At 44.7% G+C, this 69,665-nt stretch overlaps 6 protein-coding genes and 1 non-coding gene across 7 annotated transcripts; all 7 read right to left on the bottom strand.

The window, feature by feature from the left end:
- Positions 1-16,259: 16,259 nt before the first annotated feature.
- On the bottom strand, positions 16,260-24,695 carry RRAGC (Ras related GTP binding C). The gene is made up of 7 exons (XM_065650617.1): positions 24,398-24,695; positions 21,737-21,940; positions 20,835-21,034; positions 19,913-20,027; positions 19,176-19,318; positions 18,938-19,086; positions 16,260-18,539 (listed from the first exon to the last, which is right to left on the bottom strand). The coding sequence occupies exons 1-7, from the start codon at positions 24,653-24,655 to the stop codon at positions 18,388-18,390; spliced, it is 1,221 nt and encodes a 406-aa protein (XP_065506689.1). The 5' UTR covers positions 24,656-24,695; the 3' UTR covers positions 16,260-18,387.
- Positions 24,696-26,017: 1,322 nt separating this feature from the next.
- MYCBP (MYC binding protein) lies at positions 26,018-30,890 on the bottom strand. The gene is made up of 5 exons (XM_065650504.1): positions 30,807-30,890; positions 30,567-30,639; positions 29,226-29,274; positions 28,379-28,508; positions 26,018-26,111 (listed from the first exon to the last, which is right to left on the bottom strand). The coding sequence occupies exons 1-5, from the start codon at positions 30,888-30,890 to the stop codon at positions 26,067-26,069; spliced, it is 381 nt and encodes a 126-aa protein (XP_065506576.1). The 3' UTR covers positions 26,018-26,066.
- A 1,994-nt stretch (positions 30,891-32,884) lies between these two features.
- GJA9 (gap junction protein alpha 9) lies at positions 32,885-34,399 on the bottom strand. Its single transcript, XM_065650503.1, has one exon. The coding sequence runs from the start codon at positions 34,397-34,399 to the stop codon at positions 32,885-32,887; it is 1,515 nt and encodes a 504-aa protein (XP_065506575.1).
- Positions 34,400-38,824: 4,425 nt separating this feature from the next.
- Positions 38,825-48,235, bottom strand: PPP1R8 (protein phosphatase 1 regulatory subunit 8). Its single transcript, XM_065650780.1, has 7 exons — positions 48,138-48,235; positions 45,121-45,181; positions 42,275-42,428; positions 41,450-41,670; positions 40,651-40,795; positions 40,209-40,273; positions 38,825-39,272 (listed from the first exon to the last, which is right to left on the bottom strand). The coding sequence occupies exons 1-7, from the start codon at positions 48,200-48,202 to the stop codon at positions 38,919-38,921; spliced, it is 1,065 nt and encodes a 354-aa protein (XP_065506852.1). The 5' UTR covers positions 48,203-48,235; the 3' UTR covers positions 38,825-38,918.
- On the bottom strand, positions 43,758-43,923 carry LOC135997876 (small Cajal body-specific RNA 1). The gene has a single exon (XR_010607500.1). It is a non-coding gene; the product is annotated as a small Cajal body-specific RNA 1 (non-coding RNA).
- A 900-nt stretch (positions 48,236-49,135) lies between the features above and the next one.
- Positions 49,136-59,133, bottom strand: STX12 (syntaxin 12). Its single transcript, XM_065650543.1, has 9 exons — positions 58,953-59,133; positions 55,267-55,336; positions 54,600-54,699; positions 54,231-54,368; positions 53,165-53,208; positions 52,910-53,015; positions 52,361-52,433; positions 52,109-52,191; positions 49,136-50,610 (listed from the first exon to the last, which is right to left on the bottom strand). The coding sequence occupies exons 1-9, from the start codon at positions 59,131-59,133 to the stop codon at positions 50,518-50,520; spliced, it is 888 nt and encodes a 295-aa protein (XP_065506615.1). The 3' UTR covers positions 49,136-50,517.
- A 5,180-nt stretch (positions 59,134-64,313) lies between these two features.
- LOC135997794 (cbp/p300-interacting transactivator 3) lies at positions 64,314-66,471 on the bottom strand. The gene is made up of 2 exons (XM_065650672.1): positions 66,400-66,471; positions 64,314-66,144 (listed from the first exon to the last, which is right to left on the bottom strand). Exon 2 carries the CDS (start codon positions 66,130-66,132, stop codon positions 65,518-65,520), a length of 615 nt encoding a protein of 204 aa, XP_065506744.1. The 5' UTR covers positions 66,133-66,144; positions 66,400-66,471; the 3' UTR covers positions 64,314-65,517.
- Positions 66,472-69,665: the final 3,194 nt, after the last annotated feature.

Below are 69,665 nucleotides of genomic sequence, written 5' to 3'. Positions count from 1 at the left end.
CCACAGCTGTATAGGCCCAGCACTGCTAAAAAGTGGAAGTGAAAACCCAGAGCAAAACCATGTTAAATATAGAATACCATGGTAAAGAAGCACAGACTGAAGTGAAAGATCTTACTCCTATGTAAAATTCAGATGAGACAAACGGCTAGGGGAATAGCTGTATATATCATTATTTTCTCTGATGTTTGGTATTCATATGCAAGTCCCATTAAGGCTCAGCTCCAGGGCTAATAAAACTGTTTCACAGTACAAAAAGCCTCTATGCTATTGAATACTGGGGGAAAAAAAAATCTCATATAAACACATTGCACATCATAATGAAGCCAATACACAAAAGTTTTTCATCTGATCCCACAGGACAAAAATTCTAAAGATAAGCAGGAGTAGTATGCAATAGAAACTGTGAAGCAAAGCTCAACTCTTTTTAAAAAAGACACCTGAGGTACCTATTGGCTGCATAACTCTGTATAAGCCACATACTCTCACGACAGTACAAAATCATCAACATAAATGAGGATTCTAAAATTGTATCACCCATATATGTGCACTACTATAACAGTAAAAATGTTGATAAATAAGCAATTTTAAACAGAAAAGTAAATTTAGTTGATGATAACAAGAAACATTGACCCTTGCATTCATCTGCCATTGACATCACTCTTTAGATGATCGTCAGACCCCGTTGCAGCAGTTTACACCAAATTTGTCCAGTGATTTAAATAAGTATTTCAAATGGAAAACAGTAATGAATTAAAACTCTAGCTTTCTGAAGTAAATGAGTAAGCCAACAGCCAAAAATATTCTGATGAGAGTAAGTAAAGCAATTAAACTTCAGCTACTTTTTAAAACAAATTCTTTTAGATGCTAATGGCCATTGTTTTCTTACTTAGTAAGTAAAATTTTGTGTCACGAAAGGTTAGATGATTGCAAAGATTTAATTGAATGTCTAACAGAAAGGGAAACATTTCTTTAAAAGGCTAAGATGGACCTCTTACCACATTCCTCCAGCAAAACGTCCTGTAACAATAGAGCTGTGATTTGCTGAAATTAAAATGCTATTATGGTGGAATTAGGGCTTCAATATTTTTAGCAGCTTAAATAGGCCTTCCATTTTTATAGGACATCTGATAATAGATAATTACATTTCAACTTAAAGAAACTGAGTTGTTTTCCGAAGGAAAAATACTTTTCTTTTTTCCGTAGAGGTTAAAGTACAGCCATGGTGGGTAGCAGCAGTGGGCTGTAGGTACCTACATCAGCTCGGGGAATATATATTAGCATATAAATAGCCCTTAGTGGCTGCTTGATTCTACCTATTGCAAAGTTTCACTGTGGCATCAGAATGCACTGACAAGGCAGTTCCGTAATATGGTGGTTTTATACAGAGGGCAACTTTTGGTATTACAAAAAAAAATCCTGTTCCCATGTCATTGGGTTCTCTTTACGTTTACTGTATCATTCAATAGTCTAATTAACGAGTTCTAACGAGCAATCTGACACCATGTTAGAGGAAGTTGCATTGGTTTAAGCAGCAGCTCTTTTCTGAGGATACGGAAATTTGTAGTGCATTTTCTATAAGATAGAGGTTATTTGTTTTATATTTACATGAAACGTGTCTGAGATAATTTCTACCCTTTCTATTGATCGGAAACAACGGAAAAGCAAGGGGCTGTTATTACCCTGCCAACACTCACACAGTACATCTCCTGGGATTCAGACAGGGAAGGAAAGCCACGAGCATTCCCTGTCTTCTGTTTCAGATTGACCTTCAAGATTTACTGCTTTAAAATGTTAATCATCCTGAGTGACATTTCTTGTGTCACTAAGTGGATTGTAACAGCAGAGGGAGAAACATTCTTTTTAACAACTTTCCTTACAGTCAGAGAGGGGTGACTGAAGCCAGCGCGGAGGCGAGGAGACGGCTCCTCCAGGACAGCTGCGAGGGCAAACACGCTTCGGCCAACGCATCCTGATCAGGGAGGCGACGAGGGCCTGCAGAGAGAGAATCCTGCCCAGTTGCACACGAAGACCTTTTATTGAATCACACACAACTGGTCCAGTGGCACTTCTCAGCCTTCCACTGATCTAGGGCCTCAATGGTGAGAGCATGGGGCAAGATGATACGACCAATGTGAAATCAGAAGCACGGCTGCATGTGGCTCAGAACCACAAAACTGTTCCTTCGCCATCACCCCAAGTATGGAACAGGAAACTCTATCTGTATTTGGAGATGCAACAGCCCCATTCAGGCAATTTCAGGGGAATTAAAGCATTACCCATGAAACATGATTAGGTACCTTGGCTTTAGCAGGAAACAGCATAAGAGAGTCACCATGCAAAAGTAATTGACTTCTGACGCTACACAGCCTAAGTTCGGAACTTTTCAAAATCCCTTGGTAATCACACGAGATGTGCAAACATAATACAGGGCAGAGGAGAGTCAGCTGCTGCTTGCAGCACCGAAAACTCTATGGGGGTTGGCTTTCAGGTAACTGAACCGAACTGTTCGTATCTATGTGCTTTGAAAATAGGAGCGATATGTACACACCTTGTAGGCTATCCAAGCATACTCATTTCTAACTAATCGTATCTGTAATGTTCTGAAAGGTTTGTTATAATTAGGAAGCAGCCAATACTGCAGGCCATGCTTTCATGAATGCCACTTTTGAACAATCTGTCTGCCAATGCAAAGCCCTCCGAATTACAGCTTAGAATTTTTTTTCCTAACCTTGCTTCTTCATCTTGGTCATTGGCAAATCTCCATTAATCAATTACAAAACAATGAGGTCCACAAGTGGCAAAACAAAATTTACACCACAAATACCAAAACTTGAAATGCTGGTTGTAAAAGTACAATTAGAGATTTTTAGATTTGGCTGTTTAAAATGTCCATTAAAAGTGTTACTGTTTAATTATGAACAATGCATTGGGAGAAATTAAATACCAGTCCCATCAATTTTAAAATTATCATTTCACTCTCAGCTAATCAAGTCAAAGAAAGGTCAAAGACCTCTATCTTCTAACAAACACAGTTCTTGATTCATTACATTTGTCAAAAATTTTAGACTGTAAAAAGTGACATAACCCTACTATTTTATCTGCATCATTATCATTTTTAAATATGTTATTTAATCTCCATGACCTTTGCATTACAATTTATACTGAATGAAGTAGGGCCAACACCCTGCAAATGAAATGGGAACCATAACCACACACTTCAGATGTCTCCTCTTTATTGAAAGAGCTGATAAAAAGAATTATTTTTCAAATTAGTAAAGCCTACTTTTATGCATTTTAAGTCACTAAACCAAAACTAAAATATTTGCACAGTAAAGGAAGAAAAATGGAGGTATAGTAACAGAACATAAAGTGTTACAATTCTTTCCTAAGAAGTTTCAAATAGTGCAGATCAACAACACAGAACAGAAATGAATTGCAAATAAATCACATTTCAGTTCTTCCTGAAGCATTTCAAAATGACCACATGCAAGCAACAAGAGACTTGAAGATCATCCATGTCTGGGAAACAATCCATTCGAACGCAATTATTTCTCATGTGTTTGGTGTCTTCTGTACACTAAGATTTGTATTTTATGTACTTACATAGAATTAAGTACTTTTTCATATATCGCCACAGTACTTGAGCTTTCAGATCTGATAACTTACTGTGAAAAACACGCAAAAGAAATGGGGCTGTCTGGCTCCACATTTCCAGCCTCCCCTGACGTCCTAAAGCAGAACAATAGAGCCGTGTGCTTCCCTTTGACAGCTCTACCCAGTAGAGTTTAAGGGACAAAACCAGCCAACCAGAAACACAACAACAATGAAAAAACCCAACATCAGATGTAATTTGGATTTGTATTTCCCAGACCAGGAGTATTTTTCATGTATAAACATTCTGCCATTTCAGAATCTCTCACAGTAGCAAGAGAGTTCTGTAGTAATTACACCACAGTTACTTTCATGCAGTTTCTGTAAAAATATCCCCAGCAGTTAGACAAACATTGGCCTAATGATCAAAAGTACGGAAGTCCCACAAGAATAAGGATTTAATAGTGCAGTATGACAATGCTTCTAACACTGTACAGCTTAATCAACGTAACTATGAAGCTAATTTTGCCGACAGAGTTACATTGTCTTATGTCTCAACTTACCAGATACTGCCCTATCTGTAGCCACCTAATTAGAGAAGAAAACCGAATGGAAACCAAACAAGGGCAATCGTAGGCATCCTTTTTCAAGAGAACACACCTTCAAAGGAGCCATTGCATGATAGCTGAAGTGCTCTCCTGGGGCAGAAAAGCTCAAGGTGGTACAAATACGGCAGCATTGTATGCTATAAATCAGGCTCGTCTTATGTAAACAGCGTGGTTTTCCTGCTTTTAATGAGACAATCTTCCCCTGCACGGGAGAAGCTAACAATAGGAGAAGCGTCTTTGATTTGATTCATGGGAAGCTTTATTTTCAATTGCAGCGGCTTTGTTGCAGGCCTTTCATCTCAAAGAAAAACCTAACACATCCTACCTGAAAACACAGGGGATTTTAACAGGCATTCCCAATTCATCTGTCTAGATAAACAAACAGTTCTGCGTTTACTCTCCTCTTGATCAAATAAAAAACATTAGTCTGAATGCGATCTTTATTCCCCTTCTTGAGACAGAGCTGAGAGGCTACAGATTTCGCAACTGAAATAAAGATCGCATTCAGACTAATGTTTTTTATTTGATCAAGAGGAGAGTTTACATTGATGTGGGTTTTCTTCCTGTTGGGAGGTAATTTGGTATTTTCTTGCAAAAGCAACCCAGAAATGTATTTCACGTTCTGATCATTGAATGGGTGGGAAATGTACTGCCAAGACAGACAAGTCTCCTGAGTGCAAAAAAATCCGTAATCATAATTAAACAATAAAGTGCTGGTAGCATCTGTTTCCTCACATCCCTGCGAGGCTCATGTGTAGCACTTGAGGTGATCTCTGTATATTGGTCAAAAGGGTTAATTATTCTACAATGGGAAGCAGAAAAAAAGAAACACTCTGAGGGAAAGTATCACTGAGGAAATGTACATTACTGAATCAATGGCCAGCAACTGAAGAACTGATTCACAGCGGGCTGCTAACGATGAGACAAAGATTACAGCGAGATACATCTTGAATATCTGGTAAGGACATCAACTCAGAAATAATAACACTGAGGCAGCACACACTAGAATGGATGGTGTAAACAGAAAAAAAGAGAAGGAATGAAGATTACGAAGATGGAAAAAAAGATGGTCTCAGCTGATACTTACTTATTCTATTAAGTATTTAAAGTTTTGCGAGCTAACCACAGCTTCTTTCTAGTCACGCTTTAGCAGATGAAGGTTTTTCCCCCTCTCCCTAATACTGTCTCCATAGAGGTCTGCGTTGCAAAGGCAGCCATAGAACTTGAGGGTTTTTAAAGGGTCATGTTCACAGGGCCAGACACATATATTCTGTTATGACTGTTGAACTTATAAAAATGTGTCATTTTGAATTGTGAAGATGAAGTATAACACAGTGAGATATGTTCAGTTTCCTCATGCCTTAAGAATATTTTGTTCACTGTATAGTTACCACACACTTATTTCTGCGAGGCATGCTGCTTCTTGTACGTGTCAGCTGAACCGACAGCAGCCCCATCCAGAGACAGATGATGAACCTCCCGCTGTGCTGGCAAACAGACACTCAACCAGATCTGACTTTCAGTGCTAACAGGCATGGACATTGAACTTTGCAAATGAAGCCTCACACTGAAAGAATGTGTCCAAAAGGCCCACAGCTTCAGACTCCAAGTTGTAATCTCTGCCTCTCAGCTTGAGCAAAGCAGCTTTCTCAGCTGGCCTTGTTCTTTCCAGATCTTTAATTCAAATTGTGAATTAAAGAACTATTTGAAGCGGGAAAAGACACACAAACTGACTAAATGTAACATTCTGGAAAATCAATATGGTTTTTGTTTCATAGAAGGGTAATGTGATTCCTTCATGAAACAGAGACTTTAGTTTCTCAGAAACATACCATTATATTGCATAAGAGCTTTTTCATATAGACATTGAAATAACTGAAATAATTTTGTATGTTGAACTCTGTTGTAGTAACATAGACTTTCCTAGTTAATTTATCTAAATAACGACTTGGAAGGCAAACAGGGAGACTGCCATGGACTGTTTCCCAGAACGGGAAGGATGACAGTGACTGTGCACTTAGAGCTACTATGACTTCAGATAACTGGAGCCTGATGAGAGGTAACAGATTCTTAAAACCAAAAAATACCCAACAAGTTCAATCATGGAAGTTCTGACCGAGTTCCAACAGTCCATTCTATCCTTTATATATGCACTTTCTTGAGGTTTATGGTAATAAAAATTTTAAAAAGCAATTAAATCATTGGTGCTTCTGAACACTCAAGTTACATAAGAAATAACTTTCTTGCCACAGTTCTTATAGTGTTTGGTAAAAGACCCATTCTGAAAAAGGCAACCAGGAGAAAGCAGCACAGCGTTATTAATCCCTCAAGGAAGATCTCCATTACACTTCGCAGCTTTAAGGAAATTGGAGTAAATTCTTTAGTCAGAACCATTCGCTAATAAAAGAATAAAAACATGCTGGGATTTTTGTTTGTTTTTAGTCACCAATTACCTAAAATTGCTACCACTAAAAGAAAAAAAGTGTGTGTTATAGATATGTTTACTGTTTAAGTAAAATTTTATGTTAAAAATCGGAGTTATCAGTTTGCTGCACATGTTCTTAAAATCTAGGAACTTCAGATTACAATCTCTGTCAAAAGCCACCTATAATATTGCAAATCTGAAGGGATAATACTACATGACTTAAATTACAAAGTCTTTCCAAATACTTTTTCTGCCTTTGGAAATCTTAAAAATGTAACATTTTGTTACACTAGCATTCAAAATACAAAGTAATGCAAGATGCCTTCTTTCCCAGCAGGCAGATTAAGTAGATGTAGCTATGTCAGTATGCTGGTGTGCAGTGTTTCATTCAAAGACAGGTGAAGTTGTCTTGCTGTGTGTGGATCTCTACACTACCACTAGAAAAAAAAACAAACCGCAGTTAAGAAAACGGCCAGCTAGTAATATATTTAAAACCCCGCCTGACGTGAGAAATGAAAGAGAATAAATGTATACAGCTAGTGAAACTTCCAGGGAACTGGAGGAGACTTGAGCACTTTTGCTGACAGTGACTTTGCTGTCAGTGCCGTCTCTCAGGCAGCTGTCAGTCACAGCCCAGCCGTCTGTCCCACGGGAGCGCGCTGTGCCTGCAGACAGCTCTGGAATAACCGCTCCTGGGCGGCAGAGCGGCAGACGGAGAGGATCTGTCAATCATTGTCACTAATTATTAACTTCTGTCACTCAGAGCAAGGCAACATCTCTCCGCCTGATCCGCTGTGATTTGATCTGCTGCGAAACCTCAGAGACAGACAGTTCAACCTTTCATTATGTGTCACACACACCGCGCTCTGCTGGGTCAGCCCTGGTGACTCAGTGTTCCAGCGGAATTCTATTTTCGCCACTAAACATCACAGGGAGAAGCTGGCATGAAGGGCACGCTCTGCGTTCAAATGCAGCGGTCACTCATTTTCTGTAAGCATTTTGAAGCTAGAGAAGCATGGAGATATCAGTCTGCCAAATTTTAAGCAAGGGGAAGGAAAAGAATCTCAATATAAGCCAAGTAACTCGAATTTTCACCATGATAAGCTGCCCCTTATAATTTACTAAAAAGATAATTATCTTGTCTCAAAAGACTTACTCTGAAAAGAGGCAACTTATTCACAATTTAATTCATAATTATTCACAACAGTTAGTGAGGTTAGGGAGGCAGACCAGACAAGAAGTGTCAGCCCTTCCTTCTCCACTGGCCAGAGAAAGGACTAGAAATCATCACTGGTGATTTCTGATCAATCATACATTTACCTGCATTTTCAGTCCCAGAATTATGGGTACTTTTATTAAAATTCCATGCAACAACATCGGCCACGCTCACTAAAGTAAAAGAATCAATAACCGAAACATATTGCTGCAGGAAAAACATATTCTTCTCTCTTTGTATTTTCAAGGGTACATGCGATATCCCTCTAGAAATTCTACTCAGCCAAACCCAATGTGATATCCCAGCCCCAGTCTCAGCACTTCCCTCCCAAAAAAACCCAACCACACCAAACCAAACCAGCCAACAACAACAAAATACATTATGACAGTTTTGATAGGTCTATTCATGATCCTTAACCACTTCTCTCTTAGAATACTTCTGACTCAAACACCAATTTAAAATTGACAAACAAAAGAAATAAAAGGAAAACACAGCCAAGAAGGGGAACCATCATTGGAAATTGCGTAGCAAACTGATATTCCAAATCTTGGAAAACTTTAACTTATTTCCTCACACTTGCCCATTCGAAAGAAGATACATTTCAGTACCTCTAGTTATAAGGACTTTTGTTAATGTACAGTTTTCATTGGAGAACAGGAACAAAAAGAGACCATGAGATATTTCTATTTCCTCTGGTTTAGACCCTGACCAACCGCTGTCATTACTGCTCAAAGTACATTTAATTTCCTTTCATAACCTTGACAACAAGAGTCACTAACAGTATTTTAGTTGAAACTTCTGTAAAATATTACAATCAAATCAATTGCATTAACACATTTGAAGCTCTAAGTTCAATACAGTGGAAAACACAATACTACTTTATTACATCAGCTGTCTGGTCATATATAAATCTTTTATAACCAAAACCAAAGGTATTGAGAGTACTATTTATCCAGAGTCAGCAAAAGGAGTTATCTGACAGTTGAAAATGAAAAGCCACTAATAAGTATTACGGTGTATTGAAAAGTTTAAACAATGTGATTACGGAAACTTTTGCAATAATAAGGAGCATATGCGATTCTATTTTACCTTGCTAACAAAATTCCTTTGGGTTTTCTTATTCTGTTATACAATAACTAAACTGGAATATTATGTTAAACAAGTCTCACATTCTACCTGTATTCAGAACATATTTAAAATTAAGAGAGAATGTTCTTTCAGCATATTGCACTTCACTAAAGAATTCATATTTTCACTCAAATTATTTGCCCAGAGCAATACACAGAACAGAAGGGAAGTCAAATTGCAAATATAAACTTGGTTTAGAAAACAATTTTCTGAATCTCATCAGCTCATGTTTCCAAGCAAGACAACTAGAAGTCCCAAGAACCCATAACTGTTGTTCCTGACATTGTTGTGAGCACAAATAAGTTTTAGTGGTTCGGTCATGTACACAGACACAAAACCCAACACATTCTCCTCTTAGATCTTTGAACAAACGAACTATGAAACTCAGAAGTACCATTTGGCAATAGACTTACAAGTGGGACCTACGACCCTAATCCCAAATGCTCTCCTCAGGTGACAGTCGGCTCTGAAGGGTTCCTGAATTCCCAGTGCGTCAAAGTTTCCACTGCGCAAATTCCGAAGGCACTTGAATTTCTGCCTGTCAATACTGAGTATAGGTGAATTTCTCCTTGCTGTATTCTGTATCAAAAAAAGACCAGCCTGCCTCGGCTGTTTAACAAAGTCAGGCATCTGAATTCTTAAAAAAGCGGAATCTTAAGCCCATCGCTTTCTTTGGCGTTTTCTATTTGCTAGTTAGAGCCATTCAGAAAGCAGACTGTTGCAGACCCCAATATCGGGCAATGGGTATTTCCTCTACACAGTACTATAAAAACGAGGTGCTTAAGACTGGACTCCCTGTGTCAAAATAAAGACATGTGAGGTAACTGTTTCTAGCATCATCACTGGAAAAAGGACCACATATTATGTTGAAGACACAAGAGATGGGAACTATGATGCTGAAATAACAGCCTGACTTTTTCAGGCTGTGACCTTCCCGTGCTTCCATTTAACATCAAACTCTGCTCTCTTTATGAACAGTTATAGACACAGATATATAGCTAAGAACCCACAAAACAGTTAAGAACATAAAGAAACTTGAACACTACTCAAACTTCAATGGGATTTTAAATATTGTGATAAAGAATCTGCAATGTTATGAGGTGACCAAGGATGAATACCTTTATCATTACAAAAGATGAGTTATGTTGCAGTCACATTACACAAAGATGCTGAACCAATCAGGAATAGAAGATGAGCACCAGGTAGAAAATGTTTAGAATTTGGCTAATATTACAAATCCCGTGCTGTCTCTGTAATGATGGAGAGCAGCACCAGAAGAATATTCATTCTAGTAATGCCTTTCCTGGGCTAAGAGGAAGACATTATTCTAATGCTGAAAATCAACATCCTGCCCTGTCCAAGTCAGAGAAATATTTTACAAAACAAAAGGTCAAAGTTGCAGCAATTCCAGAAGGACATTTTATTCTTCCCCAGAGAACTAAGGCCGGTAATAATGATAATAATTTGTATTATTGTAACAACAACATTTCAGACCGAATAAGCTGGGATGCTTTGTGCCCTCACAGAAACGCATGAGACTCGGTAAGTCTTAATGTTTGATTCTGAATCTGTCTGTCAGGAAACAAGCACAAGCCTTCAGCAGCCGCGGTGCGTGATTAGTCTCGCAGTCACTCCAAGGAGCTCTCAGCTTCTCAGCGTGAGGTTCTCCTGCATCGCTGCTCCGAGCCTTTAGGCGAAGGATTCTAATAATGAGTCACAGCGCCTTGACTGAGCCCACACTTCTGCTCTGCTGAGCCGCTTGCTGAGAGAGGCTGCACGCTCCCGCATTAGCATTTTACAGCTTGCCCTTTTTAAAAAAATTTTATTTCTTCTTTTGTATTCCTCTTCCTTCCTCCAAATGCTCGGTGCATTTCAGTGACAGTACTTAGTGCTACCACCAGGACAGAAGCCATATGCTCATGTTTAATAACCTTCTGGTGTGAGGTGCTCATAAAACTTAAGGCAGAGTGTTACATAGAAAAAATAAGATAACATAGTCTTCTGTCACATCCTAATAAATAGATGTAGACATCCTCCTTCAAACCGACAGAGGTTACAAAGGTAAAATATTTTACACATTTCTCTTTCATTAATGGTATTTTGCAGAATTAAAAATAAAACAAAAAAGGTGATTCACTTATTTAGCTCCACCCTAGGAGCTAGGATTAAAAAAAATTTTTTTTCATGGAGGAACGCTGTTGTAGGCATTGAAGCAAAAAATCACTGGTTTGGTTTTTTTTCTGTTGTCTTGAAAACACGTTTTCCAGAGAGGAAAACTTCCCCAACAATTATTCCATTCATTTACTTCTGACAGATTTCAGTGACCCTCCTGTCTCTTCAAACACGACCACTTTCCTTGTCACTGCTCTGGCGATGAATCATTCACATACAAACATAGCTGCACAATGAATAAACCTGAGTCTTTCTCCTGCTCCTTGAGTTCTGTGAGGTTTTTTTGTTTGTTCAGGTGACTATGCATTTCTCAAAAAGCAGGTTTTGAAGCTTTTCAAGAATATTATCAAGACACCTACTCGGTTGGAAAGATATTTAAATTAGGTAGCTTTGAAAATTCTATGAAAACAAATAACTTAAGAAAGTCAAATGTAAACCTTGTGATGGGTTTTTCTTAATGTCAGAAGACTCAGATTTGGCTTTTTTTAAAGTGAACTGAACATTTCTGCTCATCCTACTATTTGAGAAGCTGTGTGACCTAATTGCACTGGATTTCCTCTGTATTTTTTCATCCCGAAGAGGGTTCCGTGGTACAATTCTGTGTAAAATTATAGTTCTTATTCACTAGCAGGTTCATGTATTCTTTAAGACTGATGTGCGGTGAGCCATTACAGACTAAGCTAAGTTGACAGACTCTATTAAAGTGCAGCACTGTCATGGAAACTGATCTTAACACAAGTGTATGTGACGGATACCAATTACTTTGCTCTTTTTCATAAAAACTCTGCATGACACAGGAGTTATTATGAATGACTGATAAGATCACTGAATGCTTTACATCATGATTTTCAAACACGATTCATCCTTAATCATGGAGTCAGCGTAACTGCTTATCTACCACATTATGACCTGTGGTTTGCAGGAGAGGCAGATTAAACCAGTCACCTCCTAAGCAAAGTTACTATCAGACTGCGCTAATTGTCACTTACGGAAACTGGCATCTTTCTTCATGACAGTAGAAGGATGTTTAATGATCTTAACATCTCCCCTTCTGAGGCATTAACTTATTAGACAAGTGAGTCTTTTCCAGAAAGCAATTATTTTAATCAATGCTAAATTGTATAAGTTATTATCCCTTAGCAACTGTCTTTAAAAGCAATGAACTAGAGAGTTGTTTCTAAACACCACAATATTGGTGCTACAGTCAAAAGGAGGGCGCTTATGGAGAAAACCCCACTTTCTGTACTTCAGAAATGGGGCAGAAAAAAAGTATATATATATATAAAGATACTTAGATATAAAGAAACACTGTAAAAATTAAACGCCTTAATCACAATTCAGAACACTGTAGAATAGATCCTTTCTTTTGGAAAAAAACAAAACAACACAACAAACACAAATGACAGAACCTTCCTGCCTCAAAAAACCTTCTTGTATGTCCTGTGCCCCAAGGCATTAGAACTACTGCAAGAACGTCCCCTCAGTATCATTGCTATACTCCCCATGCACTTAAAGAAGTTTTTAGATAAATGACATAAGCAAGATTCCTATAGAATTAAATAGATGGAAAAATACTACTATAGCTGTGCCTCCAAGAACCACAAGAGAATTTTTCTTCCCATGAAAAAATTAGCAGTTTTTTGATAAAATGAAAAATGTATTAGGAAATATTTTCAATTCTCTGAAACAAGTTAGTATTTATTCTCCTCCTGCCCAGCAGCAGCAGATGTATCAGCTCGCAGTTGTTCACAGCACGTTTTCAATGATATAGTCATATATCAACATTTTTGTTCATAAACGCTTAAGTACATTGCAAATATGCAAACATGTAAAAACCGTGACTATTTAAATAAACTTTCTCCCTTACAGCTCTACTAGACTCTGTGTAATAGATTCTTTAAAAGAGAACAAGACAGCCATCTAGAGGGCAAGAAAAATAAACTATCTTTAGATCACAGGGGAACACTGAATGACCAATTCACTCACTGTAAGCCAGAAAAAACCCAGGCTAAACACATGTGACTCTAAGGGAAAAGGATCTACATTACTGTTACCCACCAGGGAGTTTATTTTCACTTGGGACTTCAACATAACTCACTTCATCGATAACCCTGAGCACCCAAAGTGACAATTTTCTCCTTTTAGGAGGATAATTCATACAGGAAATCCATACTTTTATAAGAGCAAAATGCTTTCCACTATATGGCACATCAGTCTAAAAAATTCAAAGTACTGATGCATAATTAGGCGTAAAGATGTCAGTTCTGTCCAGCTTCTTAAGTGCATTACTGTATTCTTCATTTCCTTCTCCCGTACTGACTGGCCCTGGTGCAGAACAAAACTCAGCACAAAAAGGGAACTAAACCAGCAGTGAGATTCCTTACTACAGTATCATAAAGCAGCATTTACGGCCATAATGCCCATAGCAGTTCATAACTGGTAAGTTGTAAACCTTCGCAATAAGTCATAGAAGTGGAAGCTCCAAGTGGAACATCTTTATAAGTAGCTACTTCTTGACACATCGGAGAACTGGATTAATTTGAACGTTACAGTGGGAAAGGATTCTGGATAATTCTTACTGTTTACTCAGATCAATTCCTGGCAGTGGTAAAGCTGAATGCAGTTCTATTAGCATAGCTGGTTCAGGACAGATGTTATAGATTAAGAAAAATGAGCAGAAGAACAAAATTATCATTCAAAGAAAGTACAGAGAAAAATCTTTCTAGAGTTTTGATTCAGATTGGGCAGAGGGAAGGTTGTGGAGTGAAACAAATAATCAATCAGCAATGCTCTTCTTGTCTCATTTTCTACCCTATCAGAGATCTAATTGTTCTTAACACAGCAAGTCCCCTATGACCACTTCAGGCCCTCTCTTAAGCCTATTACAGGTACCTGGCATATGTTTCATTATACAGGGGCAAACACATACAAAATTCACATCTCTTGCCATTTCCACAATATGGAGTAAAGATCTTGAGTTGTCACTCAGAAACTGGGGGGGTGAATGGGGTGTGGAGGAACTTTTAAATTTACTGTATACTGATCTAGGAAAAAGTCTGCAGCAGACTGTTCACACTGAAATACCTCACCTGGATTTCCGAGGAGCCCGAGGCATTCCACACCTTCCCTTTGTCTCACATCCAACTCGAAGAACGGACGACCCACTTACCGGCACCAGCAAGAAATAATCTTTGAATTAAATCCAAGAGTGTTCTTTACAAGACGCTTTACACTGGTCTTCTAACAATGACCTCTTCCCTAATTCTGCAATGGTTTCAACCAGCTTTTCGATCATTGGTATAGCTATAAAAAGCAAAACATCTCCTCCTAACCCCATTATGATGAAAGCTTTAAATTTTATTATTCATTTTTAATGGGAAGAAGTTAAACTCCCTCAGGAACCATAAAAGGTAGGGTTTTGATCTACCAGCTAATGGAAGGTTACTACAGAGTCATGCCTTCAGCAGTCAGATAAAGGGTACACCTTGTACTTGGATGACTAGAGAAAGGCAGAAGTTGCTTGTTATTATAATTTTTTTAATAATTCCTTCATTTTAAACAGGACTATTTCAGGGGTTCTTCCGTTGTTTGGTTTTTGGTGGTGTGGTTTCTGTTTGTTTTCTTAATTTTCATGTGCACAGCACCGGGAGGACGGGGAGATGTAAAGCCAAAAAAAAAAAAAAAAAAAAAAAAGAACATGCTTTACCTGAGATAGAATCACAGCACCTGACGAGAGTTTAAAGACGATGGTTTTCCCTGGCTGTTCTGTTCGAAAAGTTACCTCAGTCTTCAAGGAAAAAGCACAAACGCCTCCGGACTCGCCCTGCAACGCAGCAGCAACCGAGCGGGTGTTTGTCCCAAGTAAAGCCTGCTTGAGACGAAGTGAAGAAGGTGGCTTCGAGAAAGGAAACATTTATTAAAGTCTTCTTGTCGACGCGTTACAAGAGTGCCACCTATGGCGAGTAGGTACTCAAAGATTAAAAAGAAAAAACCAAACAAACACAAAAACCCCCACCACACCACGATATTCTACACTAAAAGGTCCAGAAAATCGTTGGTAAAAGAGGAAAGCGCCCGCACGCAGCACACAGAGCGCGGCCGGCGGGTCTCGAACGCGCCACGGCCCGTCCTGAGGGCGCTGGAACGTTCTGGGCTGCGGCGGCGCGCGCGTCCCTCCCCTCAGGTGCGTGACGGCGCGAGGGCGGCTCCCCGCGCGCCGCGCACAGTAACGGACGCGGCCGGAAACGGCCGAGCCCACAGGTGCCTTTGCCGCCGCTCGGGCGACCCCTGCTGGCCGGGGCAGCCACACCGCGGGGACAAGACCGCGCTCCGGCCTCACGGGAACTCTCCTCAGGCGGGAACTCTCCTCACAGCGGGGACTCTCCACACACCGGGGACTCTCCTCACACCGGGGACTCTCCTCAGGCGGGAACTCTCCTCACAGCGGGGACTCTCCTCACACCGGGGACTCTCCTCAGGCGGGAACTCTCCTCACAGCGGGGACTCTCCCCACACCGGGGCCGTTCCCGCTGCTGGGGGACAGGACCCCACGCAGCCCCACGCAGACACCTCGAAGCTTTGACAGGGATCTTGCGAGGCGCTGCCTTAGTCTTCAACAGAAAGAGATTTTATTCCTTCTCCCTGCAGCTTGGTCACCTTTTCCCCCACACCCTGCCCTGTCTGCACCTTTTTTTCTCCTTAGAAGCACACAACCTCAGTTGTGTGCAAAAAAGGCCACAGAGCATCTTTACCATTTCAGTCCTTTTATTGGAGAGACTGTTATCTTGCCTTCTCTCTAACAGGATGTCTCCCTGCAGAGGAGACAGGTCGCTGGCACAAGGGAGAAAATAAAGTACAATTCCTGTCCTTCCCCTTTCTGGCAGCATAAAGATTTCAGCAGAAACCAAAAACTGCACCTCCCTAAAGCAGCAGTGGGTTAAGTAACACTGGAATAGCAGCATCTGACTTAACGTCCTTCCTAACAATCAATTTAAGACTAGTTCTAGTAAACTAAAGAAATATCATGCTCCTTACTAGGCACAAATTTAACTTTTAAAACTAATATTTTTAAGGCAACAGTGAAAATACTCAGTGTTCCGTTTTAGCAAATGCAACCATTCGAGAATTAATGCTGACAAAAAAGCTCACCATTAATCAGAAGAAAAGTCCATTTATATGCCTTTAGAGTTTAGAATAATCTTCTGAAAATGAAGTATTCAATTTGGAGTCAACTTTTAATTGAGAGGAAAGCTCAGGTTGACTAAAAATTTTAAAGCTTCATGTGGGAAAGTGGTATTCAACTTTTTTAAAAAGACATTGTAAAGATAACACGGCCTTTATAGACTTTTGTTGAAGTGTCTCACCCTCCAACAGAAACAATAGTATTACAGTTTGACCTTTTTCCATTTTATTAACACAAAATCATGTAGAGAGTGAAGACAAAGACAGGAACATATGCATGTACTCAGGACATGGAAAACTCACTGCACAAACGGGAATGACCTTCCTTGCTGTGACCTGGCCAACTCCTTTTCCTCCCACCTTCGGTACGAACACCCTGCGACAGACTTTCCGCTACAAGCCCTATCTTACAAACCCGCAGCAATTCCTTAAAAAACCCTACAGCTCCGTTACCAAAAGGAGCTCGGCCTGCGTTCAGAACTGCATCTGCTATTAAGAAAACGGAACCAGATCACTTGAATGCCCGAGTCCCCTGCTAACTGTAGAACAGCAGAACCTTTCTCTTTCGTATCATACAACATCTTTAAAACAAAGGAAAAACATTTACACGGTATGTGCATACACCCTAATGTTAATGCATGTATATTCATTTTTACATAGGTTCAATGAAAATCCATTCTATAAGCAACAGAAGTAACCCCATGGTTATTTCTGACCACATAAATACATCAGTTGCAGGGATCGCTTGCAGTTACAGATCTTCTTGCAGAAACTTTGATAGTGCTGCTTGTATAGTCAGTTGGTCCAGTGGCTTCAGAACACGCACAGGGACAGGTAAAAAGAGGCAAGATCTTTACAGGCCAGTAGCTGAGCTTGCTGCATAGCAAGGCCAATGTACAGTATGACATCTGCAGTAATAATACCAATAAATTAGATTAAAACAATTCATATATACTTCCCAAAGTATGGAAGCCAGAATTCACAAAAATCAGAAAACACTATTCTATTCAGATTGCATGGTGACAAACAAGAAGGTGTTTGCCACAGTAGAGAATCAACGCACTTTCAATATCCAGTATTATTAGTAGGTTGTGGCACGCTGATATTTAATTGCCATGCAAGGATAACATCCTCAGACATTTTCCTGGGATCTGTCTTGATTATCAGTCAGAGCGCAGACGGAGATCCACATCAGAAGTCAGTTACTTTGCCATTTCTTCACTTGGGAAGAGCTGAAAGTGGTCGGTTGCTTTATTCCAAGAAATGGCAGACATTTCAGTTTGGTTAGCCATGCGGTTGTGTTGTAAATAGGATTAATCACAGATTTATGACATCCACATTTTTGCAAAAGAGAGCAGGTAGTTTATTTCTGGTTTTAATACTTCCCTTTGGTCAAAGGGGGCATACCAAGAAGCATGGTCTGAAAGCAAAGTATCACAATCTTAAAATGAAGCTCCAGGTCAGCTCTCCAAACAAACTTAGAATCACTAGAACAGAGCTCTACCTTCCATCCACTTAATAAGTACAAAACTCACAAGAATACTCTGAGCACACCAGCAAGAGCAAGAACTACTTTATGGAATGATTCATGAGACCAGCCTCACCAAACAAAAAGCCTGAGTTTCACAAGCCTAAACAATAACATCATTTTTTTTTTTTCATTACAAAAGGGTAAACTTAAACGTAAGTGGATAGTCTACAGATTAATTTAAAAAAAAAAAAAAGTTGAGCAAGTGACTATTCAGTGTTTCACACACAACTCAACTCAATAATTCATAAGTTTTGACCGGGCAATCAGTCAGACAGACGATTAAAACAGGACTCCAAACTGAAAAAACACTGCACGTGTAATAAAGCTGGTTTCAAACCGGCATTTCTAACTCCACTGGCCTCAATGTATTCTTACAGTAGTTCCAGTTGTCCAACGCGAGTTACAGGCTGCTGTTCCACAGTTAGCACCACTCTTCTCTGGGGAAAACATCCTTCAGGCTTTCAGGTTACTCCTCTTTTGTTCCAGAAAACTTGAGAGTGAAGAGCTGACAAGTCTGTCCAACGTCCTTAGTTCTCTAGACTGCGTTCCTGGGTGTGCCATTGTGAGTCACTGCTTTCATATTTGAGGCGCTTGGTTGATGGTTGCATATTCTGTGGGAGGCAACACCTACTTCAAAGACTTCATGAATGGCTTTGCGGAAGCAATGAAAATTGTAGTCTATCAGACCTGTCGAGAGGAGAGGGAAGAGAGAGGAAAAACTGTGATCAGCTTGGTACATTTACATAATCAACAGAGCTTAAAAATAAATATAAAAAGTTTCACTTAACCAAGAGCTATTTTGCTACTTATTTTAGTATGAATTTGGATTCAGAAGATTTAACAATGTTTTACTCATGCCAGTATTTGTTTAGACTGTCTCAGTTTTTAGAAAACAAAGGTACTCATGTGGAATGCGAGGTGTATAATCACAATTAAACAGCAGGTGAGAGGACAACAAAATTCCCCCCAGAAGAAATTAAACAAATTTAGCTACACAAAAATCAAGGTGACTTGTAAAGTCATAATGATATTTTATAGTTGATAAAAAACATTAGATAAAAGCCGTTCATGGGGGAAGTCCTTACCTTTGCGCTCAAAACTCTCTTCTCTAAGAATGCAAACTAATGCCAAAAACTTTGTTACTTCTTTTAAGTACAGGACCGTTGTGTTATTGAGCTTGATAATTGCCATTGACTCTTTATCATAAGCACTTCCAGTGCCATCTTCCTTTAACCTAAAAAAGTATGAGTTAACCCCAGATATAATCAAGTAGGCATGCAGAGGTAACTTCAATACCTGTGAAATGCAGTGTTCATCACTTACCCATATATACAGGAGACATCTATCACTACATCAATCATGTCACAGCACAACTCATATGACTGCATGTCCACAGGGGAACTGTCTGTTGCAATGTAGATTTTGCTGACTACATCGAAGAGAAAAGCCTTTTCAATGCCTGAATTCTTCAGGAAGAGAAGGAACTTGGATGAATTTTTAAAATAACTGCATTTTAAAAATCTCAAGTAGAATTCATACACTACTCCATCCTTGTCTCTAGGGTGATATTTTATTTGACTTAAAGCATACAGCAGCATATTTCTATGTTACAAATTCTAAGAGATGTTACAAATTCTATGTTACAAATTCTAAGAGCAAATGCTAAAAGAATAAGGGCAAAAGTCTCACAGGCCACATGAAGTAGATAGTTTAGTTCGAGGCCAAGTTCAAATTGTGAAAAGTCTCTTGCCAGTACAACTACATTAGGCTAAACACCTTAGCAGACTAATTAGTATGTTGTGCTAGCAGAAAAGTTCGGTATCAACAGTTATAACCACCCAAACTATGCTTTGTCAGTATTTAGAGACTCACAAAGCACGCACCAGTACGATTTAGCTGTGGTAAAGAGCTTCTAATGCAGACAACTAGGCCAGCAGAATGCACCAACACAAGAGCCACCCAGACCTCCCGAAGGCACATCTGGCCAGCGTTCATTAGCAGAGGGACTCGCTTTACCATTCCGGGTACTTCGCTCAAAGTTTTGTTAGATTAGCACTTACTGATATAAAGATATTTAGTAGATTTTCCAGCGTTGGCAGTTGCGGAATGAGCTTCTGGACCACTTTACTGAAGGCTTCAAATATTGAATGGTCATAGATACTGGTCAAATAAAAGCTGAGATGAGGATGGAGGGAAAAGAAAAGAGAACAAAGATTCAAGTGTATTTCAGAATTGCAATAGAAATGTTTAAGCTATGTTTTCTAACATTCAGGCCTGATGGTTTAGCTGGGATGCCTTTATCACAAATACACCTGTCCACTGCACCAAGAATCTAATTTCTGAGCGACTGGAGTAAACACAAAACAGACTTCCCCCAGCCCCGAGAGATGGGAGAGCAAAGAAAAAAATGTGAGCATGCTTTCACAATACAGCCTACAGAACGCTTAGCACAAAGGTCTCTCTGGGCAGACCTTGTTACGGCCTTTCTGGACTTAAAAGGGGCAGATAAGAAAGATGGGGACAGACTTTTGAGTAGGGCCTGTTGCGACAGGACAAGGGGGATTTTTTTTTTTTTTTTTACAGTGAGGGTGGTAAAACACTGGAACACATTGCCCAGAGAGGTGGTAGATGCCCTGTCCCTGGAAACTTTTAAGGCCAGGCTGGACGGGGCTCTGAGCAACCTGAGCTGGTGCAGATGTCCCTGCTCATGACAGGGGGGGCACTGGGGGAGCTGGGAAGGTCCCTCCAACCCAGAATATTCTGTGACTCTATGGCTAGATTTCCAGTCCTGTTCCTGCCTTCCACTTTGTTCACACTGAGAGATACCTGCAATACTTAAAGGCTCCACAAGACTCAAAATAGCAGTAAAACCAGAGTAAAGATAGCTCGTTTTAAAGGTGTCTGTAAAAGACACTTGGATAAAGACACTATGGATACCAGCAACAGTAGAATCACACACATATGCCAGAATCTTTAACTCACCTAAGGTGAAGTTTTTCAAGCCCAGCATCCGTAAGGTCATCATTAGCCCTCTGATGAATATCCCTCTGAGTTTCTATCTTATGGTCATCCGATAAACCATCAACTTTATGAATAAAAACTTCAAAGTTCATTTCTGGGTTGACCTTGTAGGCTTTTGAAACTGTAATGTGGAGTCTTGTTAAAGCTTCCATGTAGTCATCCTGTAAATCAGTTTTGGCAGGAATGAATGAGAAGGGTTTATCTATGGTAACTATTCCATTCTGCACAAGGACAAAATATTGCGGTGCAAGAACTTCACTTCTGTAACTAGAGAGAAGTATGAGAGAAGAGAACACCTTGGAGCGTCAGAAACCCAAGTAGCTCAGATTCTGTTAGGGAAGTTAAGTTGCGTTAACTATACAAGGCTCAGCTACACAAAACCAGGCTTCAAAGGCAGATTACACTTCAGCAAAAGGTGGCAAGATCTCCAAGACAGTCCTAATAACCAGATAATCTCCAACGGTGCAATTCCTAAGTTCATTAAAAGCTACCACATACCCCATAGCACCAGTACTTTAAACTGAGGTTTGAACTGTACTGTTATTAACTGAACTCCACAGCAGTCACCAGCAGGAAGGAGGGGTAATCCAGAGCATCTAGCACAGCAGGTTCTCATATTATTGCAGAAAAGGTTGGTTCAGGGTACTTGCCCCTCTCCACTCTCTCCACCAGGAACACACATTCCAGTCAGGTCACAAAACTAAAACCACGCACCACAAGTTAGGTTGCCAATACATCCTTTGATACACAACAGATGTTTTACAAGCTTATCTAAAAATATAAATTATTAGCTTCTTGATCATTCCTCTCATGTGCCAAGCGAAAAGAAAACTTCCTTATGATTATTAGTGATTTGTATTTACCTGGGCATCAATAACATATATTAGAGCACCTGTTCCTCTGAAGATCATCTCATAATCAAATGTTGGATCAAAAAAGTCCATCTGTCCAGGAAAATCCCATATTTGGAAATTCACAAATGAGCTGTTGGAAATATCGTCTTTGTAGATCTTGTTGGTACTTTCCAAGAACAGAGTCTCATTGGGAGACATTTTGTGAAACACCACCTGTTAAAAGAATACAAATAATAGCCTTGACTTTACCTTATTAGAAGATATTGGTAAAAATTCTGTGACTTTAATCTTACAAATAGGTTTGTCCATCCTATTCTGGTATAAAGTCACTGTGCTAATTAAACAAGCACAAGCTTCTAAGAACTGTTCCTTTCTAGTCTGAGAAATTCCTAAAGGCAACTTCACTTTTAGTCTGTTGCCAAGTGTTATGACACAATATAATCAACCTGTTCCTAAACTACAATAACAGTGTAAAAAATAACATTTCCCAGATGACCAAATGGTAATCCCAACAAGTGACAAGCATGACTGCCACAACATCTCAAGGTCTAATGATCAAATATAACCTGCCACTGCAAGACACCTTCTTGGGTACATTGTAGCAATACCTACAGACTGCAAGGAGAAAATCTAAGGCAAAAATTGCTAGTTGCTGAGAAAGTAACCGATCTAGGACAGCTTCACTTTCTTTGACACTTTGTCTGCAAATGTGAATAACTGAGAAATATACATCCTTTTCCTCAGAAGCGAAACAACCACGAGAGCCAAAACTTTTCTAAGAATCTTCACAGTGACCCAAAGGGAAGAGTCCTTAACTGGGTTGTCGCCGGTCACCACTCAATCTGCTACTCAAGTTATACCAGTACGGAAAATCCAATTGTCCAAAAGGAAAAAAAAAAAAAAATAGTTTCTCCAGGGACACTGTTGAAGAGAAACTTCCTGAGACTCCAAGAGCATCTCCAATTATTACCACAGTTAGTTCGCTCAGGCAGCAGCACAATGAGCTCCCAGGTAACAGAACCACAGCTTCTAATTCCCAAGCCACATCAGCAACTGATCGGCACAAGATAAATTTTATGTCCTCTTATTTCATACTCAACATCGCACTGTTCCTTTCCTGTACAACTACTTGAATGGGTCCTCAGAGAGCTGGTACTATCAACCTTGGTCATTAAAAAAAGTCCAAAAGCTACATCTATAAAGTGACTTGTAAAGTCTTAAAATCTAGCTGCAATTTGGAGTTACTGCTTCCCTCTAGCTTTAAGGATCAGTTTTTTCAGCTGTGGATAATACAATAAAATCTCTAATGAGAGTCCAGTGAGTGCTGTTCATACAACTGCAGACTTGGAAAAAGACTTTCAGTGCAATCACTGCATTTGCACATACCGTGGGGGCATTAGGCCTAAATAACAGGGAATAACTGGAGAGATGGAAAAGCAATGACAGCCCAGTCTGCCACTGTGTTTCAGAATAACACTATAGAAAAAATTTCTCACTAACAGATACGGCACCTTTTGCAAACCATGTCTAAAGAAAGGCAAGCCCACAGCAAAATATATGAGACTTCAGAGAGTTTAGAACCCATTGGTCCAGTACAGTCTATGGATTACCGAGTAGTCTACGTAAGATGGCTAAAAGCAGCAGATTCATACCTGCTAAACTGGTATGTCAAAAAAGGCTTCTCTGCATAAAACCTTTACAGAAATAATAGAATCATAGAATCCCAGCTTGGAAGGGACCACAAGTATCACCTGGTGTGACCTTTCTTGGCAAAAGCCTGGTCTAGACAAGCTGGCCCAGCACCCTGTGCAGCTGAATCTTGAACATGTCCAATGTTGGAGGATCCACCACTTCCCCAGGGAGATTGTTCCAATGGCTGATCGTTCTCATTGGGAAAAATTTCCCTCTTGTGTCCACTCGGAATCTCCCCAGGACCTCTGAAGGATTCCGTGCTTGCATTTTAAGTTTGAAGGCCCTAAGTCTAGAGCTTGAGAACCACCACATTTCCTTAGTAACACCTTCCCATAAAAACATCACCTAAAAACTTCCTAACAGGAACGGCAAATACAAAACTTGCACTTAGGAACAAGATTCATTCTTAGCGCTACACTTCTCTTGAGCTACATAACAAGTGAAAACAGTCAGTTTTGTCTTATTTTTATTAGGAAACACCAGCAACTTCATGAACCTACCAACAAACCTACAGTATCAAAACAGTTTCACTTCCTCTTTGACTGTCATTTGCCTGGTTGTACTACAGGAAACCAGAAGCTGCCTTTCTGCTCATAGAAAAGCAGAAGCATCTTTCAAAGGATCAAAAGGCAGAACAGCTCAAGTCTTCTCCAGCCCCACATGCCTGCTGGGCACCACACACCTGTCCCGCTTCCGCATCCATAAGAAAACACCTCATGATAAATTTCACACCACTACCTTCACTTTTTATTTTTGAAGCCTTAAAGTGAAGAACTACAAAGGCCACAACCTACACTACACAACCTTCCTCTCGGAGTCCGTTCTGGGAAGTGTCTTTAAGCAGGAGCCTCCCATCGCTCCAACTTCGCCCACGTTAAAAAGCAGAAACTGCCCCAACAGGAACACGGAAAGGAGAAAGAGCTCAGCGCTGGAGAGGCGGCGTGGCAGGCGGGGAGGGAGCCGCCGGCTGCCCCTCACCTTCTGGATGGAGGACTTGCCGCTGCGCCGCAGCCCCATGAGCAGGATCCGCGGCTTGGAGTCCGCCCCGCCCGCGCCGCCGCCCGGCCCGCCCGCGCCGCCGCCGGGCCCTGGGCCTCCCTCCAGCTCCGCCTCCTCCTCTTCCTCCCCGTAGCCGAAGTCCTTGGGGAACGAGTCCGCAGCCCCGAAGCTGCTCCCCACCAACGCCGGCTCCTCGGCCGTGCCCGCTGCGCCCGCCCCGCCGAACTGCAGCGCCATGTCCGCCCGCGCCCGCCGCCACCAGCGCCCGGCCCGGGCCTCCTCTGCGCGGCCAACGCAGCCCGACAGCACACAGCCCGCCCCGGATTGGCTGGCGCCGAGCTCCGCGGCGCCGATTGGCTGAGGGCGGCAGCGGGGTAGTGTGGCTCCGGTCAGACGACACGAGTCACCTGACGGCGCCGCCGCACGTGAGCCGGAGGGGCGGGGCCGGGCCGGGCGCGCCCGCTCGAGGAGCCGCCGCGCGGTCCGAGCGATCGTCACCCGCGAAACCGGGTCCCTCCCGTTCATTAACGAGTCCTCGGTTTTCTACGGGCATCATTTCTACACCCAGGAAGTTTTAGCAAAGACTTATTCCATTATAACCCTAATTTAAGGCTCAGAAGACTTATTCCATTATAACCCTAATTTAAGGCTCAGAAGACCAAACTCTTTTCAGAGAAGAGTTACAACAAGCGCCCTCACCCCCAACGTCTCACCACGGAGCCCTTGTGGCCACCTCAGCCGAGCAGCTCACCTGGTGCTGGTTCTTCAGCAGCATTTGTCTCGGTCGTCCTCCACTCCTATTGCCGTACGATGCATTATCTACAGCATTATACTCTCCTTATTTCTACATACTGCAATTTAATGCTAGGTATATGTTCTAACTCAGAAGTCAGCTTTCTTCTCTGTTGCAGAGGGTGGAGCATTTTCATTTGTTGGTCGGTTTGGGTATGTTTGTGGAGTCCCCCCCAGGTTTTTCTGGGTTTTTTTGTTGCTCTAAAGATTTAACACAGTATTTTCCACTCACTTAGCTCTCTTCTGGTCTCTTTAGATCAATAATAGGTCCAGTTTCTGAAACAGGATCAGACACACGAACCGTGTGGAAATAGGTACAGCACATACAAATTAAAGAGTCAAAGTTCAGGTGGTTCTGCATCTCCAACATCGTGCTACGTCCATCACTCAACTCTACTCACTCCTTTTGTGTCGCCCTGAGCAGACAGTTCCAACAGAAGCCTAACAGCGCTGAGTACCAACTTGGAACATACCTTGGGGGTCCTGCTTTAGTTTACGGTGGGTCCATCTGTGTCATGTCACCCCTTCCAGTTAAAAACAAGATGGAGATCCGTAGCTTAGCAGGACCATTGACCAGGATGTGAAATACTCAAAGTTGGCAGGCACAGTTATCTGCAAGTTAACTATAACCAGCACCTTTTCTTAAACACAGAAAGCAAGAAAGTTGGCCAGTATGCTTAAACTCATCAGTTGCTGCTGCAGCTGCACAAAAATAGCTATACACTCACAATACTGCCTTTTTTCTTCAAGATGAGGTAACAAATTAGACATGCCGAGTTCACAAACACACAAAGAAAAAGACTGCGGTTCTCAGGAAGCCCTTTATTAAGTGAAGGCATTAAAGGAGAAACTACTGTTATTCACCAAGCTTCTCATCTTGAGGTGGTTCATACTGAGCCAGCTGTGGATTTAAAGAGAGGAATTTAGTTAGCTGCAACATTTCAGAGACACTTTCTACATTAAGAAATGTAGGAAAATATTTAGTCTGGAAGTGTTCCATCTACTTTGAGCATTTTAATCCATCACTGATATTTATGCAGGTCCATTTTCAAGTCAGGCAACAAAATAACCCTTCCCTCAAAACGTCCATTTGTCACGTTGTATAATCATGTGGCTATAACAAGGGGGGCGCTTTTTAGATGCACTTTCAAGCATGTAAGTCTTGCCCTTAATCTTTCCCATTTCTTGTTCTAGGTCTCACTAAGTACTTTCCATCACAAACAGCAGCTGATAATAACCACTGCTTTGTAAGCTTCTATTTCACTGAAATATGATTAAATGAAACAGTCACTCATAGCGACAGTACCCAAACTAACATTTCCTGTAATCATTCCAGCTTTCATTATGCCTTCTGGAGAGTATGACCTAGGCAACAATGCAATAAAGTACGACCTGTGTTTATAAAGTTATTTCCAAAGAAACGTATGAAGGTGTTTACTTGACTTCAGTTACATTAAAGGTAAGCTCGAGCTTCCAAAGTTCAAGCATTAGGACTGAGTTTCTGAAATAAGCCAGTCCAGTTTCCTCAACTAAGATTCTTCCTCTCTCATGCAAATTGCAGACTAGGTTAAAAATAAAGTACATTGAAAAATTAAAATATCCATGTGTTTCTCATAGCAACACTAAATTACAGCAATCACTACACCACTAAAAAAGAACAACTAAAATAGCATTTGGTCGTTCTTGTAGATTTTACCACAAGAGATGGCCAGTGTACAATATCAAGTCAGTTTTCTTTTCCACAAAGGGCCAAACTATTGACTCCCTGCCCCTTGCTCCACCCAAATACCTGACGTTCTGACCATTAAATGTAAGGAAAATAACAGATCTTCACAGGTGAATGCAACAGAAGAACACCACCTATTCGGACAGGAATCAAGTTACCAATAAATGCACTGTTAAAGGCACGGATTTTATGCTAGACGACTGCTGAAAAAAAAAATTAAAAAGCTAAATGGTAGTGTTCTCCCTGCATTCTGCCTACGTGAACTTCTGCGGTTCAGAATGACAGGCAGAGGATGGTAGGGGAAAGAAAGGGAAAAAACCAAAAACATTAATTCTGGAAAGCATGTGAAGTAAGAGGTATCATTTGAAGGCTGAAGAACGTGAAAGCACAAATAAATCCATGGTTATGGAAAGGGTTACTTTCCTGGAACAAGTTTTGACTTGTTTAAAAGATTTTTCTTTAAATGAAGACCCAGGTTACTCTGCTTTCATGCGTCTACTTACTATCAGTTGCATTTTTAAGTCGGCTACGCCAAGTGAACTGCTGGTCTATTGCTACTCTCCCTAAAATTCTGCTCTTTGCCATATTTCCTAGTAAGAAATAACAAATGTAGCTGTAAGGACTCACAGTGTGTAACAGAGAGGGAGGAGAATTACTAGGACAGCCTGAGGGCACTCTGGATGAGAAATACAACAGGGTAGTGCCCAGGAATCCCTTCTCCCAGAACTAAGGTGGGGTGGTTGTCTCCCACTAAAAAACTCATTGGGATGTTCATGTATAACAACCACCATCCTCTTCCAACAAATGCATGAAAACCTGCGGCGGCACATAAGCTACCAGCTCAGTAAGGTTTGCAATGGTTTCCTTCTCCAGTGTCAGGTTTACAGTCAGTGCCTTCTGGTAAGGGGCAGCTTAAGAGGAGTATCAGGGTCATTTTAGCCAAAAAATGCAAATTCCTGATCCGTGTGGATGCGAGTGCCTGCCCTGGTAACATCCTGCACATGCAAGGCTGTGCCAGGTCACACAAACTAATATACGATATTGCTCCCTCAGTTTGCCTTTCGAAAGCCTTTATAGGAGATAGCTTTTTTCTTTTTCAAAGCACTTCTGGAAGTATAAGCTACATAATAACAAGCAACTTAAACACATCCAACAGGACCGAATGAAGACATGGATTAGCCTCGCTAAGATATACTTGCACTAAATAAATAAAGTCCCTAGTTTAGAATACTAGTCTATGCTATAGAATATAAGAAGTGTCCCATCAAAAAAAAAAGGAATCTTTACTACAATGAATTCTGTCAGCGTTCCTCAGCCACATGGCTAAGCAATGCAATAACATTTATCAGTTACAATAACGAAAGTAGCTGTATTCTAAGTATTAAAGTACTCTTCTTGTTGTGCAATATGGAACTACCGAGGAACATTAAGCAGACTTTTACCTTGGTTTTCAGTTTTTTATTTTCTTCCAACACAGCTTCGTATTTTTCTTTCATCTCTGTCACTTCCAAGCGAAGTGCCTCTATTTCTGGATTCTCAGGAGTTGAAGCTCCCAGATGCTGCTTCAGAAAGCTGATATTTACATGTTAAGTATTTCTTCAGTTAGATAGCACAACTGCATTTTAGTTTTAACACTTATGATGAAGTTAGCGCTGCAATACATGTGACTGAAATGGCATTAAACCACTTTAAGATTACTACAGTGCTTTTCATCCTATGAGATGAAGTTACAAAAGTCAGAAAGCTTTTCAAGGTCATTAGTATATTCCTGGAAAAACAAAACAAAACCCCACACCAAGGCATCAGTACACACAGGACAAATTCTCATGTTTTACTACACCCTTCTCTTCTTTTCCACTCTTAAATGCAGAAGTTTTGAAGAGTTAAAATAAATAACCAAAAAATAGAAGCAATAGCCAAAATGGGAGGTTGCTTAAAAAACAGCAAGAAAAGACATAATTTTTTTCCTTTCTTGTATTATTTAAAAAAAAAAAAAGGCAGTGTGAAGAAGGCAACTTCAGAAGTCACAGATACTGTAATTAGTCAAATCTAACGCTGCACATCTATGACATTCTGTAATGGCCTGTAACTTCATAATTGTTGGCATACTGATATGAGACTTTCTGTTAGCTTGTAAGAACGCAATTATTAGCTAAAATACATATATAAAGGCCATGTTCTCAGTGCAAGTCTCCTAAACGAGCCTCTCCAGTTCAACCACAAATCAGAAGCAGTACTGCTGTTTCACATCGAGTTTCTATGAGCAATTCACAGAGAGAAAAAGGATACTCCAGTGCACTATTTGGTTTCTCTGGCTCCTCATACAAGGCTACCAACACTGCAAACAGAAAATATTCAAAGATTGCAAGAAGTTCACAGAACTCTAAGTTTTTAAAATGTATCACAGTCAGAGGCATACAAGTTGCATGCCATTTTTATACAACATTTTTCTGCTTAACAAGATTTTCACCTCTGTACTTCAAAATAAAGAGCAGGAGGGAACGGAGCATCCCACCCGGTAACAGCTGACAGAAGTTTTGTTGATCCCCTAACCACCATTTTTGGTTGTTCTACCACAGAACACAAAACAGCTTAGACAATTCTTGCATACTCCACACACAACCCTAGTATTGGCTTCCACGAGAAAAACTGAAATACTCTTTTGAGACTCTCCTTTCATAAACCATTGCTTACACTTAAAGTACTGCAGGACAACATCAGCACTTCCATCGGTTTCAGCATAAAAGCAAAACCTCCATCGAACGTGTACAGTTACAAAACTAAATGGCCACTGTCACAGCAGGTGACACTGCTCATCTTTATGGCTGGGGGCTCCAGCAGAGTGCCGGAAAGCTGAGGCACAAGCAGCAGTACCCTGACAGCTTCAGCAAGACTGGCTGTGCAAACACCAACTCCAAACCTGGCAAACTCATGGACATGAATACTCAGAATGTTCCCAAATGCAACCACCCCCTCTCCTCACAGGGGCACACATGGCTATAGAAGACATCAGTTTTCATAAATACTTAGATATCAGAGTAAGTTAATGAAACTAACTTTTAAATTGAATTTATTCTTTTAGTTTGAACAACCTGTTTCAGCGCGAGTAGCCAAATTCGACAGCTGTTTCCAAAGGCGTGCACAGAGAAAAGCACTTTGGCCGGGTAAGAGAGGGGAGAGGAACCGTTTCCCTGTTCCTCAGGTGTCTCAACCATTCCTGCCCCACACGCCATGAACGTGCGAACAGGACCCGGGGCCGCGTTCCCAGCGGGGGCCCTGTTCCCATGGGCTGCTCTGCCCTGTCCCCATGGGGGGATCTGCCCTGTCCCCGGGCGGGGGGCCCTGTGCTCTGTCCCCATGGGGGGCCCTGTGCTCCCGCCCCGCTTCCCGGCTCCGTCTCCATTCCAACCGCCGCTCCGAGCTTTCCGGGAGCGTTCGGCCGCCGCGCAGACTGAGGAGAAAGAGCAACCGGCTCCCCGGGCGCGGGGCCGCCGGAGAGCGCCGGGGCAGCCCGAGGGGCGGCCTCTCCACAGCCGGGCTTGGGCGCGGGGCGACCCGAGGGGAGCGGCCCCCGCCCGCAGAGACGCCCCAAGGGTCCCCCGGGCGGCACGACGCAAGCCGGGGACTTACCCTTGGTGAGCGTGTCCAGCACCCCCGACTTCTCCAGGTAGCGGCGGAACTGCTCCCGCTTGGAGTCCGCGGCCTGAGGGAGGACGCCCACACGGTCAGATCGGCGGCGCCTCCCCCTCGGCTAACGGAGCCGGCTCGTCGGACCGGGCCACCCCCCCGCCTCTCCGCCGCGGCGGCGGCCCCTGGCCTGCCCCTCCGCGCACCGGCCCGGCAGCCCGCCCGGCGGCCGCTCCCTCCTACCTTGTACTGCGCCATCTGCGCCCCGCGCGGCCCCGCGCCTGCGCGCTGCTCTTGTGCGGCGCGAGCGCTTCCCGCCGTTACCATGGCGACGGGAGCGCGGCCGCGCCCTCGGCCTGGGCCTCCGCCCGTCCCGGCGGCTCCGCTCGCCGCCCGGCGCCGCGCTCCCTTTCCCGGGCAGCCGTGGCCGTTGTCCCGCTCTGCCCCGCGCTCCTCGGCAGGTACGGCAGCGCGTTTCGGGCCCGGCGGTTCCGGGCCTCACCGGTGCCGGCCGGTGTGAGCACCCGCCCCCCAGGGCCCGACCGCTCAACCGCGGCCCTCGGGCCGGGCCCGGCGGGAAAGAGCTTCGCGTCCTCAAAAGCGCCTCTTGCCTCGGCCCGTTTTAAGGAACGGAGGCGGCTGTACCACTTTATTTTTGTGAAACGCGGTGGTACCTACCGATAAAACCTTATCACAAAAATGAAAACCAGAACCAACCAAATAACCTTGCAGCGGCGATGCTGGGGGCTTTTCACGCGTTTTCTGCACGCTCCTCTGCAGCGTCTTCGGTTTTCGCGGGAATTAAGTTCCACTTTTCTGCTGGCAAGTGACAAAATAGACTGTTTGACCCGTGGCCACACACGCAAAGTTATTAAAAATCCTCTGTCAGCCACAGAAAAAGGGATTCTTTTGTAACCTGCCTTGAACCGACAGAAATGCAAATTTGTGAGCGTCTAACTGCTAGTTTTCTATTATTTAGACAGTGGAAGCAGAGTGAAGTAAAAACCAGGCTTTTTATTACAGAGACTTTAAATACAAAACATGCATTAGCGGTTATCACCCACAGAAACTTATGCCTCAAGAAACAAAGCCATGGTAGCAGCATTAACTCAGCTAAATCGTGCTATCCGTTTGTCTAAATTCCTGTGTATTAAACAACGTTAAATTTTACAGTGTCAGCAGAATGACGTGGGTTTGTATTTGTGCACACACGCAGAGCAATACTAGAAGAACAGCTGCTGGAGGGAAATTTACAGCGCATAGTTTTAATAGCACAAATGCACATTTCTTATGTGGACAGGGCCAAAGTAACGCTGAGACTAACGTTAGAGTTCAGGGGAGAGACAGACAGACCCCGTGTTGTCCGGAAAAGGAGTGGGTTTACAGTTTGAAATACCTTTTATGTGTTTTTTGACATTGTAATTGAAAGTAGCAAGGCACCACCACCATTTTTAAAAACTATTTTTATTTATTTCTTACCATAGTAAGCTTCCTGGTTTGTGAAATCCAACATTTCTGATTAAGAAATTTCAGTGACGTGTTTTCTGATTTTTAAAAAATCACTAGCTTAGTAGCGTTATGCAAAATCTCACTTTTAAAGCTCACAGCTCATTTATAAATCATTATGCTATAATAGTGAATTTAATGGTAATAGTGTACGATAAGAGATTCACTCTGATTTTTCTGCTGAGGAAGTCAGTGGTGATACACTGAAAAAAAAAAAGCATAATGTGACTGCGGAGTCAAAGAATTAGTGATACATGTATCAAATGCTTTGTTCCTTTTGTATTTAACACAGTTCAAACAGTGGGATGTGTTTGATGTTCTGCTTTCAGTCAGCAATCAAATATCCGTTTGAATTCCTAGGGAGATTACGCAAAAACATATTTACCGATAATTAATTTCTGCTGAGGGCGCCTGTGCCATCTTTAGCCTAATTTCATTTACATTTGTAAAATATATTGTTAGACTGTAAGTTTTGTTTTCTAGCTCTTTTTTTTCCAGTTTAAATAGTATCAGCTCTGATTTTATGCCTGACTTTTCCTAATATGTGGATTTACACAATGTACGTTTCCCTTTTTAGCCGGAAGGGTAGTGTAGAAGTTTATCTGCCGAGGCCGAAGCCACCTTTCATTACACAGGAAGCAAAGAGACTGTTCAGAAGTTACTTAGCTAACATTCACCGGGCTGCACAACTTTTCCGTCTGTGCGAACCAGGTGGTTAAAGCCGGATGATGCGGCTGCTCTTACACAGGCCTGGCTGGTGTCGCAGCGTTCAGGAGGATCCCGGCGTGGATCGGCGCGGTTCGGGGCTTCCCTCGCTATATCTGCAGGTCGGTGGGGGCCCGTCTGCTGCTGGCGTTGCTGGAGAGCGACAGCCGCCGGGGCAGGGCCGGCCGGGGGCTCCCGCTTGCTTGGGATCCCGAGCTCACCTCCCCCGGGGACTCAGGGGTGTCTGGTCGGCTACAAGTCTTTGCGTCAGCGCTGTGAGGTTGGGCTTTGCTTGCGCCGAAACTGCTCTGTCTTCGGTTGCTGTTCTTTAGGAGAGAATTAGTTGAAGCTCCTGCGCTCTCAGCCGTTGCCGAGCAGTTCCAAGATGAACCGATTCTGTGTTTTCTGAAAGCAGTAACGGGATGAGCTGTGTCGGGTTGCAGCAAAGCTTGAGAAGGCGTTTCAGCAAAGCTTCTCGAAGCGATTTCTGCATTCTGAGTACCAACAAGGAAATGTTTCTTTTCAGCTTCTTTTTGAGCATCGAGTTTGCCAAGCAAGCCTTCATTATTATTTGTGCTGGTATTTTGAGTCTGATTGTCTAAAGCATTTGTAGCCGGCCTCTTCTTTGGCCATTTATTTTCCTGACTGCGACGCGCATAGTTGCTGCTGCTTTCCGTACGGTTATTTTGCACGGACTGAAACATGGGAGAATTTAGAACTGGGTAGATGGCAGCGTCAGTTTGCTTTTCCATCAGAAAGGTGTACCCACTAAGTGCAGAAGGAAGCGTTTTTTGCGGGGTGGTGGATATTCCCAAAGAAGAGTGCGGTATCACGGAGTATTTCTTAGGTTTGTTTACGTAGAAATTGTCAGGGTCGTCCTTGTGTTTATTCTGCCCACAGAGTCCCATTTTAATTTTTCGGAATCCTAGGTGGATAATTTCTAGGATATTTAAAAGCAACGATACAGTCGCTATCGACTGCATGAATAATATGAACACTGTCTTTTCCGTTGGCCTAGATACAAAGCAGTCGACTGTGTTTGGACACGGATCTCTCTGGCATTTATAAAGGGGGTCTAGATGAAAGCCATACAGAAGATACTGCCCGATCATAAACCCAACTTCCACGGCAGACCTGGTGAAGATGTGCACCACGTAAGTGCAGAGCAAAGAGCCTCGCAGGGGAGCTTTGTTTAGTTTTCTTTGATCCAATTGGCGGAGTTCCCTCTCCAGCCTTTTCCGATTTTCAGTCATTTCTAATTCGGTGCTTTCGAGTTCCACTCTTATCTGAGCTTTCTTTTTTTGCCTCTCTTTTTCCAGGGCTCTTAGTCGGTATAAAGCATGACCCATATACACCAAGGAAGGGGAGGACACGAATATAACTTGCAAGACCCAGTATCTTATGAGAGAGATGGGAAAGGCCTCATCGTAGCACACGTTTCTGCAACCAGGTTGCTCAGTGTTGCATATAAATTCTGATTGTTCATCGTTCCAAACGTCTTCAGTTGCCACTCCGAGGACAAGCATTCGAAATATGAAGAGGATAGTTAGCCAAATCTTTCCAATAATAGTGGAATGAATGTGGACCTCCTCTAAAATGCCTCCAAGGAAATTCCAGTCTCCCATTATTGTTCTGCCATCTTAACACTAAAACGTAGGAGAGAAGAAAAGTATCAAACATTGTAAAAGCTGTTGGGGAGGAGATTTTAAATTCCTTTTCAGTGTTTTCTGTTCAAATGGCATTAATTTTTGCCCTGTAAAGCAGGAGTGTTAAGAAATGAAATGGAAGTTGCAGTCTTACAGCTGCATTATTGATGCCTATAGAGAAAACTATTAAGGCAGCCTACCAAACATGAAAATACTCTTGCAAATCAGCGTACAAATATGCAAGTCAAGACATTTTTTAAAGAGAAATTTAAAATAAACAGCAAATTGAAATTAAAACATACCTTTCTTTTCAAAAATGTGTAAAATTAAAGATCTGCGGCATCCAATAGGAAGTTGTAACCCCTTCCATCTTCCGTCCGTCTGAGTAAATTTCACATTCTAAGCAGTTTATTTTGCTACAGGAACAAGTGATGGAGCACAAGCTTTGCACATTGAATTTATATTCGCTAGGGATGGAGTGAGGAGAAAATCAATCTGTTGTTCAGTCTGTTACCACTCCAAGCGTAATTTAACTGTGACCAGTGAGAGAATCTCATTTTTAAAAGCTAGAAATGAAGAATCTGCAGCTCTAAATTCCTTCAGATTATCTTCGCTTGCGCCTTTCCAGCACCTTCCAAGTTTAAACGCAGTCTCAGACAAACAGAATAAAAGAAAACATTCAGAGTAAGCTTTAGTTTGCATATCTCAGTAGCAGCAAACACTATGCTATTTTTATGCTATTTTTATTTTATGATTCGCACCTTTCATTTATTCTCCTTATGCCGCCTTATTTGTCACACTGACTGCTTTAAAACACCCCTGATCCTGGCAAGTGTTTTACACTATTTTCCCCATCCATATAATTCAGTGTTTATTTTTAGGAGCAAGTAATTATCATCCCAGTCAAAGTATTGAACATATTCAAATGTCAGTCATTCTTCTTGGCAGTGATACTCACCCACGGCCCGTAAAAATGAACCAGGCAACACAAATCCCCTTTTTGTTCCAGGCCCTCAGCTGCCCCTCGCATCCCCTCAGCAGGAAGAATACTGAGAACAGGCTACGATATTTTCCAAGCATTTAATGATCCGCACCTAATGTTCTGGGATGCATTATCTTGTGTGAAACGGTACGTCGGTCAAACAACGACTGGACAAGTCGAGAGGGAATGTGAATTTGAGCGCAAATGACAATTTTATAGCATGGATGCCGCTCTTTACCTTAGTGCAGACATTTCGCAGATGTGACATAAACTGTCATACCAACATTCAGTGCTTAGGAACAAAATAAGTATTCTTTCTTCGCATCACTAATTATTTTTCTTCCAGGTCTAAAGCTGTCTCGGTGGCTTTCACTGGTGGTGGGTTTGCCACAAAACATCCCCCAAACTTTTATTAGCTCAGGGTCAAACACCACAGAAATCATTCAATCGTGGAAATATTCTCCAGAGATCAAGACCTTTTCATTCCTACTCATCAATAATGTGCACTTAATGTGTACAATTGATTTTTATTTTCTACTGTATTTGTCTGACCCACAACGGTCAGCTGGACAACCAGAGGCACAAACAGCAGCAATGTGTCCTCGGGGCGTTCAGGGTAACACGGACTCACTCCCATCGTTCTCTTTCTGCAGCGAAGTTTGGATTACAAATGATGAACTGCTATTGAGAAACTGGGACAACCGTTCTACTCGATATTGTCTTTAGGGCCGCCAAATGCAGCGGTCCTGCGTTTGAAAGCAGAGCAGAGAAGACCAAGGCACCGCTCTTCACGTGGGGCTGTTTTCTGAGCTGCCTTACAGATTCGCTTTTGATTGCTGAGACATACACGCAAATCAGTAGGTACAGATTTGTGGTTTCGCTTTCATGAGCAAAATTTCTCAAGATGCTCTGGAATTTATCAAAAAATTTAAATTTTGTGGTTGGTTTGTTTGTTTGGTGGGTTTTTTGGTGGTGGTTGTTTGTTTGGGGATTTTTTGGCCTTTTTTTCCCACCCCCCAGTCACTAGTTCTCTACTTTTAAGCTTAGATAACGTACCGCATTTCCACTTGGGACGTCTCTTTGCCCCACATAAGTTCTTCGCTATGTTGAAAAGAGCTTCTTGTACAATAAGCAGGATTATGCCAGAACTGGATAAAACTTCACTCAGAAAACAAAAGCGACTGCTGGTTAAAATCTGCAGTTAAGCGTCACTCGTGTGCAAAAGTGCAGCGCACGGCAGCCAAGCAGGTGACGAGCAAAGGAGCTGGAGCAGCTTTAAGAGCTGTGGCCTGAGCCCGCCACGAAATAACCCGCAGCCAGAGCTGCACGTGACCACGGCAGAAATCCCGCAATAAGCCACAAAACAACGTACGGGCTCAACTGCCCAAGTGTAGACTGGGAACGAACACACTACACTCTCCAAACTGGCAAAATCTGCATTTAATTTACAACATAGTAAAGGTTACAGGTAAAAAGCTCAACAGAAAGTGTGAAAAGGCCTATTACATATTACACAAGTGTACAAACTTCTGTACAAAGCCCCTAGATGTTAAACTGTCCCCTCCTCTACTGGGCAGCTATGGCCCATAAGCTCTAAAATAACGAGAGCTTGTTCAAATCCAGGGAGGAGAAGAGCTTTAAAAACCAACGAGCAGTAAAGCGTCCCTTTTCAAGAAAAATCTTGCAAAGATCCACTTGCAAAAAAACACAGAACAAAAAAACATCCCCCCCAAAAAACAAAAAAAAAAAAAAAAACAAAAAAAAAAGGAAGATGACCTGTTCAGCTTTTACTTGCCCTAACTAATCTTACCCTAAAGAGTTGCCTTCATAAAGCAGACTGGCTGGAAAACAAAAATTCTACATACCAGAGAGGAGCAAAACTAAAGGGAGATGTTAAGAGTCCGCACGGAGTATTTGGAAGAACATCTGAGGACTGGACGCTGTTCAACAGCAACTGGAGCGGCACGGCTGGATCATGAAGGTACCGGGTTCATCCACAGGACAGCCTGAGCTCGATCCCACGGTGCAGGGAGGGGAACGAACCAGCCTCTAAAGCCATCGCTTGTGTGGACAGGGGAGGAACCAGCGCGTTTTATGTCAATAACATGATCGAAGCAATCGCTCTGCGCATGCAGAGTCCACCCTGATTTTGGAGCATCTGCCCAGCAGCCAGTGTGCGCAGCACAGCGGATGCGCTGGACACAGCACCACGCTGGCAGCTGCCAGGTTCTCACACCACGGCTCAGCCAGGTCAGCCAAGGACTGTACAGAACGAACTGCTGGGTACGGCACTGTCAGCCTAGCGCACAATTCCTGGAGAAATCCCCCAAGCAACACAGGAATGTGACTACGTAGCTGAACCGCATTATAGAATGTAAAAGAAATCCAGAGTAAACCTAAGAAAAACAGAGCTCTGGCCTTACCTTGTATAAAGACATTATGTCTGAGTACAAGGGAATTGGATTTTGAAACCTAAACCCAAGGATTTGGAGGGCTAGAGCAACAACCCTAACCCAGCTTCTCATGCTATTCCATGTGAAAAAGTGATGTAGTCAACAAATGTAATACTATGAAACCAACTTGGGCACTGCTTTATTCAAGGCGAGGCAGATTCTCTACTGGAATTCATATCCCAGCTTCAGGGAGCGCTCAATTCTCACCCGCTGCTAACAGCAGCCAAAATAGCGTGCGGATAGTGGGGTTGGTGGTTAAACGTACAAGACGCTGCTGACGGCTGCTCAATTTTACGTGTCTTGTTGCATCTCGCATATAATCTAACCTCACAGGTTCCATTTGCAAATAAAATGGAACTACTTAAGTTAAAAGGGCCATCAAGTTTAAAAGACACCGTGACCCACCGTCCGACACCGCAGCAGCACCACGGAACCCCGGCTGCTCCTCGACCATCTCAGCTCCAGGTTTTCACCAACTAACAGGATGCTGTAGTGTTTTTAGGTGGAAATTAAAACAAACTGTAGCTAGACTAAAATAAAAAAAAGTCCCACATCAGTGGGGTCCTGGAAACATAAAAAATAAAAGCTGACCTATATTTTGCAAGTTCTAGAACTCATAGCAATGGGATTTCTGAAAGGCTTGGCCCCACAAACATTTACTTCTGATACAGCTGACCTGCTATGAGCAAGTGCAGCAGGAACAACAATATTCATAGTGAGCACAACACCTAAATACACGAATTTGCAGGGTCATCCCATAAATGATAATTAAATTGTATTACTCTGCCCCTTCAACTTATGGATCAAAATTCAGAGTAAAGACCTCTGGGGACAGTAATGGCTAAGAAAAGGCTGCCAGATATTTTTGATTCAAAAGGAGATGGGAGGTGTATTTTTTTTTTAGACATATAAAAACATTTGAAGACAGATCTTTAAAGGATATTTCACTTCTCCAATCTTGGTATTACATCTGGTTAGGACATTGAAATTTTAAAAAGACAATACTGCACATAAACAGTTTCTGGAGTTCGTAACTCCCACCCCTCCCTCGACAAAACCCAGCTCAGATCAGCAGGGAAGGGGTCGGCTTCTTGCCCGGCCATGCCTCCTTTGCATATTTCTTCTTCTTGGGTTCATTCACAGCTTCGGGATTAAAGACAGCAGGGTTTGGAGCTGGGTTCATGTTAACTGTTGAGGGCACAACGGGAGTCAAGTCCACATCTGGGGCGAGATTGGGGTAGGGCATGGGCAGCCCCCCAATAAGCGCTGTCCCGTGGACGCCGTGCGACTGGGAACCCGCCTCATTGTGAGTTGGGGGTAAACCCCCATATAATCCTCCGCTGTAGGGAAAGTTTTGCATACGTCGTGATGCAGAATCATCTGTGGTCAATGAGCCTGGATTGTCCAACCGTTTTTTCTGTAGATGGAAGTATTGAAAGAATTATTCAAAATACATGAAACAAGCAAACTCTTTAAACTGGATGCCAATGCCATTTTCCCCTAAAAGGGACCTAGACCAGCCACACATGAACTGGTTACAGACCATCTCCCAAGATTTCTTCTGGGTTTCCTTGAAAACCACTTAATAACAAACTCTTAAAGGTGCACAATGCGGGAAGGGGTGACAGAAGTTGAAGCTCTGGTTTAATTTAGATCAGGTCTGAGCACCTTGTTACCTCCGGTATGTGCTCACCAGTCCTGAGGTTGTCCTGAGCGCAAGACTGAGGGGTCTTCAGCCAGTAACACGGACCCTCCTTCCCCCCACAGTAAGAAACTGAAACTTCTAGGTCACTGGGGTGATTTTGTCCAGCTCCTGCTCATCTGCATCTTCTCCTGCAGTCCGGGGTTTATGCAGAATTATCCTTTTCCATATACGTTGCTTAGCATATACCAGCAACAAGTGAAATTGCTATTACACTGTTGCTTCGCTACCCTGAAATTTTGCCAGTCTTCCCTACTCTTCGCATATTCAAATTAAATACAGCACTGGTAACACACTCAATCTTGGAGCAAGTTCTAGTCCTAGCAGACAACCTTATGAAGTCCTTAGCGCTTACAGCACTTAAACCACCAGCCTCTCTTTTTTACTTCTTATTTTCTACCCTTGCCACAATTTTAACTGACGCCTAGAACTACCAACCTGAATGTCTGGAAAGTGTTTCTTTTGGGGAAGAAAAAAAATTGCCAATGATCCCATGTGTTATTAAAATGGTCAAATCTGCTAAAAATTACTATTATGAAACACGAACACGACTTTAGCTTAACAATAAAACATTACGTTTCTAAGCTGTAATTCATAAAGTGAGTTCATTAATGTAATGTATTAATTAGAAAGACAGGAGTTATTCTGTACCTTAACAGGGACAACTGCTGTCTGTACCATGTTCCTGAAACGCCCAACAGAAGGGTCCACGTCCTCTGCAAAGGCAAGAACAGTGAGGCTGTCAGTAAGAACAGAGGAAAACATAAACCATCTAGCAGGTAGAGGAACCTGTGTGAAGAACTGGTTCACGGACCTTCTCTCCCCAAAGCCAGCGCTGCAGCTCTCAAGAAGCACAAGTTTGCCCAAATAAAGACAAGAGCTAAGGGGACACCTGGTGGCTTTGCCTCAAGGTGGCTCATCAGATATTCTGGTAAGAAAGGCTTCCACTGTGAGAGCCAGTGTCGAAGGCTTTACTGAAATCCAAAAAGATCACATTGACTGGCTTCCCTTGGTCAACTAGGCGGGTATCCTATGAGAATACTGGAAAAAGGGCCTTAAAGGCATCAACTAAAGACAAAAGCAAAGTACGTACCTGGATTGATGATTTCATCATCATCACTGAATGTCACTCTGGAGTTCTTCCGTTTTCTCTTTGGTCTCTGAATATCCAAGTTTCCTTCCTCAATGGTTAGCGTGGAAATTCTTTTGTTGTGGGCTGTATTAAACTCTGTCAGGTTCTAATGACAAATTTAGAGACGAAGCAGTTTAAGCAACTAGTATGTGAAGCCTGCTTTAATCATGTGATTGCGCATATCAACAGACCACAGCACACGTGTTCTGCTTCAACTGTAGACCCTGGGAAGGAGGAGTGCTCCAGTGCCGCAACACGATGCCCACAGAGGTGGTGGAGTCTCTGGAGAGATATTCAGAACCTGCCTGAGCACAATCCTCGGTGACCTGCTCCAGCTGACCCTGCTTGAGCAGAGGGGTTGGACTAGATGATCCCAAGAGGTCCCTTCCAAACGCAACAATCCTGTAAATGTCACACACACTGCTCTCTCCCTCTTCACTAGAAAACTGTAGGAAACGGGAGAGCGTTCACTGTTACCTGCCAATGGGGAAATGTGGGAAATCACCCCTGACGTGGGGCACCGTTAGTTGGAGAGCGCTACTCCCTGGCAAGCCTTTGTGAGACAACCATTGGAACAGCAGGATTATTAGGTCACAGATTCTGGGAAGCAGCATGACCACAGGCTTATCGTGGCAGAACAAGACACCTCAGGCTGTCTTCAAGGCCAAGAAATTAAGCACCTGAAGTTACGGAAACAAGTGGGGAACGCTATCCATCTAGCTGGAAATGCCATCTAGGTACAGCGTGCCATCGTACTCACATCAAGTTCTGTCTCCTCCTCTGGCAGGCCCAGCAAACCCTTGAGCTCTTCATCTTCACCACCCATCTTCTCGTCTCCTTTAACTGCTGACGGCAGCGTCTGAGGCTTCTCTCGCAGGGTATATGCTCGTGTAGAAGCCCCAAATGAAACTGTGGAGTCAATGGGTATCTGTTGGGGTTTGTGAGCTTCCAAACGGATGTGACCCAAGAATGTGCCATGTGCTGAGAACATCAAAAATAATCTGTTAGTCATCAGCTTGGGCTCACAGTATTTAAGTCTTGAAAAATTCAGAAACTGCACATATTTGCTCCGAGATACAAATCAGTGAGATACTGCTGAAAACATTAGCTATGTACATTTTACCTACCGTCTCACAAACTAAGGTAACACACATCAGAATTCCTCAAAAAGTCATGGAAATAAATGACGAACACCATTTACTTTCTGGATTCTTGTAGGTCCCAACGCACCATGTCTGGAACCATTCCCTCACTGGAAAAAACAGTATGTCAGGTTTTAGATCTTGGGAAACTACCCTCAGAAGAGAAAGCTTCATTAAAAGTGTGAAGGGAAGGCCAAGTCACCTTCCTTCTCTCCCTTGGCCTCTTAGAAATGTTTTAAGCACCAGCTGAAGCAGATGTAAGCTGACTGGAGCAAACACTCCTTTGCTCCTAACCCTCACCACTCTTTCACTAGGATGCTAATTCAGATTACAGTCATCTATCCACACAGGGCAAACAACGAAAGAGCAAAAAGTCTCTGATTCAGAAATGTTTAAGCACCGAAATATCGTACTGCTATCTGGTTAAATGTCACACTACTTACTGCTGTTTAGATCTATGAGGAAAACCCTCTTGAGATGTTTGTGGTAGACCAAGGCAGCATGGACCCGAGAGCAAGACTGGTGGTCAATTGTAAAATCGCACAGATCAGGATTTCTCCCAAAGAGATAGTATTTCTTCTCATCAATGATGAGTTTCTGAGGTAGAATATCAAACAGAAATGCACATTAGACTCCTACAATCTTTTGGACCTTCCTGAAGAAAAAAAAAAAATACAGAGCAAATTCAAAACAAAGCATCAACAGCTAATCAATATTTCAGTTTTGTCTGGCACTGTGAAATACAGACATTCAAATCTTCTCATTGTAAAATCAGAACAGCTGAATATGGAAGAGTCCCAGTTAATCCCTTCTTTAATAGCCAATACAAGACAGCCTGGGAAGGACAATAACTCTTCACAGCAGGAGATCGTCTTATAGAAGAGATTCGCTCTTACATCTGCTCCCAATGGTTTTTACACATTGCTTGATGCAGGTGACCTTGGGTCTGGTCTAAGCCAGGAATCTGCTAAATGATCTTCAGTCCGGTACAGAGCATCAAAATGATATTACTGTACAGAAATGGACACAGAGGAGATTTCAGACTTTTAAAATAAAGATGTAATACTATCTTGAATATGTACTGTGATACGAATCCATATTAGTCTATTCAAGTAAACTGTTAATTTTAGGCTTAAATAAATTAATTAAATTAATTAAATTACGTTCTTTGGATTTAGTTTGAGAACGAGATGATAACACCCAGGGAGAGAGTTAATGTTTATCTTCAAGTAACTTTCCATTGTTTTTGAGTTGGAACATAGCAAATCTAAGAATTTACTGTTATCTTAGTTGTCTGGGAGCCAAAGTCTTCCTGAGCTCTGCCCACAGGTGCGAGGCAGCTGGGAAGGGGACATGGATGGGACAGACCTTGACTGACATCCAGACTGACCACTGAGAATATTCCCCGCCATTAGCATCAGGCTTCATATTTAATGGGAGTTGGGTTTTCTGGCTGCAGAGACCCGTTCTGGAGTTTTCTTTTAATTCGGCTTTTTGCCATTCTACCGTGTTGCAGAGGTCTCTGGGCTTTTCTGCCTTTTTCTCTCTTCTCTCTCTGGGATCAGCTGTTTGGGGCCAGGAGCTGCTTCCTGGGACCGGCTGCATTGAGTATCTTTTATTTTATATTTCCATTTTATATATATTCTTAGTAGTAGTGGTATACTAGTATTGCTTTGTTATTTTATTAAACCGTCTTTCTCTCAATCCACGAGTTTCTCCACTCCCTGTTGATTCTCTCCCCTATTTGGGGGTGTGGTGGGGGGGAGTGATTGTGATTGCGACACGCACAAAACAAGACCATTCTCACTTGACAGTATTTCAAGAGATTTTTGCAAAGACACAAACAAATTCATAAACTGGAAATATTGCAATAAATCAGAGAAAATAATTGTATTGCCTTTACTTCAAGATAATGTTTCCAAATTTTTCTGTGCCTCTGAGCTATAACCCAGTGTCATCCTTTATACACTGAGCTTAAACACTTCATGGCTTGTTTTAATGTTGCACTTTCTGGACCCAGCGACCACAAGGTGAACCTCAGACCTCTGCACGAGACCCGGGACACAGATGGCTCGGTTAGTATCAAGTGCTCAGAAATTCACAAGATTTAAGAATGTTCTTTCTTGGTTACTGCTGTCTACCGTAAGACACAAACCTGAAAAACTATTTGCCACATGTACCAAACAGGGAAACAGATGGATCACATTGAAATGCTGTGAATCACTGCACAGTTCCCATAGATACACACAGGAATTGTCTCACGTAACCACCACAGTCTAGAGGATGTTAAGCCACCGCCTGCACACAGGGTGCAAGTCACAAACCACCGCATGAGCGGGCAAGGAACCGTCTGCTGGAACCTCCCGCCAAGAATTGCTGCAATTCTGGGTCTTACTCCAGCAAACCCAGGTACAACAACTGCACTACACACGTCGGTGCCTGCGCCTGGTCACCGCTTGCCACAGCATCCAGCACATATATTATACGCTATTCAACACACATATGATGCGCTGTACGACAGGCACGCTGTACCTCGCTCATCTCAGTGACACCGAGAGCCAACACCAGATATCCAGGAGGTGAAACACAAACTCCACAGTCATTCTGTGAGCTCTGTGCGATGTACTGAACCTCGGAGCACTCAGACAGCGGACTAGCAACGGTGGCTAACAGTGAGTGCTCTGCACAACAGCAAACACAGTCTGGTTTAGGTTATCAAGAGAGCTGACGGGAGGAAGAGGGCACCGGGATGTTCGTACCACCCACTTTCCCAAGGCAGGCAGAGAGCCCAGCCTTACAAAGCCAGCTCAGGTGTTAGGGGACAGACTTGCCTGAGCTTACTGAATTTTTTGGCACACTGCTTCCTCTAGAACTCGTTTAGAAGCTGTTAATATAGAATTCACTCAGTGTAAGTAAGTTTGCTCAGCATAACTTCTGCAAGCTGCGAACCTTTGAAACTTCCTGCTTCATAAAGTAAAAAAGGACTCAGAGTCTTCGAGCTGTGTCCCTGGAGATAAGTAAAAGAACAGAATGGCATCTGACACAAAAATGTTTTAGCTGTTACCAGGAACTTATTTTCTCCAGCTGTGGGTGCAAAATAGCAGCAGAAGCTCAGACTGTTAACGGACAGCCCACCTGATGAAAATGAAGAGAACCAATGAAGAATGGGGAGACCCAGACTCTAATTTTGCAGCTACTTACAAGTAAATGTAGAAAACGCTGGGAAATTTTCTACTGCTGGTGCCTACATGTATTACACACCAAATACATACCAAACCTATTTTCATACCTCAATGAGTTTGTCTCCTTTGACTACATCCAGATGTAAGCCAGGTGGAGGTTTCCCTGCCCTAGAAAATAAAGAAAGGGAAATATAGTATCAAAATATTTAATAAAAATTTTATTAGTGTTAGAGCTAATACCCTATTAGAGCCACAGAACAAACCTACACAACTGTAAGCAGATTTATTTTGGAGAAAATACAAAAACCCTATAATTTTCTTTTCTTCCCTGCAGATTCATTCTGACAACACATAAAATCTGATTTTTTTTTTTTTAATAAGAATTTTAAGCTAACAGGACATGAGACATTTCAGCTGTTACTTCTCCGTGTAAAAAAATGGCTAATTTACAAAAAGAACAGAGCAGCTGGACATGGTAAAGTTCAGGTTCTCCCATGGCAGCTGCACGTATGGATTTGTTTGCCTTAGAGAAGACATCAACTCCTTAGAATGATTAGTAATAAAATATTTAAGAGGGATACCACCGAACAAAACCAAGTTCCAGCAGAGGTTTTTGAAAGATTAGAACATCTACAAGCAAAAATTCTTTCTTCTGTATTAGAAACAGAAAAACATATTTCTTCAGTTTCTTCCCGTTGTGCTCTCCAGCCCAGTCCCCTGCTCTGGGCATTACGGCAGGACGATTCTGTGAGGAATCTGTACAGATTATTTCTGCCATTGATGGCAAATCTTCTACTGCAGAACTAGAGAGTAATGGGACAGTTGGTCAAGAGGATGAAAAGCTCAAGCTGAGCTTAACTCTGGAAGGAACATATTGAATAACAAAAATAAAACATTTCAGAAAAAGAGGACAAAGCCATTAAGGCTTTGGGATGTGATGCTCGCTAGAAGCACCGAACCGCAGGATTGAAGCTTTCCAGATGAGCCGGCAGCATCTCCTCAGTGATGCTCAGACCCACCGCTGACACTCCAGCTGGGTCACAACAGCTCTGTCCAGCTGAAGCTCAGCAGCTCCACTGAGGCCAGTCCCACCAGTCCACTGAGAAATTTCGAGTTGTAGCTATTAAGGACATGGGACAACTTCAGTTCTACTGTGTTGGTTTAAAATTAGGTCAATTATTTAGGTTTCTAAATGTGGACTCAGAAGCCTAGATTTAGCCACTTCCTAAAACTCTTGGCCTATGTGACTACTGTGCACGCCTTCATGCCCAGCTTCAAGGACAAGGTGGGATTTCCAGAACTCAGGAGCTCACCGTCTCCAGAAACCTGTGTTCGGTCACTGCCACGAATAGCTTGTTCTTGGCTCAGAGAAAATGCAGAGGAACGAGCATTGCCTCTCAACCATACCACTCCAAACGTATGGACATTCCAGAACAAGCCTGACATCCCAACTCATGGTGTGGCAAGATAGAGAGGAAAGAAAGATTCACAATCCCAAAACCAGGACAAAAGGAGAGACCGGCAGTATCTATTAAACATCTGATGGTCACCTCAAAACTACAGCCCAGACCATTCGTGCTTCACAGAAATTACTTTTACTCACTAGCAGCACCTCAGAGGGTATGAAAAAGTTTTAAAACTAGGATATGGAACTGTCATCTAAAGACATTTTCTTATCTCACGGTATGGCTAAATTTTAACCCATGGAAAGTACCGGGAACATCTTTATTTCAATTTTAGATGCACAGCCCATGCCTTTGCTAACACATTCATAAACGAGTGCTGGCATGAGCAAGTACTACTAAGACAGCATTCATTATTTTTGATCTGTCTTGAGCTAGTTTAACTGCTGGAAACACAAGAATAAATATTGTATATACTATAAAGAAGTAACTTATAACAGCATAAAATCTAAATCAAAGCCAGAACTGAAAACCGATGAAAACCATGAATTTCATTATAATGCAAGTTGTAAACGCTGTTGTATAAAAGCAGTGAGAAAAAAAATAAAGATATGACATTTCACATTTCAAGTTGACCATCCAGAATAATTTTTGGCTTTATCTGCTCCATCGCGCCATCATTTTATGGAGGCCCATCTTGTCTCAGATAGATATTTGTTATTGTGTATGTTCAGCACAAATAAAATCCATGAGTAATTCTTTTCTCTGAGAAGGTTAAATGGTTTTCCTAACTAAAGCAGGCACTTAAACAGGTGAAAATTTAAAAGCATATTCACTAAGCATCCATTCAGTGAGTACTATCAAAGCACTGAAAGGCAGGGCACCTGTAGTAAAAAGAAGATGACTATGCAATTAAAGACTGCAGTCGTGCACGCACATACATAGGCAGCTCACACAAATGTTTTTCAGCTGTAACACTGTGTCATTTTCTACGTGATTTAAAGCATAACTGCACACAACCTGTGAACAATAAAGGCGCTGGCACCCAAAGAAGATGGTACAGCTAAGATCTACGCAGTAATGTAGCAAAAATTCAAAGCAAATGGAACAGGGCCCCAGATAAACCAATCTGTAGGCCAAAAGGCTGGACCAGATGATTTTCAGAGATCCTCTCCAACGTGGACTTTTCTGCAACTCTAAAATCGGCCAAATTCACAATCTCAATACTGCTGCTCCAAGAGATCGCTTCCCCCTGACTTCTTAATTCAGTATAATTAAAAAAATCCAGGCTAGTTTCCCGCTGATAAATTTCCTGTAGCGAACACACGACTAGAGTATAAAACGCGGCGCGCGGTCCATCCCGCGTTCTGTGGAAGCCCGGGCAGGGCTCCGAGCCCCGGCCGCGCTGCCCGGCCCCTCAGGCCGAGGCCGCGGCGACGGCTGCGTCCCGAGCCCGGGCCCCGGCAGGCCCGGCGCCGCAGCCGCCGCCTCCGCGGGCCGGGGAGCCCCAGGGCCCGGGCAGCGCCTCAGCCCCGCGGCCCTTCCCGCCCCACGCCCGCCCGGCCCGGCCCCCTGGGCCCAGCCCCGCCGCCACTCCCCCGGCCCGGCCCGGCCCGGCCCGGCCCGGCGGGCACCCGCACCCCTCCGCTCCCCGCGGCACGGCCAGAGGCGAGCGGCCCGGCGGAGCGGGGCCCAGTGCCCCAGGCCGCCTGCCCGCTCACCAGCTGGGGCACTCGAACAGCGAGAGGCCGCCGCCGCCGCCGCCGGAGTTCGCGTTCGCCGCCATCTTGGCTCTGCCCCATTCAGGCGGGCGCGGGGCAGGATGGGAAGCGGGAGGACCGGCGCGGGAGGCGATCCCGGCGTGCACCGCGCGGCGGGGCGGGGCCTGTGACGCCCACGGGGACACGCGCCGGGCGGGGCGGAGGAGGCGCTGCCCCGCGTGCCCCGGTACCGAGCGCCGCTGCCCCACGTGCCCCGGTACCCGGCGCCGCTGCCCCGGCCACCCACGGGCGCACTCGCTGACAGGGGCGGTAAAACGCTTAAGTGAAGCACGAGGGAATAACCCGCATCACCCCCGGTTTAGAATCATAGAGTCGTTTTGGTTGGAAGAGACCCTGAGGGTCATCGAGTCCAACCATAACCCACCCCGGCACTGCCCCGTGTCCTGAGAACCTCATGTCCGCAGGGATGGTGACTCCAGCACTGCCCTGGGCAGCCTGTTCCAGTGCCCCACAGCCCTTGGGGGAAGAAATTGTTCCCCAGATCCACCCTCAACCTCCCCTGGCGCAACTTGAGGCCGTTTCCTCTGGTCCTGGCGCTTGTTCCTGGGGAGCAGAGCCCGACCCCCCTGGCTCCAAGCTCCTTTCAGGCAGGTCAGAGATCAGAAGGTCTCCCCTCAGCTCCTGTGCTCCAGCTGAACCCCCAGCTCCCTCAGCCGCTCCCATCACCATACGGGCTCAGCAAAGTTCTAGCAACAGGCAACTAGTCCAAGTTGTCCCAACACAGTTCTGGGGCAACAGATTTATTTTTCTGTGATCAGCTGTTGCACAGGATTTTGTGTATGTCCATGTGAAAGTCATTCAGTGGTTTCAGCTCATTTCATCAGAGACCACAGAACTAAAGCTGGAGGAAACACTGCTGTTGCTGATATAAAAGTCTTCCAGCCTGCTTACGGAGGGAATTGCAAACATACCAGTGCCAATGTCTAAACTGCAAGAGAAAGAAGCTCCAACATAGGCTTTTAAAAGTGTTTATTGATGGTTATTAGATGGAATGATGGCGCAATAGTGCAAACCACTGTGCAATTGGGAGAACATGCTCCCTTCCCAGCTTTCACATTTACTTTATGATACAGGAGACATGGAATAAGGATTAAATACAAAATGGGTCAGTCTGCTGCATTTACCGCACTCCATTGGGCTTTGGACAGATTACTGTTCCCTCAGTGCATGTCAGTTCAGAGCTACATCGAAGCGGGGAGTGGCTGCTACATTCTGTCCAGCTCTACTAGCGAGACAGTTCGAACCATCCACCTTTAATTTGCACACACATCCTCAGTCTGGAGAACATAGCACTTGGCTCAGCCAGCTCCTGCACTTTCTGTTTCACAGAGAACGGAAAATACCAGATGTTCACAAGTCACACATAATATTTACTAGTACACACTACAGTTGAGCTTCAAAAGTACTTCTTCAGAAGCAAGATTTCAGCTAATACTCATCTATCTTGCTAGCTTGTAAACTTAGGTGCCCACTTCCTCATCTTGGCATGATTTTCTCCCTGGAAGCTTCTAAAAACAACTAGGAGGGAGCAGCTAAACTCTGTATTTCTAGGGCTTGAGAGCCAGCACTGGAAGAGATTTATTTGTCCAATAATAAACCACCAGCTAGTTTCTCTAAGGAAGTTGCATTGTTAAATTATAAGTCAAAGAACACCCTGTCTCAAATGATGCATTTTGGAAAACAAACAACTCCACCACGCTCAAAAAAATTAAACACAATTACAAGCCTCAAGGCTGAACTGACCAGCATGCAGTGGTTCCAACTATCACCCGTGCATACTTCTCCTTGCTTTTCAAATCTGTACCATCACCTTTCTGTCCAAGAGAATTGAGAACCACAGCCACTTGGAGATAATAAAACCATGGGGCAGATACTGGAGACTTTAGAAACTGCTGGATTCGGGTAATGTGAATCGGTGGTGTGCCCTCTTTGAATGCCACTCTTATTCCAGTCCAACAAAGTTACCTATATATATAACATGTTAAAGTTGTGCCATTTGTCATAAACAGGACATCTCCAATTATGGATCACACTTCAGCATATAGTTGGGACAGGGAATAAATACATTACAGAAAGCAAACCCACAAGATTTTAGTTACATAAAACAATATAATTTGTATATAAACTGATAAATACTGTCTCCATGGTTCACTAATTCCAAATACTAGTTATCTGCACATTAGTTGCTAATATCTATTACTAGAAGTAGTTCCAGCTTGTGCTCTCTCAGGGTGGTCAATTCATTTCTGAGACTAGTCAGCCTGTTCACTCTGAGGGGAAAAACAATCTCAGCAATGAGACTAAGCTCCACATGAAGGTTTCATTTTGTCGCCCACCAGATAATGAGTCCTATGATTAGAGAAGCCACAGCAAGACCAAGAATCAGGATACACATCTTCTTACGGGATTTTTTCTAATAAAAGAAGAAAAAAAAGCCACTGATACCAGGAAGAGATGACAAGAGGAAAAAGCAAGTCTAACAGTTACTGTTACTAAATTTGGCAAACTAGAGCACTTGACACCAGTACTTATTCAAGAGAAGTAACCAGTGCGTGATCCTACAGATAAACGTGTTTAGTTTTAGGAGCACAGTGGTCTAAGAAATGCAGTTAAGTCCAAATGTGACAAGTTTTGCTTCTCTTAAGGAAAATGCAAGCTCTACTTCAAGTTGGCTACAGAAAGAGAACTTGCCAGCATCCGCCACATGCTTTTCATCCTGACAGACACCACCATGGCTTCAAAGGAAAGCCAAACACCTCTTTGTGATTTAGATTTTCCAGGTAAGACTAATTAAACTGCTAAGCAGTTTTCCGATACAGTCTCCCCTTGGCCACTTGGGGTTGGCGTGGAAATAGTATTGCATTTCTACAGTTTAAATCATTTAATATACAGTTACTGTACTTGGATTTTACAGCTTCAATCATTTTATTAATCATAGGAAACTACAGTCTGTCCATATGCCTACAGTCTGTCTATGTCCATAGATACCAAGTTTTTAACTTGGTATCTAAGGATTTGAGGATAGTTATACATAACCACTTCTCCATCCAGAAAACCACATTTAATACATGGCAAATAGCTCCCAAACTGAGATTCATAACATACCTCAAAACTTTATACAGGAAACCATGGAGAGAAACACTACTAAATGTTGCCAGATGGTAAGAGCTACTTTCCCTCCCTTGTGCTAACTGGCACTGGAGTTTTATCACCTTCTAGTACCTCCCCACTTAACAGCTTGAAAGATTCTAATTTTTTATCTCATGTGGAAAACTGAAGTCCCAGCAGTGAAATTCCGTACAGGACTGACTGAAGCAGAACCCTTATTCCTGCACTGAACATGGACATACGAGGACAATACTGATGAAAGGAACGTACAAAAAACACTGAATATCATACACAAAGGAGATTTAAGCAGCAGTAAGAACCACTGCAAGAGATTTGATGGGACAGGGAGGGCAGACTATGGGATAGAAACTGGGCAGTTAGACAGAAGAATGCTGCAAATCCCAGTCACCAGGAGCTCCCCTGGTCTGGGCAAGTTCTACATATCAGTGTCTTGCCCGATACATTTACAAGATGGATACAACATGAGAATTTGTTCTTTTTTACTGTTCTGCTAAATCCTGAAAACAGCAAAAGCAGCTACACATTTCAACTTGCTGAGTACACCTACATGCAGGAAGAGACTGACTACAGATCCTCTGAAGTAAAGGCCAATTTCAATACCATGTTTTTGACTCAAGCACTTTATCTATTCCTTGCAGCACAATTTTGAGCGAGTGCCAGCTCGCGCAAGCTGTTTTTAATAACTTGGTTTGTGTGCTGCAGTCCTCGGTATGTGTCTTGTTATCCCTGCTCCATTATTGCTCAACCATACATCGACAATAAAGTAAGCACACAGAATTTACCTGGTAATAGGCAGCCCTCTGTAACTGCTCGCTGGCTCTTTCCACATGGACTTCTGCACTTTCCACATTTGCCTCTATGCTATCTACAGGAAAATAAGAGAACTCGTCGTAAAATATTTAAGAGCTTCAGTGTTTAAAAAGAAAAATCTGAAATACAATACTTTTAATACGAAATACTGGAAAATTTAAACTATGCAGGCAAAATATGTAACTGAACTAAAAAGAAACTTCCTGTTATCCAAACACACTTACCAATCATATCTCCTTGGTCATGAATCATCATGGCTAAATCCTTAAATATCTGATTGACATCCAGGATGTCTGCCTGAAGACAACAGTTCGACAAGTTATAACAAACACCGGTTACAATTTTTCTAAGCCTCATTCTTGGCAGCGATTCTGACCATTGCTCAGAATGTCAGAACAGATCCCATCGTTCACTGACTGAGGCGACTTGATGCTGCTGTCTATGGAATCTGGGATTAATCCAGGAGCCTCCAGTGCTCCTGCTACTCAGTATTTGTTTCATCACTCTGGCAATTGCCACAGTACGGAACTGAGATGGACACTGTGACACGAGTTCCTCCTGCCATCTCTGAAGGACCACCAGTCAACACCAAAGGAAAATATACCTAATCTCCTTCAACAGGAGCAGGGAGATTGATCTCGGCATCAATCCTCTCTACAAGGAACTCTGTTCCTCCACCTGCAGATCTCCTCAGCCCAGCCCATTAGCTAGCACTGCATGACTTCTTTGGTTTATCTCCCAATACTGTTAACTGTGCAGGATCTACTGGTCACCTCTAATTGCCTGATTGCTGTTTCTCTTTCTTTAATGAGTTCAAGGTCCTGTTCAGTTATTGCCACATCATCTTCCTGAGACTGCATTTGATTCCAATCTTCACCACTGCAAAGAGATGGAAAGAAAGCACAATTCTTTCTCCCAGTACAGGGACTTCCACAGACCCTGGCCCAAGTTACAAAAATGTATCTTACCACAAAAACTTTAGTTACACAAAGTTAAAACTATACATCAAGAGTACAAGAAGCTGTTACCTATCAAATGAAACAAGCTGTTCTTCTCTGAACCGATCATCAGCCTGGAAGAGAAAAAGGAGTTATTAGTCTTGCAGGCTACCAGGACCGCTTGCAAAATCAACAGGAGTATCTTAAGACAAAGGCATATATTGTTCAGAGAGCTCTTTGAGAATGCCACTGTCACTTCAACTTTCAGATTTAACTTTGGTTAATCAAGATTAGCTTCCTCTTTAGATTTTAGATTCTGATTGTCTCTACAAATCAGAGGCAACCGAGAGATCAAATGCAGCTAGTCCGTTTACTCAGATTAGCCATCATCGTTTGTCACTTCCTTTCTCAACATGTAATAAAACCTTAGAGCATAATCCAACTGATAAATGTGTGCTCTTGTTAATTAAGCCTACACACTTAACACAAAGCCCCAAGGCACGTGGAGAAAATGCTTTTGGTAGCCTTTTTATTATGAATTCTTAGTAGCCACAGGAGTTTGTCAAAACATAATATGGAGAAGGTTTGAAGATACATTGGAGATATTAGCAGGACAGAAACTATAAGAAAATAAAGAAACGTAGTGTGAAATTTAAGATGTGATTTAAGGTGCGGTAAGCAGCCTCTTAAAATTTACAGCCTAGGGCTGATAGCAAGCAAAGAGCAGCCTGCAATACTTTGCTATGAACTATACTTTGCCTCCCCATCTCATCCTCCATAATATTTGCAACTACCAGGATTCCTTCCCTCCTCCACTAACATTGACAAGGAGGACACTGAAATGAGTGCCTGGTACTTACAACATCTGGAATGACAAAACTAACACACCGAGGCCTCATTTGCACTCAGTGATGTGTCAGCACAGAATCACAGAATGTTAGGGATTGGAAGGGACCTCGAAAGATCATCTAGTCCAATCCCCCTGCCAGAGCAGGAACACCTAGGTGAGGTTACACAGGAAGGCGTCCAGGCGGGTTTTGAATGTCTCCAGAGAAGGAGAGAGGAGCAGAGAGCTATGAAGTTAGTAGGCAAGTGCGAGGTCTCTCAGAAGACTTGTAGATCACTACAGCAACACAAAATTCCTGTAAATACTCACAGAGATACGGGAACCAGCTCTTGCCCTTGCCACAGTCTCTTTTTCCTTCTCTGACACCCGCCTCTGTATTGCCTGGAAGTTATTTAAGGCCGCGGAGAAGTCATTCATTAAACGTTCTTTCTGAAGCCTCTGTTGGCGCTGAAAAATTGAAACAAAAACAAGTGTTCAGATATTCCCATTCATGATAATGTAACTGTCAATCTTTCAAAAAAACCCATCATCATCATCATCATCACAACAATGAATGCTGGCATGCAAGAGATCTTTTGGTTCCAGTATCCTGGGGCACTGCAGAGAACAAAAAGCCCAACATATTTTCTAAGTCTAAGCTAGTTTCATGAAATGAGTGATTTAAAAATACATCCAGACCTGTTCAGATGCAGACAGAGGAAGCGGTAGAGACCCCAGCTCCTTTAGATATTCATTTGTCTCTTTGGCAAGGCAGTTTGCAGAATGCTGTAGCTGTTGTCTGAAATCAAAGTTCAAAAGCAGTTACACAAGCTTCTACCTAAAAAACAGTCTGCGAGCATTTCAGTTTCAAAAATAATCACCAAGTAGGGGTTCTGAGATCACATATCTTCACGGTGGGGTTTTTTTCACCCTAATGGAACAGAGATGTACTCTCAGCTTTTAGCATCAACTTGACTCTGAACTTACTTTCAAGTTTTCTTTTAAGACTTCAGAAATTACTCTTCTCATAACTTGCTGTTTATGCTTCACAGGTTTGTAAAAGCTGCACAGACAGACAGACTCCTTGTTCAGTCTCTCTAGCAGTCAGTTTGGACTACGACTGTTTAAATGCCTTCTAGATCGTCCCCCACTGGCATATGATTTTTCTGAAATTACATGTGGCATTTTGGCTGCCATACAGGAATGCTAATCTTTCTAGTGCGTAAATCCACCTGTACCACAAGGTACTTTTTCATCAATTATGAGTCTTCTTGCTGTTTTTCCTTACTGCTGTTATGTGAGGAACAAGCACCTACAGACGGAAGGAAAGAGAACCTCGACAAACATCAGCCCATTTAATACTTACAAGTTCTCCTGAAGCTTGCTGGAATCCTGCTTGGTTCCCAGCTGGCTCATCAAATTCTTTATTTGAGCGGCTGAAGATAGAGAGATCACAAGATGAGTTAGTAAGACAAGTTCTAGTGTATTTTACTCCTTCTTGGATGCATTCTAGCTTTCCCCAAAGGATTTCTGTCAGTGTCTGATTTAACTCAACAACACTTAAGTTCTTTGCTTTACATGCAAAGTGTATTTTAAACGTCCCCGTTCAGACATGATCCAGCCAAACAAACTTTCAGATAAGAAAGCGATAGTGAGGTGTACATACCTGGAAGACTAAAAGCTTGTGCTCTCCTCTACCTCAACCTTTTTAGACGAACTAACATAGCTGTTTGTTTCTATCAGCCTCGCTATTTCTGTATTTTAGGCTATCACTGCTAGAGAACAACTTTTCTGCACTGTTTTGCCACTTCTACATATTCTAAAGTTACTTAAATTGTTAATGCGACTTTCCTTATGTTGTCACTAGTGATCGTGCAAACACACAATAACCACATTAAACAACCTACCTGAAAAGCAAGTACCATCTACTCTCCCCCTTCCCTCTACCTTAGAATTTTTTTTTTTTTGACAGATCAGCAAGCCGATCCACTTTATCTTGCAGCTGTACAATTTTTAGCATTACTAAAGATGCTGGGCGCACCACATATGCCACCAGGACTATATTTGATTGGCTCAAATCGATCATGAAATCGTACACTATCCCAGTGAGCATCAAAAGAGGTGAGTCCAAGGAGGATCCACTTAATATAAATATAGTTCTACAGCACCTGCATTGAGTTGAAATACCCGATGAGTTTAACAAGAGCCACTTCCAGTTCAGCGCCATCCTGCTGGTGTAATTTCAGCTTTCAGCCCAGAGTGAGTCACTTCAGTTGATTAAATGCGTTGCTGAAGGAACATCAGATTCCTGCAAAGGCCACTTCTTTCAAAGTGATGTCCAATGGCTTGTAACAATGGCAGCTCAGCTGCAATACGATTTAATCAGTAATTAGGCAAGTATTCTAGCTTTTGCATCCAGCGAGAGTATTCCCGCTGGCAATTCTAGACTTCTATGGGCTCACACAGTGAGGAATTGTTCAGCAGCTCCTCACGCACGGAGCTGAACGTGGCTTCTAGCACGACTGCAGGTATTTCACAGCTCTGTCAGCCCCAGGAAGGGCAGGAAAGTTTGCAGTCAAGTTAAACTGACACACGGCACATGGACTGCGCTCTGTGCAGACAGCAAGGCCTTTCCAAATGACATCCACGCTATAACGTCTAGATCCTTGGCGATCTATTTTTCTTCTCCATTGGGGGAGATTCTTCCACAAGGCCCACACCAGGTGATGTGCTTTTTGCCCTGGGCTGAGCCAGGTTCAGCTTTTCGCTATGTGCAGTTTACTTTAGACAACAGCAACACAGAGTCTGCACAAAATGAGAGCAAAGCCTCTGGAAGACCAAAGGAAGGGGCTGGAGCTCTTGACCTTTATTCTTTGGATAGTGGATATACATATCAACATATAGAGCCCCCTCAGTCAACAGTCTCCAAACCCTTTCAATTTTAGGTGGTAAAGCTTTCCACTGACTATTTTACACTTAATATGACTTAAAGCATGTCAGTCTCTGCTTTAGATGCTTAGGTAACATAACAGTCTTGCAAGCAACAGTTTTCCCAACTTGGATCACCAGTTTTCTGTACGTTTTGTGTGAAATGCAAACTCTAAAGTTTCCCAAAAGGAAATAACAGTCAGCTGTGTCCACTGTTTGCTGTTTCCCTACGGGGAATGAAAGGAGAAATGAGGACACGCTTAAGGCTTCAGTATCTCTTCTCCTTCCAGGCTTGAACGGAAAGCTTCTATAAAATGCGTAATAAAGTTAATGACCATAACGTTAAGTCAGATGTTCTGTGTGTTCCCACCCACCTTGGTAAAAACTGTGAGGGTATTTGTTTCATTTGGGACAGGCAGCACACTGAGATAGGGCGGCTGCTGGTCATGAGACAGGGAAGGCTCGTCCTATGAGAAAGAGAAGCTGAACTACTTAGATGAGGAGACATCCCACGGAAGGGAGGGGATGTAAAAAAAGAAAAGAAAGAAAAAAGAAAAAGGAAAAGACCCAAACAACACGTATTATTTGGTGAACTTAGAAGCAATTCAACTAGCAGCCATGCCTACAGTAAGAGGAAATGAACATGACTGAGCAAAAGCAAAGCAGCTTCAGCAATATTACTAGTTTTGTATAATTGAATTAGAGAAGTCACTAACTTTCAGAGGAACCAACATGTTCAACTGATCTTGCACCTAAAAACTTGCATGGATACTTGGACAACTAGTGTATTTTCTCGCAAAGGCAGTATGCTTAGGAAGGGTTTATATCAAAGACTCTTTTGGAAGTGACTCATTTAGTAAGCAGTATTTCAGTGATCAATGCTAGGATTTCAATGATTAGCTTACGATACCAATAACTTTCTCAAATGACAACCATATGACCAAGAAACTGCAATGCCATTTACTTCACGACAATCTGTTCAGCAGCAGAACGCTTCCTGCAGAACTCTGCCAGCACATTCAAGAGGAAACAGGCAGGTCAACATCAGTCGTCAGAAATTCCTGCGCCAGCAGCTCCTCCCAGGTCCCCCGCACAAGGCGGGGTGACAACCTTTGCTTGCTGATTCCACTCGGGCACCTCACTGAAGGCACCTAAAGGCGAGCAGAAGCCGGGCTCTTGCCAGGGGGACAGAGGCTTCCAGTTCTGCTGGGGAATCCCAGAATCACAGACTGGCTGGGGTTGAAGGGACCTCTGGAGATCCCCAGCCCCAGCGCTGCTCACGCAGGGTCACCAGAGCAGATCGCACAGGTCGGTCCAGGCGGGTTTGAATGTCTCAGAGAAGGAGACTCCACAGCCGCTCTGGGCAGCCTGGTCCAGGCCCTGGCACCTCCCAGCAAAGAAGTTTCTCCTCATGTTCCGATGGACCCTCCTGTGTCTCAGTCTGTGCCCGTTGCCCCTCACCCTGGCGTTGGGCACCACTGAACAGAGTCTGGTCCGTCCTCTGACACCCACCCTGAGATACTGACCCATTGATCAGATCCCTCTCAGCTTCTCTTCTCCAGAACAGCCCCAGCTCTCTCAGTGTCTCCTCATCACAAAGATGCTCCAGACCCCTCAGCATCTTCGTGTCCCTCCGCTGGACTCTCTCCAGTCATTCCTTGTCCTTCTTAAACTGGGGAGCCCAGAACCGGACCCAGAACTGCAGATGTGGCCTCCCCAGGGCAGAGCAGAGGGGGAGGATTCACCTCCCTGCCCTGCTGCCCACACTCTTCCTCACGCACCCCAGGTACCATTGGCCTCTTGGCCACAAGGGCACATTGCTGGCTCACGGTCAGCCTGTTGTCCACCAGAACTCCCAAGCAAGATGGCAAAAATGACATAAACACCGCATCGGAACTGACAGCAGCGCGTATTTCACCCAGGCCGGCGGCGGCGGACCAGCTGTTCATTACAGCGCGGGGAGGAGGACGCCCAGCCACCAGCTCCGCGGCGGCGGGAAGTGGGGCCCGCACCCCCGGGAGGCCTCGGTCCGCCCGGCACCTCCCGCGCCCCACCGGCGAGGCGGCCGCCGCGCTCCCCACGGGGCTCCGCCGGGCCGGGCCGCCCCTCCCCGCCCGCACTCACTGTACTGCGCGATGCGCTGCACGTTGGCGCTGCATGTCTGGATGATGCCGCCGAAGTCCCTCGGCGGCGGCGGCGGCGCCCCGGGGCGGTGCGGGTCCAGCGGCCCGTACGACATGGCCGGGTCGGGAGGGAGCGCGGCTCCGCCGGGCCCGCCTGACAGCGCCCGCCGGCCTGTGCGCATGCGCGGCCGCCAGGCGCTGTGACGGAACGTCCGCATATGCGCGGGGCGCGGCCAGCGGCGCCTGCGCGCTAGAGGGCCGTGAGGCCGCGGGGCGCCATGGCAACGGGGCGCCATGGCAACGGGGCGCATGGCAACGGGGCCCGCGCCTGGTGCTGGAAGGGACCCGCAGGATCATGGAGTCCAACTCGTGTCCCTGCACAGGACACCCCACAGGTCACCCCGTGTGTCTGAGGACGTTGTCCAGTCTTTTCTTGAACACTGTCAGGTTGAGGCCGTGACACCTCCCCGGGGAGGAAGATTTCCAGGGCCCGGGCTCCTCGGTCTGATTTCTCTGGGTGTGAAATGTGAAGATGTCGCTGCTGTTACACATAGCCCACGCATCCTCCCGTCTCTGGAAAGGAGGAGGGGAGAGGCCAGCACCAGCTTCCGAAAAATGACCGCAGCGGTGTGAAAACCAGGACTCGCACGCAGCACCCGCTGCCTCAGCCTGTGGCCGCCCCGGGCTGTGGTTCTCGCCCGGTGCCACCGGGTGGCAGCAGCGCCCGTGGGACACCCCGGGTGGGCCTGGGTGCCCGGGGACTGGGGACCCTTCCTGCCTTCCCTGCCGCTCGTGTCCCTGAGAACCTCATCTCCGTCTGCCCAACCCTCCAGGGATGGTGACTCCAGCACTGCCCTGGGCAGCCTGTTCCAATGCCCCACAGCCCTTTGGGGAAGAAATTGTTCCCCAGATCCAACCCCAACCTCCCCTGGCGCAACTTGAGGCCGTTTCCTCTGGTCCTGGCGCTTGTTCCTGGGGAGCAGAGCCCGCCCCCCCCTGGCTCCAAGCTCCTTTCAGGCAGGTCAGAGATCAGAAGGTCTCCCCTCAGCTCCTGTTCTCCAGCTGAACCCCCAGCTCCCTCAGCCGCTCCCGTCACCCTTGTGCTCCAGCCCCTCACCAGCTCCGTTCCCTTCTCTCAACTTGCTCCAGCACCTCAAGGGCTTTCTTGGCGTGAGGGGCCCAAAACCATGCTGGGATGGGGAGGAAAGGCTCCTTGCAGCGTGTCCCCGCTCTGCTCTGCTTTACACTGGCTCCCACAAAGAGCTGAGTTTAAGGCCCTGGTGTGGAAGCGGACCCAGCTATCTGTAGCGCTTTGCCTCCCCTCTATCCTACAGATGGTAAAAGCCTTCTGTCCCACTTCCAGCCCCTTTCCACCAGGCATCAAAATAGTCTCCAGCTCTCAGAGATGAAGAGGAAAGGAAAAACCAGGGTGTGCTTTTCAGAAAGTACCAGGATCCCAGAAACCGTGTCTTTACTAGAGTTGTCTGAGAGCTATTTTGACCTAAACTGAGTCCTTAAAGAAGTTCTCATCTGGTGCCTCTGGGCTGCGCTGCCATGCAAAAGCTGCAGCAAACGTTTCTGTGCAGGACGTGAACCGGGGTCCCCTGCCCGCATCCCTGCCCGGCCGAGGGGACGCCGATGGCCATCGTGCCCTGAATGCCTGAGCTTGCCGAGCACATGGAAGCAGATGCAGGGTTTCGCATACTGAGAAGATAAGGAGGGCTTTTCTGAGCTCTAAAAGCTGCTTATTCTTTACAGTGTACTGACACCAGAACGGAAAGTGCCTTTTCCTGAAACTGGCTATTTATAAACAGCCCGCTGTGCTGAGCCTTCGCTTGCGAGGGGGCAGGGACTCTTGCAGCTTTTCTTTCTCTGCCTTGAATTCACCCAGCGATCCTCCAGACAGGAGTGAATAGAACAGATCTTGCTGACCATCTGCTGGAGGAACGCTGCAGCACTGACAGCTTTTAATAACTCCTCAGAGTTACCAAACTCCAGTGAGTATCAGCCCTAAACACCTTGCCTGTGCAGTCGGTGCTGTTCACAGCCCTGGATTGTTGCAAAGGCTTTGCAGGAGAAATTAGTAATTTGTAGCAGTCATGCTTTTAATGCATGAAACAGTTGTGCCTGTCCAAAGGGCATGATCCTTGCGGTGTACGGGCTGAAACTGGCAGCAGTTTTAGCTTTATCTTTCCAAGCTGCTGAGCAGTGCAGTCTTCACTGCATGCACACACTTGAGGTGGGATTTGTCTGCTCCGAGATGTCTGAAACATATCCTCTAAGCCTTAGCTAACTTTCCTTCCCTGTCGAAACAGAGAAGTAGGAGCCTTCAAATCTCATTTCCTTGAGATGCCTTTCTTAGGATTTTCCCTAGCTTAATTGTGTAGGGATGCTGGGCAACACTCTGCCTACCTCCCCCTGGTTTGCTCCAGCAGACCAGAGGCTCTGTGGGGCAGTGCTGAGCTCTTTTCCTCCAGGGACACTAGAATCCTCTTTTGACCCCACCGAAAACTCTGAGGAAGCTAGGACTAGGTCTAATTATTAAAACTACTGCTCCTTCCCTGACCTAGCTGTGCTCCCTTTGCAAACAAGATTTGCTCTTGGCACTGCTCACAGTACAGCACCGAAGTGTCACCCAGATTTTCCCACCTGTAGTGATGTAGCAGCTTTTGGTTGTGGCTCTTAGCAGCCTGGCACGGAAGAGCAGCGTGCTTAGCAAAACGGTGCACAGGGCTTTGGCCAAGAACGAAAGAATGAAATAGAACCCTCTGTCCCCTTCTGTTTGTCCTGGTGCTGTCAGAGAAAGCAAGAGGTGTACAGAGGGATGAGGAGAGGATGGGACAGACTGCGCAGCTCTCCAGCCAGGCAGAGAAAGGCAGATTTCAGTGTGGCTCTACACACTAAACACAGCTGGAGTGGTGAGGATGGATGTGTGGCTCAGAGCCAACGCAGTGGGAAAAGATCAGGAAAGTGTCAAACGGACGTCTCTTCACCCCTTTTACTTCAGTGGTCATGAGTAGGTCATGGACTTTTGTAGCAGGCTGAACTTGCAGAATTCCCTGGAAATGTGAACTCAAGGGTATTTCTGGCAAATCTGGAAAGGAAATAATCTTCTTGGGAGGCTGCAGGATGCAGCACAGTCCCCTGCACCCTGAAAGGTCCCAGTGGTTCTGAGCTGCGCATATACAACAGGCACCAGGACTTGGCTGACTTGTCGAAACTTTTCTCAACTCACTATAATGCCCTGCAATCAACTGTCTTTTGTATTTACAGTTGAAACAGGAAAAGCAGGACTTGGTCCATACTTTGGTGTAGCAATTATGAAGCAACCTAACGGCACACTGTAACCAGCATCTGAAAATTATGAATGTTGTAATGCGCCATAAACAATCACATGTCCCAGAAGAGACCCTCAGCCTTCAAATACTGCAGAGAGAGGAAACATAGAGTAACCTACTGAGCTTGCTGATCACCAGTGTTTTATCCAAGACCTGAGGTGCAGATCACCCCGCTTTTCCCTTCCTTTAGGGCAAAGGCTGGACCAGAAATTGGGCTGGGATCAGATGCTTGCAAAAGCAGTCACTTGGAAAGCTTTTATTATGGGTTTAGTTCTTTGCCTCTGGAATATCACTCAGATTTAGCAAGGAGCTGCTTTCCTTAATCCCCATCCATGCAGGCACATGTGGAAGCTCCTGGGAATTCTTGCTGCACAGGGGCTGGGGTTCAGGAAAGCGGGACTGCTCACTGTGAGTACTGCCCAGCAGCATCCTCGAGAGACCTCGGCCTCCGGGGAGTGATGCGCAGCCCTTTTGCATCCGTCTTTTTGACTGTGGTGCCCTCCTTCCCCATTATCCAGAGGCCTGGGAATACACAGAGCTGCTGACCCAAAAGAGAGATGAAACATCGAGTCAGTCAGCAGCCAGTGCTTTCGGAGCCTCGTCCATGCACCTGTGTGCTGAACCCTGGGCTGACTCCTCCGGATCCTCAGGGGCGTGCAGAAGATGCCGTTGCAGGCTATGCTGAGCTTCCTCTACCCCCACGGCATCGCTTCTCTGGGCAAAGGCTGGTGGAGATGGTGCAGGAGGAGGACACCCCACTTTGCCCCCAGTCCTGGGTGGCATGGGGGTACTTTGAGCCTATTAGGACAGACTCCCAAGCAAATCCTGACTGGGAGCCCCAGTCACTCCACATTTCTGGTAACATCAGCTCCCCTGTTTCAACTTAAATCAACTGCCCCTTTCCCAGTGCACTGCACAGCCCTGCAAGAGGATGTACAGACATTTCCTCTGCCCTGTTTGCATCAAATGCCAAGTGCTTTTACAGAGAAATGGGCTCCTGAGAAACCTCTGCAGAATGTTGACAGTCCTTCATCTGTGGGCTGGACGTTGCTCCCCACTCGTAGCTGGGACACCGGAGGCCACAATGGTGTCACACAGCCTGCAGCCTCACAACCACAACCAACAGCCTAGAACACACCTGTTTATTTTGGGGCTCATCTACTTTAAGGAATAAATCCACTCGCCAGCTCCTCACTGCTTACCTATAACCTGCTGACCAAGCCATCTGCTGCTCTGCAGATGCAGAGAGAAAGCAAAGCTCTTCCAGGTCTCGAACAGCCTGTCACTGTGGAGCTGACAGCCCAAGCAGGGCTCACCCACCTGCAACACCAGCCCTGCTGCTCACCTTTCGACCAGATCTCCAGATTGCACAGGTGTAACCACTGAAAGGACAGGACTTCAGCAATTGCTCTTGAGCTGTGCAAGGAACAAGGCCGGGGATGCTGACAGGCAATCCAAAGCACCTCAGAGTGGTACAGACACTCCAATACCAGCATCCACAGCCCCACTGCTACAGGGCAGGAAAGGGACACATGGGAATATTCCTGAACTCTGCGAAAGGACTGGGGCACCTTTAAAAAGAAAAATCTAAGCTCTGGAGGAGCTGTCATGATTTTTAGAGCCTCTGTGGCATAGAAAACTGCAGCACTGCAGCTGCCAGAGCTGCACGTGGTCTGGAAGAAGTGTGAGGAGTCACCACTGACTTGCCTGGACCCCTCAGGTCAGCCGGGCTGCAACACTGCAGCACCATCCACATTAGGATTTTGCCCCCAGTACAGAGAAGGAGCATCTCATCCTCCCAGCCACACTTTGAGGATTGACTTCATCCAAGCATTAAACTAGAAACACAATCCTTGCAAGTCAGGTGGGCGACACTGGTGACTGGGATCCACAGATCACCAATGGGAGCGAAGAAAACCCTTGTCCCCAGTGTTTGACACCGCACTGCACCCGTGCCAGAGACGAGCACTAAACAAATGCACACTGGAGATATTTCAGCTTTTATTTGCTAATTCATCTGTACATTCTCACTTGGTTGTTGGGTGACAGCTGCGAGGAGCTGTCAGCAGCAGGGGGCAGCAGCAACTAGGAGTTAAGAGGAGCTTTCCACAGAGCTTGGAAACAAGAGGCAGCAGAGGAAACAAAACCCCACTCGCTTTTACATTTAACCTTTTCTGAGTGAGGGAATTTGAAATCGAGTCATCTTTATCACATTCGGAAAGGTGTTGGATTTACAGCCCTATGTGTTCAGCATACAGATCTCAGCTTGAAGTGACTATCGGCAGAGCACCTTGAAAACTATCCCAGGCTTTCTATTTTTGAAGCCAGAATCTTAAAGCTGCAGTACTCTCCATGCATCCTTCCCAGCAGTCCCGAAGCCAAATAACAAAAGAAGCTCTTGCAAATAAATAATAGGAAAAATAAATAAGATTAGATCTGGAATATACAGTTACATGGTCTTTATTCGGTTTCAGAGGTGGAAAAAAGTGAAGTTAGACTGCAGCTTTAAGCCTGAATCAGCCTCAAACACTTTGTAAATTTTACAGTTGATTAGCTGTACAGGTCGGAGATCCTAAGTTCCACAGAGATGAACATTCATGAACACGCACACCCTTCCCCAAGGCATACTTTATTTTGCTCAGCTAGTTAGAAAAAGCCTGCTGGAGGGGAAGTGCCCCCTTCCCGAGCTGAACAGGCGAGATTCAAGACCTATTTACTGTCACAGTAAAAAGTCCCAACAAATATCAAACCCCACCCATGTTTGCAAGGGGAAACTGGTTCAAACCATGCATCAGGGAGACAATCCTCTCTCAGGGGATCCTTCAACTTTGCTGGCACCACAGAATCCTTGAGCAAATCCAGCTACCGGCAGGACTGCCAGCTGCCCACCTCTTCCTGCGCTCAAAGCCTAGTTGTGGAAAGTCCTAAGTCCATTATTTCTACTTAAGCCAGAAATCCTGTTAATGCCACTTAGAGGCAGCTCTACAGCAAGAGCTCTTGATCTGCTCTCTGTTTGGGGTACACGCTCCCTCCCCAGGAACTCCAAATGGAAAACCACACAGAAGAGAAACGCAATCCATTGCGAGTCAGTGTCCGATGATTGTCTCTTCGGGGAGGTCAGGAATCCAGGACAGGGCAAGGCAGGGGAAGGGAGGAGGATGGCAGGTGGAGAAGGAAGTTAGAAACAAACTCCAAACCACCAAGACACAAGGAGGAGCTCAAAGCCCCTCAACAGCTGATGGCACTGGGTTGCTGTTTGCTAACAAAGTCTGAAATGAAGTCGAACTCGTTCTGTCCCAAGAATAGCTCTGGCAGCTCCTGAATCCGGTCCAACCCCAGTTCCAGGACAAGAGACGTCAAGACCTCCTCATCTATGAGATCAGTGTCCATAACGTTCAAGGTCAGTGCTGGTGAGGGCATGTGCTGCATGCCCGGGTGCTGGCTTGGCCCCACTCTGTACTGCTGGGCACTGGCACCCATGGGCCCATTGCTCATACCCAGTGGGTGAGCCTGGTACTGGGTGTTGAGTTTTTGTAGGTGCATGCTGGCCATTAGCTGCTGGGTGCCTACTGGCCCCATGTACTGCTGCTGCTGACTTGGACCATTGAACATCATCGCGTTCTGCATCTGGTGGTGGCCCATCTGTCCGCTGAGGTTGGGTCTTGGCCGCATCGCACCGTCCATGCCAGCCCCTCCGTAGGGCATCATCTGACCGGCGGCAGGCAGCGTCCTCAGCACATGCTGCCCGTGCTGCGGGGGGCCCTGCAGCCCGCTCACCCCCATGCGGTAGTTCTGCAGCCCAGTGCCACCGTGGCTCATGGACATCATCATGTGCTCAGCCATGGCTCCAGGCCCCTGCAAGGCGACACACGGCTCAGGGCAAGGCTCCCGGGGACAGCGCTGCTTCCCGCTCCCGTCCGAGGATCCCGGAGCACCCCCCGCCTCCGCGCCGGCAGGGAGGCGCCGCGCTGCACCCGCCCTGGGAGCCGAGCTGCTGCCCGTCCGCCCGCGGCTGCCGCACAAAGCTCAGCGCGGCGCGCCCCGCGGCGGCCCAGCGCTCCGGCCCGCGGCCGCCCCGGGGAGCCGGGCTGTGCCCGCGCGGGTACGCACCGATCCGGGGCTCCGGCGGGCAGCAGGTTCGGGCAGCAAGTTCGCTCAACCGGCAGCGTTACACCCGCTCAGTTCGCCGTGTGCGGAGCGTCGCGCTCCCAGCACTTATAGGGACGCGGGCTGGGGCGGGCCGGCCGGGCCGGCCCCCCGGCGCCCATTGGAGCGGGCCCGGTGCTGCCCGGCCCTCGACGGGGCGGGCGGGCGGCACAAAGGCCCGGTCGCTTCCCGGGCTGGCCAGCTCCCTCCCGGCGTTACAGACCACGGCTCTGGTGATAACAGACTGATCTTCTCTGCAGAATTGCAGCAGGCTGTTTCATGGAGTTTTATATGTTCTGCATTTTTGCGATGCTCGTGGACCCTGTTGAGCAGAAAGAGGTGATAACAAAGTGTTTCAAAGGTTGCTGAATAAATAGTTTGTTGCTAACTGTATTACTTGAGGAACGAGGTGTAAGTATGTGCTGTCATGAGGGACTGAAGTTAGGGACAGGCATCCGGGGTGAGTGCTGAACCACGCAACACTGACCTGAAGGGTTATTTGTATGGAGTATCTCTGTATCAAAACACCTCAAACCAGCTCCTCCGAGCCGATAATGCCCAGAAACCATCAGTTTCCAGATGTGAGCAGCCAGGGATGGAAAATGTCTTCTCTTACCTGGACAGAACACAAGACCATTCACTTCCAGGACATTCTGGGAGCTGCTTTTGTTTGTGCCACCTTCTGCCTTGCTAAGTGGCTGGGATGGGTTTCAGGTGTTGTTGGTGAGCCTCTAACTGATGAATCAGTTGGTTAATTGTTGAGTGTAATTACGTAATGATTGTTTTTTAACTCTAGAGATTTTGACAAATGCATTTTTTAGTGCTAATAAACACATGCTCACACACATATACATGCCTGCCTGAGAGTTCACATGCAGATGCACACCCAGGCGAGGAACAAATACAAAGGGAGTGTCTGCCCTCATCTTTGCAGACGCATCCAGCCATACGAGCCTCTCTCGGTCGGAGGAGAGGTGTGGTGTGTAGCGCAAGTCCTGGTCGGGGCAGAAATTCTTGGACAGGAGTAACAGGTGGAAGGGGCTCTCCACAGCCATGTGCATTACACAATACCCCCAGGATGGTAAATGACCCACTGTTTTGGAAACAAATTGGCAGATGAGAGAGCACACTTGCCGAACAAAAGTGTGAAAGTCCCCTCCGCCTCTGCACTGGCTTATGTCCCTTCTGCTTTGGGAAGGGTAAGCTTGATCAGCAACTCATCCAGTTTGAATATAATTTGACCAGAAATGGAGCTGCGTTGGCTGGGATCACCTGATCTACCTTGTCATGTCGTCCCCTAGATGTTTCACCAGCATAACCTGAGGTGTTTTGAGAGGAACCAAGTGCCTGCAGAAGGAAGGGTGCGAGGCGATGGGAGGCATTGTGGTGGTGAGATGGATCCACAGCCTCTGTATTTGCCACGTTGTGTGCCATCAGTCTGTGCTCTGCGTCTTGAGGGCTTCCCGTTCTCAAACCAGTAATATTTTATTTTACAGGAACCAGTGTGGGCTTATCTGCTGCATTTCACACTGCCCAGCCAATGACCGGGGGAGCAAAGCTGGGAAAGGGCTGACTAGTCCTGGCAATATTCCTCATTTTGGCCCAGAACAAGCAGTGGTTCCTCGTCATGCTGAGGTCTCAAGTATTAAGGACCCAAACCACTGCAGCTGTATTTACATACGCTGTGTATGACTCGATCTAACCCCAGGTTTGCAGTCTCTCCTCCACCTCTCCATGCGCTGCCATCTGTCATCAACCCCCAGACAGACTGGCCTTCCTGGGAAAGCAGATAAACCGCCCATGTATCGGATCCAGCCCTGGGGCTGTCAGTTGGTCAGCCCTGACTTAGGTCACAACACAAGCCACCTCCAGGAGTGTGTCATTCACAGCTTCCTGACGTGGGACTTCCCCAGTCTGGCTGTACCGGTGTCATCAGCCCTGTGTTGGCGAGGGTGGATTACCCAGGTTGGGAATTATTATAAATCACATTGTTGCTCCAGTGGCACCAGTTTGGCTCTGCATGACGGGGGATCTGGAAGCAACGCCTGTGTGTCTGAGTCCCAGGTCAAGGCATCCCTGTGGGTGGGCATCAGGTCAGAGATCTGGTCACCGGCACATTGCAGACCTTTTCATTGCCCTCTTAGTGGGGCTTGCAGCCCGTACAGGTAGTCTGTGTTACCTGTGAGTTGTTTATGTAAGATATTCCCTCCTCACACTTGATCCCTGACCATCATGCATTGACTGCACAGCTCCAGGGGTATTACAGTGATAAAATCATGTCCCCAAAGTCCCCAGGGATGAGAAGTGGCACAGGTGAGAGCTTTTTGTAAGCAGAGATATGAACACTTATCTCGCAATGTTTTGCATGTGTCAGAACTGGTTCTTGCTAATTCCAGTTGCTGATCTACAGTCCAAATCTCTTTTTTTGCAAGAGTCTGAGAATCTTGGGTGGCGGGGGGGGGGAGGGGGAAAGAACACTTTTATGAAGAGCTTTGTAGGATGTAAGATATATTGATGAAAGGAGAGCAGGTAGAGGATTTATCTTAGAAATTTCCTCTCACCAAGTGACTCTCAGTGTACACTTCAGTTTACAACCCACCCACTGTTCTGCGGGAGCTGCCAAACATGCGAGTGTCCGGCATGCAAACGTCCGGCATGCAAACTCCCTGCACAAGTTATCTGGGACACACGGCTTCCTGCATGCACGGACAGCAATGTGGGAGCGCGTGCCCTTTGGCAGGGTCTCACCTGCCGGGGCTGCGAAACGCTTCAGAGGTGACTGAGACCTGAGCAGAGTACAGAGGGGTTTGGTGCTTCTTCTGAAGTGGCAGATGTAGCCGAGCCAGCAGCTCGTCCAAGCACTGGTGTGCTCTGAACACTGGGCTGGCTTGCCCAGCTTGTAAACAACTTCTTCTTATTTTTTTTTCCTCTGGGCTAATCTTGTTCTGTGAGGGTAGATAACATCACTGGAATTTTTCCAGTGTCCTTTGCAAGCACCTCCTGCTTTGGACTTTGGCTGAGACGCACACGAATGAGACACGAGCTTCCTCAATTGCTTTCTCCTGTTTGCTTTCCCCTGGGCCTGCCGTTCATCCCTGGTGCTGGTTGTTTCTGCTCTGCTCCCTGTTCTGTGCCAGCCTGGCTACCGTTCTGTTGGTGTTTCCTGTTTCTATCCTTCCTTTCCACTTTGGAGTTTTCCAGGTTTCCATATCAACTGGTGTCTGTGGTCC

This window comes from Caloenas nicobarica, chromosome 23 (assembly GCF_036013445.1).
Source record: "Caloenas nicobarica isolate bCalNic1 chromosome 23, bCalNic1.hap1, whole genome shotgun sequence".
NCBI classification, from domain to species: domain Eukaryota; kingdom Metazoa; phylum Chordata; class Aves; order Columbiformes; family Columbidae; genus Caloenas; species Caloenas nicobarica.
This window is presented reverse-complemented; position numbering and strand designations above follow the sequence as displayed.

Excerpts from the sequence above, each read along its gene's own strand:
- LOC135997794 (XM_065650672.1), bottom strand. The coding sequence starts at position 66,132 with ATGGCTGAGCACATGATGATGTCCATGAGCCACGGTGGCACTGGGCTG.
- RRAGC (XM_065650617.1), bottom strand. The coding sequence starts at position 24,655 with ATGGCGCTGCAGTTCGGCGGGGCGGGCGCAGCGGGCACGGCCGAGGAG. Across the intron at positions 19,087-19,175 it reads GATGTCTCCTGTATATATGG|GTTAAAGGAAGATGGCACTG; the intron begins GTAAGTGATGAA and ends ATACTTTTTTAG. Across the intron at positions 18,540-18,937 it reads AGAGAGTTTTGAGCGCAAAG|GTCTGATAGACTACAATTTT; the intron begins GTAAGGACTTCC and ends TCCTCTCGACAG.
- GJA9 (XM_065650503.1), bottom strand. The coding sequence starts at position 34,399 with ATGGGAGACTGGAATTTCCTTGGAGGCATTTTAGAGGAGGTCCACATT.
- MYCBP (XM_065650504.1), bottom strand. The coding sequence starts at position 30,890 with ATGGTAACGGCGGGAAGCGCTCGCGCCGCACAAGAGCAGCGCGCAGGC. Across the intron at positions 29,275-30,566 it reads GCTGGACACGCTCACCAAGG|TGTTGGTAGCCTTGTATGAG; the intron begins GTAAGTCCCCGG and ends TTCTGTTTGCAG. Across the intron at positions 28,509-29,225 it reads AAACCAAATAGTGCACTGGA|CTTTCTGAAGCAGCATCTGG; the intron begins GTATCCTTTTTC and ends TGTAAATATCAG.
- PPP1R8 (XM_065650780.1), bottom strand. The coding sequence starts at position 48,202 with ATGGCGGCGAACGCGAACTCCGGCGGCGGCGGCGGCGGCCTCTCGCTG. Across the intron at positions 42,429-45,120 it reads AAGGAGACAAACTCATTGAG|AAACTCATCATTGATGAGAA; the intron begins GTATGAAAATAG and ends ATTCTACCTCAG. Across the intron at positions 39,273-40,208 it reads CAGCAGTTGTCCCTGTTAAG|AAAAAACGGTTGGACAATCC; the intron begins GTACAGAATAAC and ends TTCCATCTACAG.
- STX12 (XM_065650543.1), bottom strand. The coding sequence starts at position 59,133 with ATGCGCACAGGCCGGCGGGCGCTGTCAGGCGGGCCCGGCGGAGCCGCG. Across the intron at positions 55,337-58,952 it reads GCAGCGCATCGCGCAGTACA|CCGCTCAAATAAAGAATTTG; the intron begins GTGAGTGCGGGC and ends CTCTATCTTCAG. Across the intron at positions 53,209-54,230 it reads GAGCTGGTTCCCGTATCTCT|GCTGATGATCGGTTCAGAGA; the intron begins GTGAGTATTTAC and ends TTTCTCTTCCAG.